Here is a 60,948-nt window from a genome sequence, read left to right on the forward strand (position 1 = left end):
ACCTACTACAACGCGAGACCTCATACAACGCGATATCTCATACAACGCGAGATCTAATACAACGCGGGACCTCATACAAAGCGCGACCTCTTATTACGCGAGACCTCATACAACGCGGGACCTCATACAAAGCGCCACCACATACGAAGCGCGACCTCATATTACGCGAGACCTCATACAACGCGGGACCTCATACAACGCGAGACCTCATACAACGCGATATCTCATACAACGCGAGACCTAATACAACGCGGGACCTCATACAAAGCGCGACCTCTTATTACGCGAGACCTCATACAACGCGGGACCTCATACAAAGTGCCACCACATACAAAGCGCGACCTCATATTACGCGAGACCTCATACAACGCGGGACCTCATACAACGCTAGACCTCATACAACGCGATATCTCATACAACGCGAGACCTAATACAACGCGGGACCTCATACAAAGCGCGACCTCTTATTACGCGAGACCTCATACAACGCGGGACCTCATACAAAGCGCCAACACATACAAAGTGCGACCTCATACAAAGCGTGACTTCATACAACGCGAGACCTCAGACAACGCGAGACCTCATACAACGCGAGACCTCATACAACGCGAGACCTCATACAACGCGAGACTTCATACTACGCGAGACCTCATATTACGCGAGGCCTCATACAACGCGGGACCTCATACAACGCGAGACTTCATACAACGCGAGACCTCATACAACGCGAGACCTCATACAACGTGATACCTCATACAACGCGGGACCTACTACAACGCGTGACCTCATATTATTATTACGCGAGACCTCATACAACGCGAGACCTCATACAACGCGAGACCTCATACTACGCGAGACCTCATACAAAGCGGGACCTCATACAACGCGAGACCTCATACAAAGCGGGACCTCATACAACGCGGGACCTACTACAACGCGTGACCTCATATTATTATTACGCGACACCTCATACAACGCGGGACCTCATACAACGCGGGACTTCATACAACGCGATACCGACCTCGACGGTGACCCGAGCCAGTCACCGTCGACGCTCTAGACACATTCTTATGGATCCATCAGATCCAATAACCCTTGCACTAGACACCTTTAGCTCTAACATTAGGTGTGGGCTTAGGGATCCCGGTAACCGTACTCGTCGAACTCGAGAAAGAGTTTGACGTGCAACCGAACCTAAATAAACATCAGCACGCTGAGTTTCTCGCCGGATCTAGTCAACTTGTCGCGATTCCGGTCCGGTAGTAGATTAATTCGCGAAGCAGCTACTCTTGAGTTGTTAGGTCTTCGTTGAAGACGCTGGGGTAGCTGTTAGCAAATCCTACCCCTCCTGACTGAGTCCTGGCTCGCTTACATGTCCCGGTGAAACTGAAAAGGCGTCCGGGTTACCAGTAACGCCTCATTCATAAAAAAAAGCTGCAAGGGCTTTGTAACACATGACAATGAATTAAACTAAATGTAGGGGTTTTTCGGGTGTCTAGCACGATATACGAGTATATTATATGTTCAGAGTGTTGAGTAGATAGTATATTTAGCTGAAATATATTTTTTGTTTAAACTTTGAATATAATCTTTCAGAAAAATGTTGGCCGAGTGGACTGATTCGTACTAGCAGTTACTAATTACTAATTAAAAAATGGTACAGGATATAAGTACAAAATTTCTTTGTAGAGTTTCAACCCCGTCGATTCAATAAGTGTATTTATTGTCTATGTTACTAGCCCCAATATCAGTCAGTCAATATTAATTAACTACTAGACTTGAATGAACTGTAGCCTGGTACTGCCGTCAACACAATATTTGTGTGACAAACAATAATATAGCTAAAGAACCGTGATTTTCGTATTAGAAGGAAAGGATGAAATACAACAAAAACAATTCTAAACTTTAAATTAGGTATTCAGTTTTTATTTTCCGATTTAAATTAATTCATAAATACTCGTCGGTTTTGATTGACTAGTGACAAGACATTAATGATGGTAGATTGGAGCAGAGTAGGCCACGGGAGCGGCGTGCACAATAGGAGCGGCGTGCACAACGGGTGCGGCGTGCACAAGGGGACCTGCGGCGTAGGTCAGAGGGGCGGCAATTTTGGCAACTTTAGCAACGTGGGCGAGGGGCTCCTTGTGCACGACAGCATTGAAACCGTTGTGGGAGTCGGCGGTGTAGTCGACGGTGCGCTTGGTGCCATCGGGGTCAACGACGGAGTAGGAGCCTTGAACGACGTCGCCATCGCGGGTCTCGTGTTGAGTCTTCGAGTCACCAGTTAGACTGTCTTGCACGTCGTAAGCGAAACTGTACTGAGGATGAGCGTCGTATTCCTCAACTTTAGCGACCGGGGCGACAGCGGCAACTTTGGCGAATGGGGCGGCGTACGCTACGGGACTAGCGTGTATAAGATGAGCAGCCGGAGCAGCATGTACCACGGGAGCAGCTGCGTATGCGACTGGAGCAGGGTGTGCGGTGTATGCCGCAGGAACAAAGCCTGCTCGAACAGCCGCAAATGCGCAGACCAGGACAGCGAGCTAAAATTAAACATATTATTTAGATTAAGACATTAAGTAGGCCACAATAATCATAAGTAAGTCTCACGAACTTAGACTAGATAAAATATTAATGACGTTTAATCAGTAATTGCAATATTTACCTTGAAGGCCATTGCTACAGAGATAAATTTATAATCTAATTCGTTGAATCTGTACTTTGAGGAGACCTCTAGTTGACTGTGCCTGCAATTTCATCTCGCGACGTTTTATACGTTTCTCTCGTGCCTAAAGCATTGCATTATGCCCACACCAAGTTACAGGCGTACAAGCTGTGTATGTGAGATAATACAAACTGGTTTATCTTAAATGTCATTGAAATCAAACTTCGACAATCAGATGAATAATAATTAATCATTCCATATACATTAAATTGTAACGAAAGAAAACGCGATTCAACAATATTGCTGGGGAAGATAGATACTTAGGATTCAAATTTACCAAATTTATCAAATTACACATTGGTCTTATTTAAACATTAACTTAATAATGTGTGACCGATTTGTTTATTTATTTATTGAATTGTTCGTATACATAATTTAACGAAGTATTAACCCATGAGATTTACCCAACTTGCCGTTTCCATATACATACCGCCCCCTTCTTGATTTATTAGTTTCCGTCCTCAATTAATTCGAAACAATTGACCGCTTATGTCAAAAACAGATCAGTCGGTATTCGAATTCCTGTTCCTGCCTTTAGATACGATGTTCTACATCTACAAGACCAGTATTATCGACTGTAAAAAGAATAAAAATCTTGGTCTTTGTTACTACTATTTTAGAGATTTTGCTTTCTTTCATTGACGTCAATAGGTAGACGTGCGTGTGATTCAGCTAATGTGAATAGGTTACCGTAGCCCAGAGGCATTGCAAAGTGAATAGTGCTTCCCATCTTGAAATACGTGAGATATTTTGTATCGTAATATGGTTTTTGTAACCTCCAAAGATGGTAGGTGTTCTAATACTGAGAATAGATTGAAGCCCTACTTTGCCTCCCGTTTTGGTAGAATGTAAAGAAATTCTATATCAATCCGGCAAGTTTCCACCACAAGGTTTTAACGAAGCTGCAACTTAATCGTAACTATTAATAGATAATAATGTCTTAACTTAAGTGGAAAACAATTTCAGCTTTAGTATATACCTAATTAACGTAAAAAAAGAAATGATTACAGTTGATTTTTCAAAACGTGTGCAAGAACACTGCTGGCCGGCTTAATAATATGTGTCGAATATAAAAGTTTCAATCAATAATGTTTTTTTTATAATTAAATTTAAATAGGATGCAATACTGTAAAACAGTTCGTCAAGAATATAGATTATTTTTGAAAAACATACTTGCCTTAATTAACAAAATCCTCCTTGGATCGCATTAAAAATAACACAAACATATGTGAAAACGAAAAACTTCACTTACACATATTAGTAATCTGTCACTGAAAATTTAGAAAACTAAAAGCTTAAAAAATCAAGATATGTTATTAAAATCGTTGCACGGCGTCTCGAGGTATGGAGTCCGATTCTATAGAAAACTAATTGACCCTTTGGACCTTTTGACCGGCATCGAGAAACGTGAATTACTCGCGCATTTAGCGGGAGATTGCGATCCATTCCGTATTCTTTCCATCAAGAAAGGTACAAAAAACTGGTTAAGCATTTGAAAAAATCATTTTCTTTAGAAATAGATTGAACTTTATAATCTTTTCAAGAAGTGTAGTACCCATACACGGGAAAAAATCAATTACATATCATTGATGCTTAGTGGCTCCGAGTATTATATTACGCTTAAAGTCATGATATCATCTGCCTATCTTCACAAATGAAAAACACAATAACTATGTATGATGTCCGTGGCGAGCAGCGTAGAGCCGATAAGGTACTTACGTATTAACGCCACCGCGGCAAAAATTTAATGGTTAGCAATAGTAAATTTGCTCGTGTTTTGGTAATAAAATTGCATAAATATTCGAAAAATATGTAAAAGCGAATTAGAGCACCCCACTTTCCACCTGGTCTTGTCTGCCATACCCCTAGAGTGTATATAAAAACCGGAGGCGCGGAGGGAGAGCAGTCCTCGCCCGTTGTGACGGAGCACGGAAACAGTGCGAGGCGGAGCGGCTGAGGTTGATCGCCGTAGAGCATTGAACTTCTATAAGCTGATGAAGATAACAAAGGTAATATATTCTAGGACCCGGAACACGCGAGCGTCCGAACTTGATACCCAGCTCAAACTCATCTCGTCTCATTTGCTGTCATTGTACCGAGTCGGACAACCATCTGAAATTTATGTGGCTACACCAAGGAGATCCAAAACGATGCGGCTGTGGATACTGGTTTGAATTATGTCCAATTGCACCGCTTTGAGGTGTTGTTCTATTGTGACTTGAAATAAAAATTATTTAACAAATTCGTCTTCTTCTTTCTTTCCTATTTATTACCTGGGGTGTGGGGCTCGAATCAAATCCTTCCATTTACATCGATCTTGGGCAGTCTATTTTAACTCCTCACGCAAAAAACTCGAAACAAAACCAAAAATTTTTTCTGGCTATTATAATTATACATGTATACCAGGGAAGAGTCACCCAAGGTCTTATCTGTCAGTAAGTATATTAGGATATATCTATGCTTCAGTTCCTGAATATCGTATCCAGGAGTAAGAGCGTTCATAAAAGGATTTCAAATTAAAAGATGCCGATAAAAATGAAAATGCCATGTCGTGATAAACTACGTATCAATAACTATTTATTAAAAGCAGGCGCTACCGATATTTTCTGCAGCCTGTTTTATTCGTGGTATGCTGTGCAGGAAAAACTGATATTATAAACGAAAATTTTCAAAATTCTGTTAGTAATAAATTCCTGTTGTTTTTTTATTAACTTAAAATTAAATATATATTTGGGTATGTACGTGAACCTATGTCGTCGTGGCCTAAAGAGTATGACGCCTCGAGTAAGTACCGTTGTTTAAATCCCGCAGGCTGGTTGGTACCAATTTACCAAAGGAAATCACGTACTGATGTTCACGATTGACTTTCCACAATAAGGGAATAATATCGTGTAATAAAAATAAAACCCGCAAATAGATACATTTCCGTAATAGACTTGTATTGTAATACATCCTTCATGTATTGTAATCGTGCCGGGTAGGTACCGCTATTCTGACTACTTCTGCCGGGATATAGTGATGTGAAAAAAAAAAAAAAAAGTTCTAGCGTTAAGGGTGAGACAATCTTCATAAAATTCAATTTAGTCTTCGTCTTCATGTCTCAAGATTGATGGTTGCATTTACTTTGTGATTTCTATAGGCTAAGTAACTGAGCAATTAAATACATAAATGGTTTTCCCTAACGTTGTTCTCAATCGTTCTCTCATTGGTAAGCATTGTGACTCCTTTAATGGAGTCTGTTCCTCTGATTGATAATAACAATTTTCCTAAGTACATTTTTGTTTACATATAAAACGGGTTATGATCTGTCCTGTCTCATCTTGCCATAAAAAATTCAGACGAGGACAGAATATTGCAATTAATAAAATTCAATTTTTTTTAACAAACATGTGTATAGAAATTTTGTCATTGTTTTAGATTATTTTTCATTACGTTCCCTACTTTGTACAGAATTAGGTGTTGGTATCTTAATTGTAAACTATTCTATAGAATAGATATTGTCTTTAAATTAATTTCACGTCATTAATTAATACAAACAACTGGTGATCAGATGAATTGTGAAACCTGGTGTGGTTCGCTAGCACAGCCTGTCGGGTGATACAGCAAAACAGCCATGCGTTCTAGTTTGAAGACTGGTATAACAACAAATGATATAAGCTTATAGTTGGATGTAAAACTACCGCTGTACCATTGTTGTGCCATTAAGGTACCGTGAAGTCGTGGTGGACTTAAGGATAAGAGCCCTTGTGTACTTGTACCATGCATTCCATAATTCTTAAAACTCCCGGTCGTCCCAAATACCACATTCGATTCTCACAAGATACAGCTAAACCAAAACAGATGGAAGACAATCAATATTCTATCTCTCTAGATTTATTTCAACGAGATTGAACACATTCCAGTATAGAGAGATGTATTAAGATACAATTAGATCGATAACTACATAATATATTGTGAAGGTTTCTTCGTAATGTATCCGCCTACCGACCGAAATCGGATATACCTACACAAACAGGAACTTGCAAATATGTCGTCGGAAATTGTGGTGAATGGTGAATAATTTCGAATTCCCTTATTTATAGACCTTGTTCGTGCAATAATATAATATAATATAATATAATATAATATAATATAATATAATATAAGAGCCGGGGAACCCGAAAGGACCACAGCCGACCATAACCGAGACACCGATGTAAGTTTGCAGAGCGGGGAACTTCCCACTAGCTCTGCCGGTCCATTGGTAGAGACCATGACAAGTTCAGTAGACACTAATGATTCAAGAAGGAAGTGGTCAACAGAAGAGATACACGAATTAATGTTTTGTTACTACAAGGCTAAGGCAGAAGGAGTAGGTTTTATGAAGCGTTTAGAAATGTATTTTAAAGAAAGAAATCCAAATAATCCTAAGATACATAAATTCACAGGCAACACACTATCCAACCAAGCCCGAAGCATAATCAACCGAAAATGGGTTTCAACACAGCTATTACAAGAAATTAAAATGAAAGCAGAACAATCTAATAGGGAAACAAACAGTAATTTACCTGACAACAATACAATTTTAGTTATACCATCACCTTTAGTGAACAATACACAACCTACACTGACGACCGTACTGGAACATACACCCACAGACAACGTCAATGTTTCGCCTTACACACAGGCTTTTTTTTTTTTTTTTTTTTTTTTTTTTTTTTTTTTTTTTTTTTTTTTTTTTTTTTTTTTCTCAGGATGAAATTGCCGGACTTCCGCCCTTCCCTGGGGATGGAGGGCGGGGTATGTCGGAGTCGAACCGACTAAAACCTCCTGTCTCTCAACAACCAACGTCCAAACCTCGCATGAGACAAAACTCATGAAAAGGCAAAGGGGGGAAAGTGAAGCGTTTAGTGCGGAGCACATCTCTCCCATCACCCTCCCCCTCGGGACGTCGGACTGGTGGTCGTCGGCGCCACGACCACCAGCCCTCTCGGTCGGCAGGCTATCCGAAGCCCGCCTAGATGGCGCCGGTTAGAATGGTCTATCCTACGGAATGCCCCGCTGGGTCAGAACCAGCGTGGGTTGAGGATAGCCGGCCTTCCATCACCCGGATGCTCATGCGTAAAACGCGTGCAGAGCAGCTTGCACGACGTCTTCTTAGGTCCCCCTCGCCGGTCCCCAGACCGACATATGAGGGGGACCCGAAACACTTAAAGGGCCAGGGCTTGGGCGAGATCCGCCTCCCTGGCCCCCGCTCGACGGCGGCGGGCCTGTGCTTCTCTCACGCGCCCCGCCGCCTCCTTCTGCGAGATGGTGCACTCGCAGAAGTTGAGCATCGCCTTCCACGACTCGTCGTCACCGAGCATCGATGCCACAACACTCGGCAACGACAAGTCGTTTCCTATTTTTGCGACGAGGACACGGCGCCACCCCTCCCATGCGGGGCAGGCGAAGAGCGTGTGCTCCACCGTGTCCAAGTCGCAACCACAATGGTGGCACTCTGCCGTCGGCTCGGCTCCGATCCGGTGCAGGAACTCACCGAAGCAACCATGCCCAGTGAGCACCTGCGTGAGCCGGAAAGTGAGGCGTCCTCTGTCACGATTCACCCAATTCACAAGAACCGGGCGAATCGCCTCGACGGTCCTACGACCAGCCGAAGGATCGGCCAGCCGTCTGGACCATGACTCCAGCACGGACCGCCGAGATTGGGCCTTCCGCGCTCTGACCACACTGGGGCTGGGACGTGCCACGCCCCGGGAACGAAGGTCAGCCCGCCACTGATAGTCAGCGGCGAGCGCCTCCGCCTCCAGGACCCAAGGCGGCGTCCCAGCCAGTACACACGCCGCCTCGAAGGAGATGGTGCGATAGCCACGGATGACCCTGACCGCGATGGTGCGTTGCGGCCGTTGCAGCAGCTTCGCTACCCCCACGGCCAGGGACTGGCCCCACACGGGCGCCCCGTATAGGGCCATTGATCGCACCACCCCCGTATAGAGACGGCGCGTCACCTGGTCAGGCCCCCCCACGTTGGGCAGAAGCCGGCTTAACGCGCCGGCCACCCCCAACAAACGAGGGACCAGGTTCTGAAAGTGAGCACGGAAGGTCCAACGACTGTCCAGAATGAGGCCGAGGTACTTCAACTGCACCCCGACCTCGATATGGAAGGCTAACCAACTACTAGACGATGAGATTACAGATATACGTACAGATCAGTACACTTTAGATAAAATAGGGACTTTTAATATTGATATGCATACACAGCAAACACAAAGCTTAAATGAGCCCGAGGCAATTATTTTACAGTTTTTACAAGTACTATCAGAAACAAAGGAGACATGTATAACAGACCGACCTTGTCTACCAAAACCAAAATGTAATAAAACTTTCATCGCCAATTTAGGTAAAATTAACACATACATTCCTAATTTATTAGATACACATAACACCTTACGAGAACTAAATAACATAATTTATGCAACGGCAAAGACACTCATTATTGCCAATGGGCAAAAGCCATTCACACCTCGCACTACAATAAAACCCAGAAGTGATTCCCCTTGGAAAAGAAGAATAAAGAATAAACTTGAGGACATTAGAAAAGAACTAGGTAGATTGGTGGAAATTAAGAAAGGAGTCAATAGCAGAAGACTGATAAAAATTAAAGATAAACTTTATGAAAAGTACAAGATATTCAGTGATATGGACCATGACAAGACAGTTGAAGTTTTAAGCCAGAGAGTCAAAGCGTTGGCAGGTAGGATAAAGAGGTATGAAGATATTAATAAGAGAAAGGAACAAAACAAACAATTTCGCGAAAACCAACATGCATTTTACAGATCATTTAGTGCAAATAAAAAAAGTCCGACAGAAATTCCAACAAAAGAAAACATACAACAATTTTGGAGTTCCATCTTATCACAACCTATACCATACAATAAACAGGCAGAATGGATAGCAGACATACAGAATGAAACAGATGATATACATAAGCATAACTTTCAAGAGATAACTGTAGAAAGAGTAAAAACCGCAATAAGAAAAACACATAATTGGAAAACGCCTGGACTCGATAAAATACAGAACTATTACTTAAAATACCTCACTAACATACACCCACACATTACTCACTTATACAACAAACTATTAGATGGAAGAGAGACGCTGGAAGAATGGTTCACCACTGGACAAGTTATTTTAATTCCAAAGAATGATAACACACAATATCCACAGAACTGGAGACCAATAGCTTGCCTGCCAACCATGTATAAACTCCTCACCTCTATAATTGCAAACGAACTATACGAACACTGTGAAACTAATGATATATTAGCTCCAGAACAAAGAGGATGTAGGCGTCGCGCTCGGGGCTGTAAGGATCATCTCATGATTAATAAAGCAATCCTGGAAGACGCCCATCAGTGTCAGAAAAATCTTAGTATGGGCTGGGTTGATTATCGAAAGGCCTTTGATAGTATTTCCCATGACTGGCTACTTAAAGTTCTTGAATTGTATAAATGCTCACCTACTATCATTGACTTTCTAAAAAAGGTTATGCCCTCATGGAAGGTGATCATGGCGGCCCGTGGCGTGAATGCCTCTGTGACAACAGACCTAATAGCTGTCCGCCGTGGTATCTTCCAAGGCGATTCGCTGTCACCACTACTGTTTTGCTTAGGTATAAATCCCTTATCATTCCTTCTGAATAAATACATACAAAAAGGGTACAAACTTAAAAACAATACAGCTATTAACCATTTATTATACATGGACGATTTAAAGTTATATGCCAACAATAAGAACAGCCTCAAAGTTTTACTTGATAGCACAGAGATTTTTACTAGAGACATAGGAATGAAATTTGGCTTAAATAAATGCAATGTGCTTCATTTAACATCTGGAAGGAGAGCTGAGCACCAGAGCGAAGGTCACATACTGTTGAGTGGCTTAAACTTCGAACATTTGAAGGAAGACGAAAATTATAAATACTTAGGTATAGATGAAGCAGGCAAAATAGATCATAAAAGAATTCAGGATCAGGTGAAAAGAGAGTACTTCAAAAGAGTAAAATGCATCACTAACACACAACTTAGCACGAGAAACCTCATAACGGCCATCAACACTTATGCCACACCAGTTCTTTTATACACGTTTGGAATAATAAACTACAAAAATAGTGACTTAAACAAAATAGATATAAAGACAAGGAAGATACTCACTTTGAATAAAGCCCAACAACAAAAAGCGGATATCGAAAGACTCTATTTACCCATAGAAGAAGGAGGCAGAGGACTTATAAATATAGAAATGTTACACAAAACTCAGATTATTAAATTTAGGCAATATTTAAACAATGAACAGGACCAAATCATAAAAGCAATAGTTAAACACGATAAACATAGAGATAAACATTCAATACACAAAGATGGTAAAAATAATGCAGTAAGAATAGAATTAACAGAAAACAGAAACTACACCGATACTGAAATTAAGAAAGCAGTAATAAAGACGGGCATCAGTAAATGGAAAGAGAAACCGCTACATGGACAATTCCGTAGGTCCGTTATAGAGAAGGGTAATATAGATCGAGAGTATTCGTTCCGCTGGCTTAAGAAACAAATCGTGTCCCCCACGTTAGAATCTTCGGTATTCGCTATACAAGATCAGGCAGTAATTACGAGACAAATAGAAAGAGATATTCTAAAGAAATCTGTCGATGGTAAGTGTCGCCTATGCCTAGCAAAAGACGAGTCCATAGAGCATATAATCTCGGGATGTGAAAAACTGGCCGGCACTTACTATGTGAACAGACATAACAACATAGTAAAGTATATTTGGTGGGCAATAGGAAGAAAACACAATTTTGAATTAGACTCGCTATGGTGGAAGGTGAATTTGACTCAACCTCAGATAAAAGAAAACAGCTCCGCGAAGCTAATGTGGGAGATGCCAGTGCAGACAGACGTTACAATAAAGCACAATAGACCAGACATAATATACATAGACAAGACAGAAAATAAAACCTACTTAATAGATATAACTGTACCATCTGACTACAATATAGGACCAAAAGAACTGGAAAAACTTAGTAAATATCACCCCTTAAAAGTAACACGATAACACGACTCTGGAATACACACACAGAAACCATCCCCATAGTAATAGGCGCAACAGGCGTAGTGGCAAAAAGTATACATAGATACATAAACAAACTGGAAGCAAATATAAACATACACATAATACAAAAACAAGCAGCCATACACACATGCACAATAATAAGTAAAGTTTTGGGTAATACAGTTTTCATAAATTCAAGGGAGTGCGAACCTCCTCTTCCCTGAAGGTTTCAGGGCGGGAGCTAGGAACTAAACCGAGTCAAGAACTCGAGAGAAAACTCCATAATAATATAATACGAGTACATTTTGTATACGCATTCAATACCTACGGAATTAATAGTATAATGTATCGTCCTGTTTTTTTTATATATTTGTTATAAATTATTATTTTCCTTGAAGGAATCCATAAGACTGCAGAATAAATCGATTAAATTTATTGATGACCAATATCCTGATTGAATTAATATTAAGCGGGCATCGGTGTGTATAAAAGCCACATTAGATACCGCCCATCTTGATACAGATCTCTACGAGTAATGTACATGCAGGTATAAGTTTATTGAAACTACTTTTTAGCCTTTAAAAATTAATATTTATTCAGTACAATCTATTACACTTACAAAATGTCGATGACCTTGTTTACAAATATAAACTTAAATTAGTATCACAATGAATTCACCTAGCACGAATTCTATAATCATTTGGTGGCCGGTAAGAAATATTGTCCGTGTGGAAATACAATGTCTTCCGCTTTGATCTCATTACGTGCTGTGAAATAAATCTGCTGCTTAGGATAATATGACATGAACGGAACCCGCACTCCATTATTCGATGACCTTGGACCGAAAACCGGAAATTGGTTCACACTATCGACATAATTCCGGTTTTGTAACTGTAATGTCGGTGTAGGGTTTAGCGGTTGATGTGTTTCCGATGGTTCTTCTCTAACTATTGCTTTGAAGCCGTTTTTTGAGTCTGCTGTATATTCTACAATACGTTTCCTTCCGTCAGGGTCTACAACAGAGTACGCTCCTGTTATAAGATCTCCTTGGCGTACTTCGTGCTGACTTTTACTGTCTCCCGTTGTGGGGTCCTCTATACTGTACGAATATTTGTAGTCGTTTGGTGTAGGCAGCGGATCTTTCACAATAATACTGATCACTGCCGGTATTGTGCATAATATCAACGATTCCTGAAATAAGATAATTCTTAATTTAATTTACTCGGAATACAAGTTTAATAGAAATAGTTAATAGTTTTTACTGGTGGTAGGACCTCTTGTGAGTCCGCACGGGTAGATACCACCGCCACGCCTATTTCTGCCGTGAAGTAGTAATGCGTTTCGGTTTGAAGGGTGGGGCAGCCGTTGTAACAATGCTGACCTTAGAACTATATCTTTTTTTTTTTATAGCTTAGATGTGTGGACGAGCTCACAGCCCACCTGGTGTTAAGTGGTTACTGGAGCCCATAGACATCTACAACGTAAATGCTCCACACACCTTGAGATATAGTTCTAAGGTCTCAGTATAGTCACAACGGCTGCCCCACCCTTCAAACCGAAACACGCATTACTGCTTCACGGCAGAAATAGGCGGGGCGGTGGTACCTACCCGTGCGGGTTCATAAAACGGGCATTTTACTAAGAAATGTTCACCAAGTATTAGAATCTTTGTCGTAAATTCAGATACTTTGTAGTTTTAATGATACCTAGCATATACCAGTTACGTATAGAAAAAGGACAAAGTGAACATCTACTACCGAGCGTAGATACAGCTTCGCGGCGATAGTCCAAGCGTTGTTGTTCGGAACTTGTATATAAACAAGCTTGTCAAATATATAAATGACTACTGATGCATTGAGACTAAGCCTTTCCAAGCTTAGATGTAGTTGCTTAGTTATGGACTTCGGTTAAATGGCAGTCAAATATATCTCAATAAAAAGTTAGGGGTTAAGGCTGTATTCACTGTTTTCAAATGATTATCTTTTTTTTTTTTTTATTGCTTAGATGGATGGACGAGCTCACAGCCCACCTGATGTTAAGTGGTTACTGGAGCCCATAGACATCTACAACGTAAATGCGCCACCCACCTCGAGATATAAGTTCTAAGGTCTCACTATAGTTACAACGGCTACCCCACCCTTCGAACCGAAACGCATTACTGCTTCACGGCGGAAATAGGCGGGGTGGTGGTACCTACCCGTGCGGACTCCCAAGAGGTCCTACCACCAGTGATTACGCAAATTATAATTTTGCGGGTTTGGTTTTTATTACACGATGTTATTCCTTCACCGTGGAAGTCAATCGTGAACATTTGTTAAGTACATATTTCATTAGAAAAATTGGTACCCGCCTGCCGGATTCGAACACCGGTGCATCGCGTCATACGAATGCACCGACGTCTTATCCTTTAGGCCATGACGACTTCAAACTACCTTAACACTAATTAAGGCTAAGGCTTCCTTGTGTATTTGTTTACAATGAGTTAAACATAGACCCACCTAATTGAATGGCGTATAAAACATAAATTCGTACTTTTGTGAACATATTTCCATTTCGCATTTTTTGACACTTTGGGCTCTGGTCCCGAGAATTTTAGTACAAAATGAATTTTAGTCGTACTCTGCACCTCCTTGCTTCAGTTAGGTAATGTTTATCGAATCAATTAATTGCACCAACGTAATTGTAGCAAGACATAATATTATAACAATAAAACATTACGCAACCTAATGATCATTGCTGTTCTCACTTCCTAGACTTCCTACATTATATTTAATTTTACAAACTCAATAATAACACGGTTAACTATGGCACAAATCCATTCCTTTGAAAATTTAATATTGCTTTACGAAATATTTTTAATTTAACCATTGTTTCTTTATTTTTATCCAGTATTAGGTGAATTTACTAACAAATACGCATTATTTTATAATAACACAAAGCAAACATAATTCATTTCATGTCAAGTGCATTTTTTTTTAACTTTTTGAGGGATTACTTTTCGGAATATCACTCTTCAGCTTAAGTACTTAAAGAGCATTATGGGAATATTTTCTTCCAAAACCTCTTGACACATCGATTTAGGTGGTGCATTGTCTGTCAGTAAATAGTTAACGGAACTTTTTGACAATATCAAACCCTCGAATCAGAGTAGATAGTTGACAGAAACAGCCACGCCCTTAGTATGTACTGATGCTGGCTCTCACACCAAATTCCATCACGAGATTTCTTACACTTGCACAAGCAGTGTATGCTTGATTGTACATACATCAAGATGCATAATTAAAAATACAATGCCGCAATATAGATAATTATGACAGGTTGTAATGAATCAGTAATGAATTTTAGTTAATTATTTTAATTTTGAAGATAGCATCAGATAACTACGAGTATAATGAAGTTTAGTTATTTGTTTTGATAGCAAATCGAATTGTCTCAGGAGGCCCTCAAATTTGCCTTTTCTCCTGGGTTATGGGCGTGTCTCCCAGAAACTTACACATACAATTACATGAAAAAGTCCGCCAATTGAAAGCCGAATGGCTTCCTTTGAAAAATAATCTAACTACGCCGTAAATCTAGTCGTGTCGGTGCGGAACACTGTTTGGTCTTGCCAAAACATAAAACCAGCTTGAACTGAACAAATTAAAAGATTAGGTTTACTATTCAATCACGCAAAAATAGCGGAACGGCTTTGGCTTAATTTTTGCACAATTTATAGAGATTTAACACAATAACCTGCGTAATACCGGCCATAAATATCTGCTATGATAAATACGGCAGTGTATTCGCTGGTTCGTGATTTTACCAATAAATAGTACTTACTGGACCCAAGAAACACAAGCAACTCTATACCGGGAAATACAACATGTTTCATGCTCTCTGAATTGCAAATTTAACGTGGGACAAATTGCGAGTCACGGCTGATTGGCTTAAATAAAATAAATATCATTGCGCTTGAAATATAGCTAAAATTTCTGGAACTTTGTGGTGTCAATGACTTGCAGTATGTCTGCAAACATGTCATTCACACCACAATGTTAATGTATCTTCACAGCGAAAGCCGAAGGGTACCGAACCCAAACACGAAATTTTCTTCTAAACAAATGAACTACGGCCACTACACCGGTTGTATATCTTAACATTGTAACACTGAAAATTTAGTAACGCGCGATCTCGAATCTGTGACTTCTACGCATCAAACCTCCACAGGCTGTATATCATTAAAGACCCTTTAAAATGCACATCTTAATTCACAAATAAAATCTTGTTTGCCCGAGCCAAAGAGTCTCACGAATCCTTTTAAGCTCACACCGCTGATATCATACGCACACGTATTATTTCTTACACTAAAAGCAAAAACGTGAATAATTAAAAATAATTACCCTTAGCATGTTGAGCGTTCAACAATAGAGTTCCCGAGTAAACGGTGCATTGAGAGATCGTAAGTCGTATTTATAGACGATTGCATTCACTCGAATGTTCCTTGGTGGCAGACGGGCGTCTTGGTGCAACGGCCACAAGTTGCTGGCTTCTGACTAAACATCTATATCTCAAGATATTGTGTTTCATTACTGAATTCTCGCGTTTCTATTGAATCGGTGCATTGAACTCTCGTACTCGACATAGTTATTCAACAAGATTTTATAATTGTGTTGATTATCATTTAATAAGCATAGGTGAGATTTAAAATTAGTATTAATGGTTTTGAAGGTAAAATAGTACTCCTCTAGTACACAGTATATATAAATCGTCATTAAGAGGTCCTAATGACGAAAAGTCCTGAAAAGTCCTGAAATTGTCGACATGATCAGGTGATCACGTCGACAATTTCAGGACTTTTTTGCTCTAAATAAACAGATGATCTCACGGTTCTGGTGTTAAGCGATTATAGATGACGATTATAGATTATAGATGACATCAAAACCTGAAAGCAGCCTTGTGATCTAAAGTTGAAGTCTGAATTGGATTGTATACAATGGAAAAGTGGTAGTCATTATAATAAATTATAATGATATATACTTAGTCTGGCCATAAATACTGTTACAATTAAGAATGAAAAAAAATCTATTGCAAATAACATTTATTACTTTTACAGTGTGTTAGTTTAATACATAAATATAAAACAATTTAAAGTATAAAAAGCTTATTCAAAGTGGTCTCCGTTGGCTGCAATACAGTCCTTTAAACGTTGAGGCCAGTTATCAATACGAGGGCGGCACTGAAAATTTCGGGAATTAACGAAGTGGCACAACATTACTATTTAAAAATGTATTTATTGCTTTTCGAAGTATTCTCCGAAATTTGACACATTTCTCCATACGATGGAACCAATCACTGAAGCAACCATTCCATTCGGAAGTTGGGGTCTCCAAAATGGCCGTTTTGTAGGCGTCCACAGCTTCTTCAGGTGATGAAAATCTCTGTCCACGCAATTTATTCTTTATTTTAGGGAAAGTATAGAAATCATTAGGGCTTAGGTCGGGGCTGTACGGCGGATGGTCTAATAATTCTATGTTTTCTTGCTCTAAAAACTCTTTTGTTCTGTGCGCGGTGTGAGAACTCGCATTGTCGTGATGGAGGATGATGCAGCGGTTGCAGTTCTCTTTACGGAGTTCAGAAACGACCTGTGGCAAACAAATGCTAGCATACCATTCTGCATTAACCGTTCTTTGTCCCTCAAGAGGAAAAGTCGTAACATGGCCGGTTTTGGAGACAAACGTGGCCACCATTTTTTTCGCAACACTCCGTGAACGAACAATTTTTGTTGGCTTTAACTCATTTTCAAACACCCAAACTCGTGACTGGTTTTTTGTTTCGGGTTCGTACGCGTATATCCAGGATTCTTCACCTGATACAATGTTGTATACAGCATTTGAGGATCCTGCGTGGAATCTTTCGAGAGTTCTGATGCACCAAGTAACGCGAGCCGCTTTTTGCTCTTCACAGAGCGAATGCGGTATCCATCGGGAAAACAACTTTTTTACACCTAATTGTTCATGCAAGATTATTTGTATTTGACTCATGCCAATGTCTAAAGTTGCCTGAATTTCGCGGTATGTCACATGTCGATCTTCCTCAATCAGCTTACGCACAGCATCAACGTTTTCTTGGGTGACTGCAGTTTTTGGACGACCTTGACGGGGATCATCACTGAGCTTAACACGTCCACGTTGAAACCAGCGATAAATTGTGGTTTTGGATGGGGCTTCATCACCAAATGCAGAAATCATCCGGTCAACACACTGTTTTTGTGTTAAACCACTTCGAAAGTCATAATAAATTATCGCTCTTGAATTTTCTCGAGTCAATTCCATTTTCTCAACGACTAAACAAGCTTGACAAAACCTCGTGACAAGACCGAGAATCTTTTTCATGGGAAAAATTTTCACTGCCAATCGTACGGATTGTTTTAGGGACTCCAAATTATCATGGCGTTTAGAGCAAGCCGTACTCTCTAAAACTGACCATAAATCATAATCCAGCGGATTAAGATCGGGACTAGACGACGGCCAGTCTTCAGCTCTGATGAAGTCCGAAACGTTCGTTTCTAACCAAGACTGCGTAGACCGAGCTTTATGACCTGGCGCCGAGTCTTGCTGGAAGGAACATTCTTGATTATTGAACATGGTGTTGTTAAGGGGCTTCACTACCTTCTGAAGAATGGTATCTTGATACACTTGTGCCGATGTTTTGATACCTTTTTCACAAAAGTATGGCTCAGTCACTCCTTCATAGCTAATACCCCACCAAACCATCACTAAAGTCGGATAGTGCCCACGTTGCATTCTGTCGACTAATTGGGAAGCTTCCTTAAAGCTTTGAGCATAAATACGGTTATTTTGTTTGTTAAAATGTTGCTCAATTGTAAAAATTTTCTCATCCGTAAACAAAAATTTTCTATGACCTCCCTTTGCGTACCGCTTCAGTAGTTGTTTCGATTTTACCACCCTATTCTCTTTTAAATTATCAGTTAAGAAATGACCAGTACGTCTCTTATAGGCTGCAAGTCCTAAGTCATTTTTTAAAATACGCGACATGGTTCTAGGTGCTATCTTCATCTCCCGAGATAAAATCTTTTGCTTTCGGACAGGATTTCTTCGAATTCTTTCCCTTACTGCTTTGACCACCTTTTTCGTACGAACACTGCGTGGACGGCCAGATCTTTTTCTGTCACAAGCAGAGGAGGTCTCATTGCACCTATTAATAGCCCGGTACACAAACATTTTACTAATACCAAGCATATGGAGAGTTTTGAAAATTGCATTTGGCTCCATACCTACTTTGTGTAATGCAATCACAGCGATTCGGTTCTCTTTATCACCCCACTCCATTTTAATATCGCAAAATATTGTACAATGTATTGGCGCCAAACTCGGAGAAAACACAATGAGCAATCATATAAAATGACAGATTCCAAATTCAAATGTAATATTTGGTTTATTTTTAATTGTAAAAGTATTTATGGCCAGACTAAGTATAATTATAATGAATTATAATGATTATAAAAGAGTTACATTAAATGAATTATAATGACTACCACCCTTCAAATCAGAACGCAAATTGAGAGTGGTGCTTAGCGGCGTGGGCAACATCATCATTCCTGATATCATTCCTCCATCATAACGTCATTCGTGAAGACGTGAGTTATGAAATTGCGTAAAACCGGTCTCTATGATTTGAACCCGGTACGGTCGCATTGATCAATAGTTTCGTTCTAAAATAGATATATGACCATATTAAACAGTATTTTCATCAGTTTCTGTTAGTCGTATTGAGATTAATTAAGTGTTATTATTAAAAAGTAACTATTGCTACAATTACTTTTAAATATCCACTATTATTATAAATGAAATCAGTTCAATAAAATAAACGTTTCACATTAAGCGCTCCAATCAAAAAACTATCTCCTTTGCTATCGGTAGCGTAAACACACATAAGTAAAAAAAGTACATTTAGACACCAAAAACCAAGTATTACCCGGACTTATCATCATCATCATCATCATGGTTCCAAGCCGGTTTCGGCAACGGCGACCGAAATTTTCCGTTCAATAACTTAAAAGCTAATGTCCGCGCCTCTCATGCGCTCTAATATGGCTATGGTAGCCTATCTTGTTCTTAAACGTGCGCAAACAGAAGCTACACGTAAGAACACCACCCACGAAGTTATAAAAAATGGTGGAAGGCGGTCTGTCTTTCAGTTTATTTCATCTGTCGTCCAGTTCGCGCCTCCTGTCGTTTTCAAAGATATACACGCCCTGCTGCACCAAGCGTCTCCACTCCAAACGATTCTGTGCTTGGCCCTCCCAACGAGAGGGGTCAATATTGCGTTTCTTCATATGCCTCTTCTGAACATACTACTACATACCTTCTCTACCCGGACTAGATCTATAGTGAACGAGACTTCAGACGAACCTTCGTCCTTCTCATTTCAGCCGCATCCCGATTTGTAGTGCAAGATAGCGAGACTTCGAAGTCTTAAGTTTACATGTGGCGTTCACAGTTATGCCTATGTACTCCACTAACCGCTTAAGATCTATTGGGCTGTGACTTCATCAACCCATCTATGCCTTTAAAAGAATACAATTATCTATCATAATATTTATTCACAAATAAAATACTACGTAATTTGAGATAAACAGGCGGATAACATTGTCTTAAGAATCGCCATCCAAATAATATTTAATTAGGGAGACTATTATATCTTTTCGACATTAAAATATCAGTGCTAAATGTAACTACGTAACTAAAGGTGCCTTTGTACGATTTGTTATATAGCTGTTTGTCTTTGTCTAAGCCTTATAATACTCGTATATAATGCTACAATTTAAAGATAATATACTTAAAAATATAATTTCCTAAAAATGGTCGTACCGACTTCTGAAATCAAATTGGAAATTTGAGGAAAGGATAACATTATACTCTTAATATTGTGGTTCCTACAGTTTTGTTTTCAAAAAATTTTTTTTACTATTTGTAATTTTTCGTTTTCATATAATCATATTATGAAGCATATAAACCGTATAATTCCGTATTGTTAGATAGTCCATCGCTAATAACTATTTTACTCGGAGATTTTTATTACAGATAACACACAATATCGACGCTTGAAAGGCAAACGTGTATTTTTTTTTTTTTTTTATTGCTTAGATGTTTGGACGAGCTCACAACCCACCTGGTGTTAAGTGGTTACTGGAGCCCATAGACATCTACAACGTAAATGCGCCACACACTTTGAGATATAGTTCTAAGGTCTTAGTATAGTCACAACGGCTGCCCCACCCTTCAAACCGAAACGCATTACTGCTTCACGGCAGAAATAGGCGGGGCGGTGGTACCTACCCGTGCGGACTCACAAGAGGTCCTACCACCAGTGTCTAAGCGACAATAACTGCTTTGTACATAAATAATAGGCAATAACCATATTCGATGCGCAAAAAATATATATTTCTAGGTCTATTAAAATCATTTCAATCTTACAGCTACTAGCTAAATTCTACTACAGCTAGATTCGTTAAAATAAATTTTATTTTCAGGTATTTCAACTTTAAATTAGTCTATTGTAAAGTTCACGCATTGTCGCTTAGTCACGTTTGCCTTTCAAGCGTCGATATGTACATTTAATAAAATATGAAAACAACCAACTGAAATATATTGAAAAATTTAAATTTTAAGGAGTAAATTCAAAGAAAATTGTTTTCCAACTTCATTACAAATAATAACAAAAAGCGAAACAAACAAGGAAGTAAAACAAGTTCTGTAAAATATTTCTAATGGCAGTAAAGTATTCATGGATGGGGACTTTTAAATTACACACAAATATTTTTTATTTATTTACCTGTCTGTGCCAATTGTAAACTTTATATAAGTTTAGTATTATTTAAAATACATGAATTACTATTTTTTGTGTTTTTTATTTTTTTTTAAAACAATCCAGGTTTTTGTTTCATTTCATAATTCTTTTTACTACTATTAATATTTTTTCGGGCACGCTATAGGTATACTCATAGTAATTAGTACCACTTATGTTACTCCTACGACTAAGATCTATATATTGATACGTGAAGCAAAAACTTTGTATCCCTTTTTACGATAATTGCGCGGACGGAGGAGTATGAAATTTTCCACACTTATAGAGAATATAGAGAAGAAGTGCACAACGCTAATATTTTTTTAAAATAATGCATAAAAGATACATTATATCAATAAAGAAATCATTACACACACCACATTCCATGTATTTGACGCACACACGCATGCATGCTATTTATTGTCAAACTTTTGTTTTTGACGTCTGTTGTAAAAAATTTGTGATTATACAAACTTACAATTCCAATTAATTATGGTCGAATTTCGACTACTGCGGGACCTCTAGTAGATATTATTATGATACTTCATATTTTGAAATATGTCAAAAAGCTTAAGCTGTAAAGCGTGTTAACAAACAGTACTTATGTATCTATCTACCCTTCAAAAATTTCCACTCGGAGGTTAAAAAAAAAAATACTTATTCAAGTCAAAAATATAAATACTTATTCAAGTCAACAAAAACCAAGAAATTCACGAAGTGAATATCACCGCCCACCTTCCGAAATGATGCCGAAGTGTCAATTGCGTTACAAAATGGTTCTTCCACTCTTTAAACTGGAGTTTTTCTTCGCGGCCCAGATATAAAAATTAAAATAAAAAGATATAAAAACTCGAGATTTTGGGGTTTAATTTATTAGACAATGCTAATCCTTTGTCGTGATGGTCATTCTTGGGCACGTTTTAAGTCTTTTCTTGAAAATATTGACACCTGGTATTTGAGCTCCAGCATAGTCAGACAGCTAGAAACGAGTGCGGCGGGTAACTTACTTTAATCAACACCATCAAAGCTTGGCAATCAAAGCTTCGCCACCAAAACTTGGCCATCAAAGCTTGGCCACTGAGTTTCTCTCTAGATCTTCTCGGTGTGTCGCGATTCCCATCCGGTGGTAGATTCTGCGAAGCACTGCTCTTGCTTGGATTAGTGTTAGCAAATTCTCTCAGGTTCAGTCCTTGAGCTAACCAAAAAGTTGAGCTATGCGTGCGTAGCTGGAATTGCCTCTTAGGCTACCAGCTAATAGGTAGGGAAAAAAACTGCAAGCGATAATTATTCAGGTTAATCTATCAAGAAATAATTATTTTACACAGTTCATACTTTAAATTAAATTATGCAGACCTTGTCGTTAAATAATAGAAAACGTTTTTGTTTCTTAAGTCAGATTAGATTTACGAGGACGCTTAAATACATACAAATCGAACATAGCCAACGCTGAAGTGGAAAAGAAAGGTGTCACGACTACTCACGACACTGAACCTTGCAATTGATACATATCTAGACCAGTAGATCGTGATATAATAATCATAACCAGTTAGCGAAGCACTAAGTCACAGACAAACTTCGTTAACCTGATTAATGAGATAATAAATGCAATAATAATGTCAATAATTTATTACTTTGAAAACGGAACAATGAGCTTTTATATTTAAAAAAATGCCGCGCCTATGCAAACTTTTTGTAAAGTCAATTGGAGATAAAATAAACGACTTACTAACTGTATAGGATCAGTGGTCCGCAAACTTGTCATCCAAAAGAGCCAAATTTAACTAATACTCAATAGACATATTTATTCAAAGAGCCCTTTTTTAAGATATGCTTTGCTTAGTGAAAATAATTACATAACAATTAAATTTGGAAACATTCCGCGGAAAAGCCGTAGCCGAAGAGTCGAAAATCCACATACGGTTCGCGAACCGCGGGTTACCTATCACTGCATTAAATAAGCATTATTAAATAATACACAATGATTAGTCGCATAGGTGAATGAGTTACGATTGGTTTTGAGTTAAACGTGAAAAAAATGTCGTATTTAGATGTAACGGCTTTCCTAACATTCAAAACGGAATGTAGGACAGCCGCGGAAGAAATAGTCAGGGTGATGATATCTACGAATACATGCTGAGAATAATCTACCACCATCAATTACACGATTTAAAAAATACAGCAGATTTTCTATTTTTCCCATTAATTAATCCCTCCCTTGTGAAAATCATTCGTGTACACACGAAAGTTATTAATTTATTTGGAATGATTGTTACGTGTTTGTTCGCTAATGTACATGATACATAATTATTGATATTCATTCAATACTAACGCATCTACTCCAATACCGTCTTTACCATAAAGCCTTGTTCGGACTAGGCGAGTATTTTAGTCGAGTACCGAGTAATTTAGTGGCTAAATGTGTCTGAGCACCAAAAATTTAGTCGAGTAGGTTAGTAAATAATTTAGTCAAGTCAATCCATTTTTTTCTATTTTTTCGGGCGAGTAGCGAGTAGCTTAGCCACTAAATTACTCGGTACTCGACTAAAATACTCGCCTAGTCCAAACAAGACTTAAGGGCACACGGGGCCCGTGCCCAGGGACCCCATTCTCAGGGGGCCCCTAAGGACCGACAATTTCTCTCACACATTTATTCGGTTTCCGTTATCGTGATCGTAACCAAAAAACCAGCAGCATTCTAATATCATTAATGACATATTATATCATACCTTATTTGATTACCTATAATAAATGGTCATACTCAGTAAAAAAATGTTATTATAATTCGCTTTTTTTACTTTCCAAAAGGGCCTCAAATTCTTGTGTGCCCAAGGGCCCCAGCCTAATTTAAGACGTCCCTGATCTACTCCGATCACCAACCGTTGGTGCTTCATGCGAGAGCTCGTTCCTATGGATCGTTCGAGACTGTGCACTCTTTATTATTATTTTATGAACGACTAGCTTTTGCCCGCGACTTCGTCCACGTGGAACAGTTCACAAATAATGATTTATTTGAGAACAAATTTGGTTAGCATGAAAAACGTTATAGTGAGCCAACCTTAACATATAGACATATGCTGTCGCGGACTTTTTTTTAGATCTTTTAAAGGGGAACAATTCTGTCATACATTATTTTAGCGAAACTTTAACCGTTTCTGCAGCGCACGCAGCAGAAGCTCTCTAAAGGGAAAAAGACCCCGATTTTCAAACATTCTTTATTGGTGTTCTGCTTGTATTGGTCTTAGCGTGAGGTTAGTCTTCCTCAATAAATGGGCTATATAACACTGAAAGAATTTTTCAAATCGGACCAGTAGCTCCTGAGATTAGCGCGTTCAAACAAACAAATTCTTCAGCTTTATAATATTAATATAGATATTTTTCTGCGCCCGTAGCCTTTAAAACTGTTTAAAGCTGTTTAAAACAGTACCTAGTTGTTATAAGTGGTAATATAGGATGTTTGAAATTTCTGAAATGTGTTTGTAAATGTACCCAGAAAGCTGAGTTCTGTCTCCTGAGACAAATTACCGAATAACACATGAATAATCAAAACTTTTCGATCTATACTATAACATAACGAATACAAAGAGGAAAGATTTGATTGTTTATTTGTTGCTTAAGCTCCAAAAATACTGAACCGATATGAAAAATTCTGTCACAGTTGGGAAGCTGCACTATCTCCGGGTGACATAGGTTATATTGTATTTAAAAAAAAGATGGAACCCTTACTAAAAATAATGTAATCCAAGGGTAAAACAAATACATAAAATATTCTTTACATCGTGTGCGCTGCGAAAACTATTGATGATAGAATAAAACAATGTACTACGACTTTGTAGGACCCATTATTATTTACAAAAAGTGTCGCGACAGCATAATATGTCTAACCATTATAGTTATGGCGCAATAAGTGTTCTTTTATTTAAAAAATAAAACAACGTCACATATCGTTATCGTATCGTCACGTATCGAAATTTTTTTTAAAGAACCGAACGCAGCCGTAGCGGACCGCTAGTTATTTGTAGAAATAAAACTACGTCAGCTATCGTTTAAAGGGAAGCTCTGAGACTCAATGAATTCAATGGCTTTTGTTTTGTATGTATGACATAATTTTTACCAAAAACTTATTATAAATAAAAAAATAAAAAAAACAATAAAATCATTAAAATCGAAATAAAATTTCATTAAAATAATAATATTCAAACATTCTTTATAATTTTCTTTTTCTAGTAACTTAGCGCAAATTATGTGTGTGTATTTTAATTTTGAATTTTGAAATTGAAGCCGGTGCGTGCCGCTATATGGAATAAGTCGCATTGAATATTTCTTGGTAATTATGGAACTGAGTTTGTAAACTTTTCATTATTGCGAGCACGCGACTTAGGGTAAAGTTCAGAAGGGTAACACAACTTCATAGATCACGTCTACATGGTAGACTTCGGCGTCTACATTGTCAGTTATGGGCTCCGGTAATTGCTTTAGACCTAAAGAACTGTGAGCTTATCTGTCTATTTGGAGTTATAAAATAATAATAAAAATTAACAGACAGCGTTATTTTATGAAATCAATTTTACTTGCAGGAGTAAATTAAGGCAATATTCTTTATTGAGTAATAGAGATAGATAATATTATGACAACTAACCTTTCACGCTTCATTGTACTTTTCGCATATTCGATACAATGACACAAATGATACAAGGGTATCTTTGCAATAAATGTCAAAACAGGCTACGCGCTTTATAAGTCCACGTTACCTACATTTGTAAAAGCCCGTGCACGCAGTTAATGGCAAGGCCGGTTGACATACATTATTACATTACATTCAGACCATTCAGACAAACATTCACACATGTCACTTCGACACGCACTGAACTCGTTCAGCTGGGCGTTCGACCGTTTCAAAATGATCTATATATTAATACGTGAAGCAAAAACTCTGGACCCCTTTTTACAAAAATTGTGCGGACGGAGCAGTATGAAATATCTCACACTTATTGAGAATATAGAGAAGAAGCGCAGAATACTCATTTTTTTTTAAAATATGCATCAAAAATACAATAAATCAATTAAAAAAAACATTACTATACTACCATGTATTTGACACGCATGCATACGGTTTGTTTATTGTCAAACTTTTCTTATTGCTTTATTGGTCAAATTGTGGTCAAATTGAGAATAGATTAAATATGGTTTGTCGTTATAATTATTATTATAATAGAATTTAACAATAGAATCATAATAATGTTCAAACTGATAATTTCAATTAATTATAGTCGAGTTTCGACTACTGCGGGAATAGTATACATATATTAATCACCAAAAAGAATCACTTAGTAGACAAATAGACAGGAACATTATCACTGGGGAATGCATTCCGCAGTGACAGCGAACGGTAGGTATAACAAAATATTTCAACTATTTTTTATTACACTGTTTTAAGCCAAAATGTCGAACGCATGGCGTTTAATACGGAAAGCTCACAATTCTGAAATACTATACGTTTAATATACACTTGTATAAGCAAACATCTGTAAAAAGTGTAAGATCGTTGTGAAATTAACAATCTTTTAAATCATATTTTCTCTTTTTCATTTTAAAAGTGCATACCGAGATAACACTAAAAGGTTAAATAAAATAATGTATTGATTCCTCTTATTTATTACCTTAGCATTAACATATTAACCAACAAAGCTACATAATAAACATAAATAAAACATTACCATAATACATTTCAGGTCACTTTGACGATTGAGAGTTGTTTAGACAGATCTACGAGTAGTTCCACGGCTAAAAAATGCCAATATAAGTTTTCTACTTATTACATGTGTTTTTAATACACAGGTAATGTCTATATACACATTGGACATTTTTGTCGTTTGATTCAGTAATGATCTGTCTGAACATGGATCTATTTCATGAAGACTAGTGGAGGTAGGCAGGCGCTACAGCTTTGGCAACGACGCCGCCGATGGGTTCTTTGTGTACGACAGCGTTGAAACCATTGTGAGGGTCGGCGGTATACTCGACGATACGACGGGTGCCGTCTGGTTCGACCAGGGAGTATGAGCCTTGGACGACGTCACCAGAACGAGACTCTTGCTGGCTCTTTGAGTCACCTGCATAAATATTATCAATAAAATTAGTTTTCAACTAGTTGTGACTATATAATTCACATTATTTTACACATGCTTTTGAAAGAGTCATACAATAATCCACCACAAAAAAATGGGTTTATAAAAACTCTATTTATTTTCAGATAAAACAGATTTATATACAGATTCAGAATTTAAATTAAGATTTCGAAGTAGTTAATTACAAAAAATACCTACAAGATTTCTTGTAGGTATTTTTTGTAATTAGCCAATTAACTACTATAATTTTATAGAAATTAAAAACTAACGGCTAAACTAACTAAACGGAGCGCTTATTCAAAAGATATTATTTGTAAAATGTAAGCGAAACTAATTATCATTAGACAAATTAGATCTAACAAAACATTAGGAGAAATCTGCGCATTTTGTGAAAGAGGCGTCTATGGGTTACGGCAATTACTTAATACCAGAGAGGTAAGCTCATCTACCCATTGAACAAAAACCTCTCTCACAATGATAACAATTTTATAAAGCTTAAAACTTTACCATGAGTCCATACGTACCGGTCAGAGCATCCTGAATGTCATAAGCGTAAGAATACTGTGGGTTTGGATCGTATTCCTCGACTGGAGCGGCAACTTTAGCTATTGCTGGAGCTACAGCGTACGAAGCGAGAGCTGGACGGGCAACAGCCAATGGAGCCGCTAGACCTAGTGGTCTGGCGTAAGCGTACGGAGAATACGGCGCTGGAACAGCTAATCCACCAGCCGCTCCTCTGCACACCGCCAGGAAAGCAGCTAAGATCAAGACCTAACCGTATAACAAACGACCATGTTAATCAATTTCATAACAAACAATAACAAAACAATTTAAATACTCTTTAAAATTGAATTAGTGTTTCTATACCTATCCATACTTCACTATATAGTATAAACAAAGTTGCTTTCTCTGTCTCTATATCCCTATGTATGCTTAAATCTTGAAAACTACGCAACGGATTTTGATGCGGCTTTTTTAAATAGATAGAGATTGATTGAAGAGGAAGGTTTATATGTTAAATAACATCCATTAAATAATGGAGAAATCAATAATAAATTGCAGTTTCCGAAGCGAAGCGAGGGCAGGTCGCTTTAAATTATAAAGCTGAAGAGTTTGTTTGTTTGAACGCGCTAATCTCAGGAACTACTGGTCCGGTTTGAAAAATTCTTTCAGTGTTAGATAACCCATTTATCGAGGAAAGCTATAGGCTATATAACATCACGCTAAGACCAATACAAGCGGAGCACCTATAAAGAATGTTTCAAAATCTATCTATATATGTTAAGGTTGGCTCACTATGTTTTTTATGCTAACCAAATTTGTTCTAAAATAAAGCATTATTTGTGAACTACGAGTATTCCACGCGGACGAAAGCTAGTATTATATATTTCGTGTAGTTGAAAAAACTAAATTTTCTCTTGAAAACTGAATAAGTGATTTATAGAACTAACCCATCATAATACACTTTTTACGTAAAATTATTCTACTAATCCTAGAACTTATTTCTCACTAATAAATGTAGAAGGAATCTTTCTTTTTAATTTATTATTATAAAGCACGATACTCAATTTCTTTAATTTCAGCTTTATTGAGGTAATTCAAAAATTATCAAACCGTATTATCCATTTATATTGATACTCATATAATTTTGGACACATTAAATATAATAATATAGTAAATTCCAAAAAGTACCTTCATGTTGTTTGAGTACCTGCGGTGGGCGCTCTTGATGTGAATGTTTAGGGTTAGACATACGAAGCTTATATACTCATGCACATGCAACTTGTATTACATTAATTCAGCTACTAGAACCCTAGATTTGTCATGGTCGGCCCTATACCCTTTATCAAACTGGTTCACAATACCTAGATCTACTTCAGACATTCATTGTCCGTCTGGACCATGAATCTAAGCTGTAATCGGATGTGCCAAGTTAACATACCATTCTCAGTAATTGAATGAGTTCATTGCAGACGAAATAATTAATTTGTGTAGATTATTGTAGATAGTTTAAAATCTGAATAAAAAAACAAATAGCAAAATCGAACTAACAATTAATTTTATCTTTTTTTATTCTATTGGTAGTGGTCAGCATATTAATTTTTTTTCTTTATTGCTTTGATGGGGGACGAGCTCACAGCTCACCTGGTGTTTAGTGGTTACTGGAGCCCATAGACATCTACAACATAAATGCGTCACCCACCTTGAGATATGAGTTCTAAGGTCTCAAGTATAGTTACAACGGCTGCCCCACCCTTGAAACTGAAACGCATTACTGCTTCACGGCAGAAATAGGCATTGCGGTGGTACCTACATGCGCGGACTTGCAAGAGGTCCTACCACCAGTAATAAGCGATCTTCTAAATTATTGTATGCAAAATTTCAAGTAAATTGAACGTCTTGAATTCGATGAGAAAGACATTCCTAGATCCCCTTACATACACGTTGCTAATAAAAGCGTGTTAAAAGTACATTATCTAATAATAATGCAACGTAAAAAATAGTTTCTTATTCTACGAATCTTAGTAGCTGGAGTTCATTAGTATCAGTTATGCCGATACCAATCGCAAAGTGTTCTCTTCAAATCTAAGGGTGGGACTTCAAAGTCATTCTACAGCCTGAGTCGAGTATAAGAATACATATACATATATATATAAAACCTTAGAAAATATTTTTAAGACTTTTTTTTTGAAATCCGGTGATTTTGACAAGTATGCAGCAATTTTTTTTATTACCCTTATATGTAGACTACGAGTATACGGCCAATCTAATGGTTGTCGCCTCTCATGGACGTCAGTTGTTGTTGTTAGAGTTGAATATTCATTGCGAACAATTAGTAAATAGCATGCGAGCCTACAGGGGCTTTGTTTATCCTACATTCAGAGTAAAGCGTTGCGCTCGGGCAGCTGCTAGCAAACCCCACCCCTCCTGGCTGAGCCTTTGCTCGCCCACCTGTCCTGGTGAAACAGGAAAGGCCTCCGGGCCACCAGTAATCCATCAAACAAAAAGTAAAGCGTTTCTGTTCGTATTGCGCATAATAATGGTCTATCTGACTATTCATCATCGCATATGAGTTTGCCACTCAGCCTGAGTGACTCGGGCCACCCCTAGCTACTACTACATCAGTTTCTTCCGTAGTGCCAGTAGGTACCTTGTCCCTCGATTTTTTTTCCTAAGAAAACCGATACTAACCATTCAGACTGCCATGAATGGTGCATTGCTTTATTTGTTTCTATTTCTGTATCAATAAAGCTGTTGTCATGTAAAAGTGGAACTAATTGTACCAATTCAAGAGGCCTCTAGCTCGCACAATATTAGAACGCGACCGATGTCATCTCTTAACGTTTCGTGATTCTTAGTGCGAAGCCTGATTTACCTCCTAAGTTTCGTAAGTGGAGCACCAGTTCGGTGAGGTTGCACATGTACAACAAGACATTTAGTTTTTGGGTCACAGCTGCGCTCGTTATCAGCACACGTATGTGATAGTGGTCAGGCTACACTTGTCAGATAATAGCAACGCCTTATACGGTCACCGCAACTAATACGTGTCCAAACGAACTTTGATATATTATTTATAATTGAGCTAAATCTCGACCAGGCTAACTAGTAAATAGGATTTAACATAAATATTTTAAAGCCTTCATTTTTATATATTACATTAATATAAATATATTAAAGACTATTTTATCCATTCAAAATCGAACTCAATGGTTTTCGTGTCATTCTCATACCAAGAGATTTTCGATTATCTTCAAAAGTAAACGAGTTTACAGTTCATCTGGTCGTGAGTGATCACTCATGGAGCTTATGGGCATCAAGTGCAGAGCTGCTTTCTTCAAATCTCATGATAAGATGGAAAAGTCGTGTCTTTACGCAAAAGTCAAAACTGTCGGTTTGCGGGTGTAGTGGTATCAAGCGATGCCTCTGTACTTACTTTTTACAGGTACTTATTTTTTCTAAGAAAATATGATCTTAAATACGGTATTCACGATACAACGAAGGTATAACATTCATGGTAAAAATTAAACCCGCAAAATATATAAAACGTAATTGCTGGTGTGAAGACAAATCGCTCGGGTACGTAACACAAACATACATAAAATATGTACCTTACTTATATAAAAGCCAATAAATTCAATTAAGACTTCGACCTCGTGTTTAAAGGTGGATTGTATTCACTTTGTGGTGTTTATGGGCTCCACCAAATACCCCAGGTTGGTGCCACGAGCTCACCCTCCAAACCATTAAAGAGGTCGAATTCGTTTCAATACCCGATGCTACGAGGCATATTATTATACAGGTATGGTCTCGGAGAATGAAAAACGATTTTAGGATTTGGTTTTTTTTCCGTTGTGTTCATATTATTATCAGACCATGATCTTTATGTTAAATTCTACTTTTCTGAAAACAAAACCCTAAGGCAAAACCTTGAAGTTTTTATATTGATATTTTTTTCTTTGTCCTTCGCTGCTACCTTCGAGGGGCTATTTCGGCTTGTCCGGGTTGGTTCAGCTTCTCCGAGGCGAGCTCACAGTGCTCAGACTGAGAGAATTTGCTAACACTAGCCTTGTAAGAGCAGTGCTTCGTCTTACCTACCACCGGATTGGAATCGCGACCCACTGTGATGATCCGATGAGAAACTAAGTGGGTTGGGTCTGGGAGTTAGGTTGCACGTCGAACTCTTGAATTAAATAGGTCTTACGTGAGATAAAGTACGGTACCGACTTTTCTGCTGTCAAATGGTTTCAACAACGTATGACGATTTCGGTTGAACCGATTTTTATTTTTGTTTTAATAGGTCTTTGAATAGTTTGGATTTAGGTATAATTGGACCCCGCCGTGCTGCATTCAGATACTACTTTTTGCTTACTTTTTATTTTCAGAAGGCGTTGTAGTCTTATCTATTATACAAGGTAGGCTACCCTGTATAAAAGTTTATATGTATAAATATAAAGATTATGTTCGTGTACTAATTAATTTTACAGTTAAGGATCATCAAAACACAATCTGGTCGCCACTGACTTATTTAATAATATTAACTAAATTAATTAACAAAAAAAACAAAATGAAGAAAACAATTAATTAACAAAAAAATAATTAAATTACTAAAGCTATATACTGTAGGAAAAAACTATCCTTTTTAATTATTGTACAAATAGATAAACATTATAATTAAAGCGTATTATTATCTACGATTATTATATAGAATAACTAGTTGACCTGGTAAACGTTGCTTTGCCGTATATATTATTTCTAGGAAATTTTTTTTGGAATACCGCCCCCTGACATTTAGGTGTATGAAATATAGATGTTGACCGATTCTCAGACCTACCCGATTTGCACACAAAATTTCATAAAAATACAATTCAAGGTAATCAAATAACACATTTTCACGATGAACTTCAACGGTGTGATATTAAGATCGTGCGATAAATTTAAACTTCCAAAGCATAGATGATTACTGTTGCTAGAGTTACCATCACACATCCACAGAAAACATGTACCTATCACAAACCCAAGGGTTTTTACCGCAAATCAGGTATGCGTTTGAGCAGTAGGACAGCTATTACTATACTACTTTGATTTCATCACTGAAGCTGAGCGACGACCGCGGGCCCAAGGATGTTTTAGGGTCCTAGGAAGTTAGTAGCAGTAGTAGGTACGGTACTGGGACAGTATTCTCACCTATTTATTTATACAGGCAGACTAATTCTGATCTTTCGTAAGACAGGCAGGGAATTCTGTAATCTTGCATTTTCCCCTGCATATAATTACTACTAATTGTTGAGACACCACACATATATCAAAATATGCATCACCATATTACTTTTTGTGGTATTCAGTTACCGCTTTACGCCAGTTAGGTCGTGAGCTCGTCTCCCAAACTAGACCACTTAATGCATTAAAAATAAAAGGTTAATCAGATTTCTTTTGTTCGTCAACACTAATACAGGTGGTAGGACCTCTTATGAGTCCGCACAGGTAGGTACCACCGCCCTGCCTATTTCTGCCGAGAAGTTTCGGTTTGAACGGTGGAAAACCGTTGTACCTTTACTTGAGACCTTAGTACTCATATCTCAAGGTAGGTGGCAGCATTTTTTTTTTGTTGCTTACATTGGTGGACGAGCTCACAGCCCACCTGGTGTTAAGTGGTTAATGGCTCCCATAGACATCTAAAACGTAAATGCGCCACCCCATCTTGAGATATAAGTTTTAAGATCTCAGTATAGTTACAACGGCTGCCCTACCCTTCAAACCGAAACGCATTACTGCTTCACGGCAGAAATAGGCAGGGCGGTGGTACCTACCCGCGCGGACTCACAAGAGGTCCTACCACCAGTAATTACGCAAATTAGAATTTTGCGGGTTTCATTTTTATTACACGATGTTGTTCCTTCATCGTGGAAGTCAATCGTGAACATTTGTTGAGTACGTAATTCATTAGAAAATTGGTACCCGCCTGGGATTCGAACACCGGTGGATCGCTCAACACGAATGCACCGGACGTCTTATCCCTTAGGCCACGACGACTTCACTACGTTGTAGATGTTTATGGGCTCCGGTGACTACTTAACACCAAGTGAGATGTAAGCTCGTCCACCCATACATGCAAAAAAAACAGCATATTATGCTGGTCAACCTAGGAAAACAAGAACACAACCAATTGAGTGTTTAATGTTGATGAAACTCCAATTTTACTTTGTGACCACATTAAAACACGCAACCACTTACTAAAACGGTGAATCAAAAGTACATTTGCCTGCGACGGTAAAAATGCGTGATTCTGCGCTGGCTTTTTGATGAAAATGTTAAACGTTTTTTGCCTACCTACCTATTGCTATTTTATAGTAACCACGAGGGGCTAAGCTAGTTTCACCGTGTGGTAAAACTTGTTCCACGCCTTTGATTTATATTCATTTAGCTACCATCTAGTGCCATCTTTCGTTGGAAAAGATAAACGATATATCTTCATTGACGGTGTAAATATCATGAAGTAAAAACTCCGAATTTAGTACGTTTAGACTGATTCGATTAGACATTTATCATAATTCCCACGGCGCAGTTAATGGTTTCAATCTCCACAATTTTCGATTTTCTGTCATTAAAGAATAATCTTCATAAAAAAATAATCATTCATAATAATATAGAATTGAAGTAAAAAAACAAATGGTAAGAATGTCCTCATAACCTGAGCAGCACTCATTACCCAAGCGTCTAATTTCCACCATATTAAAACTCGTAAAAGCCATCGAAGCTAAGGTTCGTCGCCATTTTGTTTCCTTTCCCCCCTAGCACTAAAGGACGTTGGACTAGCTTTCCGGAGTCCGCCTAGGTGATGGCTGATGCCGTACACAGCCCCGAGTATTTAATTAATAACATACTAATTAGAAATAAAATTGCTTACAGCATCCTCTACAACTTTATTACAGTGTATAAGGTTTTGTTCATATTCTACATTTAACCAATGTTTCTTTTTGGTAATTTTGATGAATATAAATTAGGATTTCACAATAATTAATTACCTAATCGGTTTTACAATATTTTTGATTTCGTTTAGTTATTTTCTACTATAGAATAGCAGACAATATAACAAATAAGAGGCAACACTAGACAAATCTGTTTATAAAGCAAATGTCAAACATATACACACTTACTATTACTATGTATTCCTTTTTTCTTTTTGCTTAAAAGTTTAATATCCAACAAACAGTGCTTTGTTATGTGTTTATAATAGACGTTATAGACTTATAGTTAGTAAGTAAAATGGCAGATTTTGATGCTATTTATCCAGATGATCTCGATGACGGTGAAGAAAATATAGAGGAGATGCATGTGACATTAGTGCCAGATCCGATAGTTGTTCGTGGAGCTGGAAATATGACAGTGTAAGATTTCATTTTTATACTTACTGTATGAATTTCATCAGCTGTTTTCGTACAACTTCAACTTACTAGCCTATATCGTCCGTAATTTCTAGTTCCCTAGGTATGTTTTCTTTTGTTATCCTTTATAAAACGCCATTGAAAAGAGTTTTTTCTTCTATATTTTGACCATAAGCCAATTTTTAAAACATTGACAATATGTCATTGCAATTCAACATAAGTTTTTCACAGTATTCTAATTAATGATCTGATAAAGAGAAACAAATTCACTGTAGTGAATTATTATTTATTCATAAATAACAAAGAAACTGTTAGATTTCATTTTGCTTTGTTGTCCTAATTAAATCAAATTAATGAAGAACATGCTACAGTAATTCCAACATTAAATTCATTATCTTAATCAGGATAATACTCTAGAATGCAAAACCTAATTAATAAATTAATTATTAAATTGTTTCTTATTATTTTGTTTCTTAAATTCAAAAGACATGATTGGTATTAACAATTTAATATACTCAATAATTCTTACCACAAACTCCTTATTAAGGAAAATATCTGCACCTTTATCTTTACAAATTTAATGTATACTGCAGCATATTAATAGCTATTATAAACACAAAGATAAGATTAACACATAATTAAATATAATGGTGTATCAGTAATAATATGTATGAAAACTTAGCTTCATTATTTATATATTTTTATCTTGTCTAGTTTATAGCTCAAACTGCTGGTTTTGGATGCTATAATGGTATGCCTTATATTAAGTAAATAGTTTGTAGATTTTCTTTGAAACAGTACAGAGACTGCAGAGAAAGTGTTTTTAAATCATGTTTGTTGGAAATAAATTTTCTTATTTTTAATTAGACCTGACCATTATATTTCTCTATTTAAATGAAATAGTAGAATACTATATGCCATTTTTTTTTTTTTTTTTTTTTTTTTTTTTTTTTTTTTTTTTTTTTTTTTTTTTTTTTTTTTTTTTTTTTTTTTTTTTTTATTGCTTAGATGGGTGGACGAGCTCACAGCCCACCTGGTGTTAAGTGGTTACTGGAGCCCATAGACATCTACAACGTAAATGCGCCACCCACCTTGAGATATAAGTTCTAAGGTCTCAGTATAGTTACAACGGCTACCCCACCCTTCAAACCGAAACGCATTACTGCTTCACGGCAGAAATAGGCAGGGCGGTGGTACCTACCCGTGCGGACTCACAATAGGTCCTACCACCAGTGATTACGCAAATTATAATTTTGCGGGTTTGATTTTTATTACACGATGTTATTCCTTCACCGTGGAAGTCAATCGTGAACATTTGTTAAGTACGTATTTCATTCGAAAAATTGGTACCCGCCTGCGAGATTCGAACACCGGTGCATCGCAACAACGAATGCACCGGACGTCTTATCCTTTAGGCCACGACGACTTTAAAACACTTTATTTAGATACAATTTAAACTACAATATGCTACAACAATGCATCACTTTTTTTTTTACACACCCCTTTGATTCTTTTATTTACCTTGCTCTGGCTAGGCTGGCTTAACAAATTCATGCCCATCTATACTAGTATTATAAAGAGGAAAGATTTGATTGTTTGTTTGTTTGTATTGATTAGGCCCTGAAACTACTGAACCGATTTGAAAAATTATTTTACTGTTTGGAAGCTACACTATTCCCGAGTGACATAGGCTATAATATTTTTTGAAAAGCATTAAGGATCCTTACTAAAACTCCAATAATGTAACCCAAAGTGTAAAAAAAATACCTAAAATATTCTTTACATCACAAGCCCTGCGAAAACTATTGATGATAGAATAAAATAATGTACTATGACTTTGTAGAACATATTATTGCTTACAAAAAGTGTCGCGAAAGCATATATCTAACTATTATAGTTATGCCGCAATAAGTGTTCTTTTATTTAAAAAAATAAAACAACGTCAAATATCATTGAAATTTTTTTTAAAGCCCCCGAACGGAGCCAGAGCAGGCCGCTATAACAAATATATTTCCTTTGTTTCAGCTTTGGATTAAGTAATCGCTTCAATGGAGAATTTCCTTCTGGTCTTCAATCACGTGTTGCTCCTGAAGAATACCAAGCAACCATAGCTCGTATTAACACAGTTCTCAAGAAGACATTACCTGTGAATGTGAAGTGGTTGTTCTGCGGATGTGTCTGTTGTTGCTGCACATTAGGATGCTCTCTATGGCCTGTCATATGTCTTAGTAAAAGGGTACTTACTTTCTTTATTTCTAAGTTCTAAGTTAAAAACGAATATTTGACAACTGTGTAATTTTCATTTAAATGTGATACTGAACATTTGATATTCTGAAAATAGTATTGTGATATTAACTGATACCATCGCCTTCGAAACAATAAAATTAATTGGAGGTTGAGATCAAAGAGGCAAAATTGTTTATTCAAGTGCTTAAAGTTCCTTTGGCATCAATAAGAATGTTTCCCTATTGTGTATCGTTTTTATTAATACATTTTCTTTCTGATTAAATTTATGCATCAAACCTTGATCAATGGATTCATATGACATCAAAGACTTTTTCATAAGTTTCATTTCACTCTGTGACCCTCTATAATTTAAGCACAATGTTATTAGTCAAAAGGGTCAATTTGTTAATATAAAGTAGTCTTATCCTATCGGATACGACGGCCGGTGTAGGTACTCTTATCAAACGACGCGACCGATGTTCGAATCTCGCATGCTAGTACCAATTATTCTAATGAGATAATACGTACTTAATGTCATGCAGACAAATGCAACGACGAAAACAACATGTTCACGAATAACATCCTGGATGAAAGAGTAACACCTCGTAATAAAAAATCAAATTTTCTTAACTAAACTAGTTTTATAAGCTCACATATATAGGTAGGTATCACTGCCCTACCTATTTCTGCGACGAAGGAGTAATGCGTTCCGGCTCGAAGAGTGGGACAGCCGCTATACTGTATCGAAGGGTGAAAGGCCATTTGGTTTAACCGACATTTCGGTAAATACGCCCCGTTTATCTTTGTAATGAAAGGTCTGTTTTATTTGGTATTAATAATAACAATTCGATGTTTTTAATTGAACGTTAATTATGTTTACCTCACTCAAATAGTTGATGAAGGTTTTTTGTCATGATATTTTTCCAAAATTTTAAACTTTAAATGGTTTTCACCCCTCGATATACAATTAAGATAATCATAATGTCTCAAGGTTGTTGGCCCCATTTGCTTCATGATGTCTATGGTTCATGATAAAAACTTAATACTAGATGAACATTGATCTAGTTTGCATATCTATAACAGAACAACTTCAAATAGTTAATAATGTCTGTAATATATAAGATTAGAATGTTTAATGAACTTTATTGTAATTATTCCAGACTCAGCATTCTCTGAACAAGCTCCTGGAATGGGAGAACAGTCGTCTTTATAATAAGCTAGGACTTCGCTGGAGACTCACAAAACAGCATTGCGATTCTTCGTCTATGATGGAGTATGTACTTCTTATAGAATTTATACCCAAAATACCAATTTACAGGCCTGATTAAATTACTGTTTGTACTTACTAATTAATTTTAAAACTATCCTAATTAGTTTTACGCCATTCATAACGTCGAACGTCTGCATTGCATAGGAATAAAACCTTTGTTAGCAAGAGCATATTAGCTACTTTTGAATAACATTTTAAAGTAGATTTTGTGTTTAGTCTCCTATAAGTTTTACGAAACCGTGAATTGGTCAAACATTGTACTTTATGTCTTACATTACCGGCCGATTAGTGTACATTGTATATAAGTAGGTGGAACAAAATATGGACAAATAAATATTGTTATTTGGTATTTGTCGTATAATCAGCGCTGTAATAAATTTGCAAGGTCGGTTTGTGAATCAAATAAATAGAAACTTGTAAATATTTAGTAAAAAAAAAGCTTGGTGAGGCCCTTCTTAGTCATGTTGGAGAGTTTCTCTTAGTACATAGTGTGTGTTAAAATACAATAATTACAATATATTTTTGTAAAACGTAAAGAATTCGGTCATATGTCCGACTGTCTTACATACAACATAATCGATTTAAGATTAAATTAATAATTCTATCTAAACATTACTTCAGATATGTTTACATCTGAACGTTTATGTTATGTATTCACTTAACTAATTAAAAGTTTCAATTAATATTTTACTATTGAAAGTAATCATTTTGCTCATAAACAATATATATCAAGAGTGTAAGAAATTATCCTTACTAGAAAACTTATCTCAATCGCGTCTTCTTTTAAGACGAGTTTAGAGCTGCATATTTCTTCACGAGTTTTTATTAGTTTCGTTTTGCGTCCAAGAGAATTTACCGCCACGTGCCACACAACCTTGAACATGTTTTTTTTTTTTTTTTTTACCAAATGTCACTAAGGTTTCTTATAATCAAGAGTTAAAATTTTACACTAACTCTAATGTTCTTGCGGTTGTAATTGTTACGTGTAATTTGTTTTTCGCTGTTTCGAATGCGTTTTCATTATTATAAGGTCATAGCGTTCGTCATTCTCTCAATTCATTTTAATCATTTTTATTGTCGACGCGCCGGCGTCTAATTTAGTGTTGTAGCCTACGCAGCTCTGACAACAAGACTATGTTTACGTTTCGGTGAAATTGAGCACTATTAGTCGAAATATATATATAGATATTTTTTATTGCGTAATAGTCACGGCAATATCTCAAAAGGAACATTTTAAAAACTTGCAACTAGGTTCGTCTCACTATCAAATTGTTTTATCCCAAATCCAAACAAACGCAAAGAAATGTCTTTCTAGATTTACTGTGATTTTGTAATATCAGCTCCGTAATCGAGTGCATTGTACCTGAATGTTGATGTTTGAGATAATGGGTTGAAAGCCACGAGCGAGAACGTCGCTAAGCTAATCAAAACGTTTGGAACTGTGTTATTAGACAATTAGCTTTTAATGTTTTTTTTTTATTATGGCGCATCCAGGTTCATTACGAGAAGTGTTGTCACGTGACGCAAAGGATCCATATAAGTTTGGTTTAACCCATCAACACAGAAACAAAACATAGTAAAAATAACACATCACTACATAGTATAAAACAAAGTCGCTTTCTCTGTCCCTATATCCCTATGTATGCTTAAATCTTTAAAACTAGGCAACGGATTTTGATGCGGTTTTTTTTAATAGATAGAGTGATTGAAGATGAAGGTTTTTATGTATAATAACATCCATTAAATAGTGGAGAAATCAATAATAAATTACAGTTTCCGAAGCGAAGCGAGGGCGGGTCGCTAGTATTCTATATTTAATTAACGATGGTGTAGCGGCAGAAATAGATCTGCTACCGTCCATTCGATCATCCAGCAAGGAGGACGGTCTTACTGACCGGGCTCTAATTTACATTCTGGTTTCTAACTTGACAGTGCAGCAATATTATTACTGTGTAAATCTATGAGTGCCATACGCTCCTATTTTCTTGCCCTAGTAGTCCTTTGAAGCGAGAACAAAAACGATTCTTTCTAAAGCATCCTAGGGTCTTCACATCATGAAAGTGGATGCGCCTTTACGTTGTTCGAGAGGATATCTCGCCCTACTTTCTCTTTTCAACATGTTGTGAATGAGGAATTTGAACACGGCGACAACACCCCAACAACCATCCAACACATCGACTTACGTGTCGTTGTAATAACAAAATCATGAAAAAAATATGAAAAGTTTACTCCGAACGTCTTGCCACTTTCTCTTTAATTTTTGTACTGTTATCGAACGCAACGGTTGAAAAGCGAACAGGGTACGTTGACATTAAGTTGTAATTAAATAAGGAATTGTAAATATTTTAAGTACCTATAGATTATTATTTTTGTTCAAATAAAGTTTCACTGTATGTGATGAACGTTATCTTACTGTTCTCTCTTATTGTACCATAGATACAATACTTCCCTTTTTCCACTATCCCTTTTGTTTATATTTCATATTTAAATATAAAAACAATGAAAACTCCTTTTAGCAGACCAGCGCTGAAGAAACAAGAAAATACATTTTTAAATTGGTTTTTAATTTGTTATTGAATACGATTAATAGATTCATCATATATACACATAGTTACGTAACATACATTAAAGGCACTTATATTATGGTCCCTCCAACAATAAAAAAAAAATACTTAAAATAATACAGTACAATAAAATCTTTGCATTTATACAATTGACTAAGAAATTCAATACCATCCATACATTTCATTGACAATATAATAGTTTATTTAAAAAAAAAATGATTTCCTCTTGTCAAATCTTGTGTATTGAAATGTTTATTATTTTTTACCCTATTGATTTTTTTTTTGTATAATCGAACTCCACATTGCTTAAATAGACCGACGATGCTCAAACTACGAGAGAACCAAGAGGTCACTGTTACATTATAATATAATTATACAATATATATTAAAGATTAACATATTCTTGCACTGCACAGCAGAGGACTTGATATATCGCACCTTTAGAATTATAGGGACCTAACCCAAAACGTAGAGAAAGGGGACGGAGTGAAAGAGACCGATGGATATGTTTGTCCCTTTATAGGCTACTTTTGCTCATTTGATTAATAAGAATCGCTGAAAATGATTCTAGATCCATTTTTGAATTAAAGTTGAAATCCAAAAATTTCGAAATGGGTCTCTATAATTCTAAAGGTGTGATGTATTGGGGATCAATAATTAAATACGTAAGGGTCCTAGAGGGGGGATACATTATATATGGATAATATAATGTATCCCCCCTGGAGGTAAGAGGAAAATCATAAAAAGGCAAGTGTTCTTTCGCAATTAACGAATGTCCAATTACGCGCACCATTAAACACTAGTGAAACGGTGCCACCATTTTAGCTGACACTATAATATTTAATTTGGTATATTATTTTCGTTATCAATTTAATAATGAAACACCATATAATTTACAATCCAAACAGTTTCGCATCATCTCGTGCAAGCTCACAACACGCCCTGCCACCACGAGTTCAATAAAACGTATTAATGTTTGGAAGCCTATAATTTATAATCTAACCCCGCTGTATTTAACCACCTAATCATATATTTTAAAGCAATAAATCTCTTCTTTTTTTTCAAATTTTCGCTGTGACGGCAGCTTTTACAAAAACTATGAGAAATGTGGATGATGTCTCAAGAGATTGTGATAGTAACATTTTAATCGTAAGAAATAGTAGCTTGATGAGCTTTATTTAAAATATCCCAAAATTTATAAATATTAAGTGAATAAAATGAGTGTTTCGATAAGACCGGTGAAAACCTATAAAAATTTACAGTAAAACCGCTCCTTATCTTGATTAAAAACAAAACTATCAAAATATATAATATTAAGTATCAAGTTATTTTGATAACGTAGGCACAAACATGATTCATAAATTATTATCAGCATTAAAAGATAACATTGCACCTGTAATAAACAATTTTACATAAATAACAATACTTTGGACAAAATAAACAACTAATTATTGTTACATCATAAAATTTAAACTACAATACGTTCAACATTTTGTTAAACAAAATTAATCAGAAATCACTACTTTTATTTCAGATATGCCCACAAAACGATAAGCAGGTTATAGTTAATAATAATCAGATCGTATTTCGGTTTAGATTGAACAAAAAATCAGGCACAACCAAATTAATAATTGTTTTTTGAAACTATGAACGTTTTTTTTTTCAACCGTTCGATTGCCATTCACCCTTCATTGCTTTTTATTTAGACAGGGTCAATTTCATTCACAAGCTAATGAAGTAAATTAGCACACACTTACGTTATTATGGCAACATTGTTAAGTTGTACAAGTTAAAAATGGCTTCATAAAATATAATTCATAACTCACTGAACGAAAGAGGACTGGATATCTCTTATTGCATTGTAAAGATTTCGTTTTGTGTAAACTAGACCTTAATATCATGTACATATGTTTTAAAAAAAACTACGGTCCGGTCTAGTGAAATATCACAAACCTCTAGGGAATATATAAATCACAATCACACTGATCACAACAGTTGTCCCTTAGTTAACTCATTTGGACATAGTTAACGGGGAACTGCCCTTTCTTTCCGTTACATTCGCCATAGTACCATTCATCGTTGAGTTTTTCGAGTATTGTTATACTATCTCCTGGCACGAAGGGTAAATCCCCAAACTCGTTGGATTCGAAGTTGTACAAAGCTATTGCTGTTCCAATCGAAGGTCTCAGAGAAGCAGCGTCGTTTGGAAGAGGTACCTTGATCTCCACGTAGTTCGAGGGAAAGATGCCTTCGACTCCGCTTTTTAATTGTCCAAACAACCATTCGTGGTCCACTCGCCTTATCAACTTGATTCTGGTGTTGGCCTGTAAATTGAGGGCAAAGCAATTTCAGTACATTAATTGGAATGATTATCATAATAATTGTACGCATAAATGGTAATTTCCAGAACGCATTAAAATAAATTGGTCATGTACCTACATACAGTGAGCACAATTTCCGCAAACGAAACAAATTCATTAACTAGATTGTTTCTCGATAATGTTTTTTATACGTATGTGTAAACTTTGCTTTATTAAAAAAACATCTTAAATCTTCAAATTATGTTATCTCTTTGCACTCGAGATGTGTTTTTTTTCTTATTGCTTAGATGTGTGGACCAGCTCACAGCCCACCTGGTGTTACTGATTACTGGCGCCCATAGACATCTACAACGTAAATGCGCCACCCACCTTGAGATATAAGTTCTAAGGTCTCAAGTATAGTTACAACGGATGCCCCACCCTTCAAACCGAAACGCATTACTGCTTCACGGCAGAAATAGGCAGGGTGGTGGTACCTACCCGCGCGGACTCACAAGAGGTCCTATCACCAGTAAATGCCGAAATGCTTCTCAGTGGAAACAGACGGAACCAGTATATTTTTTAGTTTATGCGTATAAATAAATAGCCTATTTAAATAATAGCATTTTAAAACAAAGAAATTTCGATTTCACAATAATAAACCATAAAATTGAGTTTGATAAATGCAATAAAATTAACGCAACATTAATCGTCCACATGAGGTGGAAGTGCTGATAACCAGTTCCTGTGATAGTAGCTGATAACAAAATAATAATAAACAGTACAGAACGCTACGTCGCGTCGCCGGCGCCGCCCACATTCGTGGAACAAAAATACAACTCTAGAAATATTGGAACGCCCCAAACAACCTACGTCATTAAAAGCCATCTGGAGTTTTGCAAACATCGCGTTTTCTACGCAAAAGGGGGCCGGCGTGTTATGTATCTATTTGTTTTAATGATGATCTTTGGATCCCAAAGCCAGGAATTTCCATATAGAAATAATTCACTTGAATGATTTTGTCGTGTAAATATGAACATCCTACAAAGATGATTTTGTTTGATGGTGAAGAAATATAATTTTATTAATATAAATATCTACAGCTATAGAATATTTATGCGATTTAAAAAGAATCACATATGTATTATTCAACAAAACACGTATTGTATAATCTTTCCTGTTTTTTTTTTTTTGCTATTTCAGTTTTTCTCGCCGTCTCGTCAAAACTTACACAAATTACTTTTAACATTTGAGTGATCTTCACGGTCTTTTATCCGGTTTCGGAATAGCAACAATCTGATGAATAGACGTTTACTATGATAAATTAGGCTATTAGATTTCATAATTAGGTATTCATTACGAAATAATCTAAGTTCTACAAAAAATATTATTTCAGCTATAGTAACAGCTTAGTAATTATAAACATGACTTCATGTTTTATTATGTAAATATTGTTTGTATTTCAATTTCGATTGAGTCATATTTCAAATTGAGATTTAAAGAAAAAATTGTATAGTTATGTCTATATTATACTGGTAACATAATATGACATTATAAAGTCATAAGCCACAGAGAGGGGGCAAACAGGTTTTCATTGTCAGCACAGCAGTCGAATTAAATGCGCGCTACCTCGAAATACTTAGATTTTGTTTTCAATTTCGTGCGAAGTTTTCTTAGCAGATATGGAATACTTGGAACATTTGGTATTCCAGAATTCTAAGCATTAAAATCTAAAAGGCATCAGACATTTTAGCAACCCTCCTTTTGTGGCCGCCACCAAAGGCGCAAAGCCACCGTCGCTCTAAGCATGTCCTATTTTATTCTTACGTCTACCTAATAATAGAATACGCCTAATCGGATTCTCCTGATCCACTCTCGGTGCTTTTAGGCACTTCAAGCGCCGGTCACCGTTCTCGTCAAACTTGTCCAATGCGACGAATTCGATTTGCAACCTATCCCATAGAGCAACCCACTGAGTTTATCGTCAATCTTCAAACTTGGTCACGATTCCGATCCGGCGGTAGATTCAGTGAAGCACTACTCTTGCTAGGGCAGATGTTAGCAGTCTCTCAGGTTGAGCCCCGTGAGCTCAACTACTAGTCCGCTCGTAGTTGAAATAAACCCTTAGGCGACCAACGATTAGGAAAGAAAAAATCTAGCTAAGTAGCCACTGAAACACCAACCCTAAAACCATTTGAGCCACCTGAACCAACCGTAGATAATCAAAATAATGTTGAAGATACTGATGTGGCAGTTTTTGAGCTATTAATATCAAATAAATAAGCCGGTCAGCAATTAGCGCACGAAACTACGTTAAAAGGTGTCGAAGCAAAAACATGAATTCATGAGGTATTCGATTCTACAATTTCAATTTGAACAAACTAACTGGTAATTTGCAAATTAGAAAAAACGTTAAGTCGAAAACTGATTAACTCTAAATTTTTAGAATTTCCCTTGAAATTTGATATTCCATTGTATTTAAATTGTAAGCACAGTTTATTGAATAACTACAGACCGGATTAATTCAGTCTGTTGTTATTATTAGAAACTCGTTTTGACTATTACGGAAATTTTAATACTACTAATAAATCTCTGATTCGAAAATGTAGCGAAGATATATCAGCTACCTCTAAACAGTAAAAGCCGGGTATATGTTCCGTAAATATGCCGCGAATACAGAAACCGTGAAATGGAAAAGCGCGTTTACAAAGGATAATCGGTTGAATACCTTTTATTTTGATTTATAAAATATTAAAATATAAAATATATTGGAATTCTTTTTATCAATGTGTATGTACCGATTAGATCCGCGAATATACTGGTGATAGGACCTCTTGTGAGTCCGCGCGGGTAGGTACCACCACCCTGTCTATTTCTGACGTGAAGCAGTAATGCGTTTCGGGTTGAAGGGAAGGGCAGCCGTTGTAAGTATACTTGAGACCTTAGAACTTATATCTCAAGGTGGGTGGCACGTTTACGTTGTAGATGTCTATGGGCTCCAGTAACCACTTAACACCAGGTGGGCTGTGAGCTCGTCCACCCATCTAAGCAATAAAAAAATAAAAATTGGATCGCATTTTTAAATCCACGAATAGTCGAAAAAGCGAATGAAGGAGGTGCGATCAGGGGAGATCTTACGTATGTGCAAACTTTTAGGGAAAATCTGATCCAAAGAATATGTCCAAAAGAGGCCATAGTTATAGAGGACCCGACGATGATTGCGGGCTCACACAGTAACAACTTCATAAAACATACGAATATGACCCATAGACACAGCCCACTGATTTTCTCGCCGGATCTTCTCAGTGGGTCGCGTTTCCGATCCGGTGGTAGATTCTGCGAAACTATGCTCTTGCTAGGGTCAGTGTTAGCATCACTCCGGTTTAAGCCCCGTGAGCTCACCTACTAGCTAAGGTTACGCTGTAATAGCCCATCAAGGTTATCAGCTTAGGTAGAAAAAAAAAAACAAATATGATATTTAGTTCGTGTTGATGTAATAAATTAGTGGACCGTTTTGCGTTCGAATATACTTCTAACGCTTTGCATAACGTTACGTCACTATCTAATTTTTTTTTTATAATTTAAGAGTACCATATAAAAACAATTAAGTTTCTCGGTGGCGGAGTAAGTAGCACTCCTGACTTTCTAACATTCGTTTCTTTCCTCTAAGTATGGGTGTTTATCATATTTATATATTTTTTAAAAATGGACTTCTTTAAAGTTCCGTGTGTCACTGTGTAGTATTCATAGCACAGGGTATCCTAGGTCGAGGCCAGATGACTGTGTGTTATCTGTACCTAATTATTTATCTTATTTAAGTACCTAAATCTAGGTCTGAAATGTAGTACACAATTTCAAATGAACTAATGCATTTTTAGCAGAGAATGGTATCAAAACTATTTTAGAATACGACTTAAGGTAGTATTTATAGCTGGATGAGATTACAATAAATTCTCTGACCCACTTGGACAGTTCTTGGGCGAAGAAAAAATAATTAAAATAGTTCAAGTGGTTTAAAGTCGAGTTTCAAATTCAAGTTAATTATGGAAATGTGTGGAAGCCGATCATTAAAACATTTTACTATGGGTACAAAAGAATATTTAAATATTGCAGAAATACATGTCAAATATTTTCTATGTAATAATGACTTAATATGACGAAAGCCGAATGAACCTTCTAGCATAAAGCAACTAAAAAAAGTTTTGCTTTTGTCATGAACTTCATTATTAGTATTAATATTTTATTAATCGATTATGTACCAATAATAATTATATTTCACGTAGATATTTGTTTAGAAAATTTCACAACTTTCAAGTAAAGTAGACAACACTAATGTAATAAACATACTATTGAAGAAATGGCCTTAAACTTCATGACACGTGAGAATTTTCTACACAATGGAAGTACATATATAAATAGATCATTGCTTTGGCTTCCAGCCATGTGACGATAATGAAAAAAAACTTGAAAAATAGCAATATTTTCACTCTTTCTATAACAAAAATTTAGATTAAAAACACTTACTGAAAAACACAAGTCGTCTGGATGATCAGTGAAGTAGTCAAAGATAGCAATTGCATATGGATCGTCTTCTGAAATTAGCTCTTCAAAATTCATGGAGTCAGTCCAAGGTGTGGGTTCATCAGATAGCAAAGGTGGTGGAGGCGGAGGTATTGTGGGCATTGGTGGAGACCCTTCTCTATCCTCACTCTCAACATCATTTTCTTCCCAATTCAATTTTGCATCCTTAAATAAAATACATTACAAAGTGAATTGAAAACTTAACCTAGCTAGTTTACTACATTGTTTAACTATTTCATGTATTTTGCATTAATATTTATTCAAAAAAAACAAAATCGTCAATTTGTGTATATTGATAAATTTTCCCTTTACTTTGTACAATGGGTTCCATTTACAAGCAATCAATTGTAGTAATTGTAGAAAAAAATCCTTTTTACGTCACTAAGAGTAGTCACAATATTTATTCTGGACACTGTCTATGATGAAGATATTTTTTTTTTATGGATGTTGAATGATTACCGTCCCTCATGGACGTCGCAATGTCAGGGGCAGAGCCTAGCCACTGCCTACCGAAAGTTAGTAGTCTGAATTTTATCATTAATATCAATTCCATTCAAATACTGGTGGTAGCACCTCTTGTGAGTCCACACGGGTGGGTACCACCACCCTGCCTATTTCTACCGTGAAGCAGTAATGCATTTCGGTTTGAAGGGTGGGACAGCCGTTGTAACTATACTTGAGACCTTAGAACTTATATCTCAAGGTGGGTGGCGGATTTACGTTGTGGATGTCTATGGGCTCCAGTAACCACTTAACACCAGGTGGGCTTTGAGCTCGTCCACCCATCTAAGCAATAAAAAAAAGCATATTTTATGGATGGAAAAATGTTTCCTAGTAGGACAAAATTCATTTAAATATTTAAAGATAATATTGTTTTTTTTTTGCTATCTAGAAAATTTAAATATATAATATATAGAAATATGCTGCTATAACTTGATTCGGTTAAAATTAGCAATGGGTTCTCTTTGTCAATGTGATTAAGATTTACAAAAATAATTTGATCCTAATTATGATAAAACAACAGCAAATTGATTTGATCTTTGTTAATTGCATTTACGTGTCTAGATTTTTAACTTGTTTTAATAGGTAATGTTCTTTAGCTTTGATTATAATTGAAAATTTTAATATTTTTTTTACATATTATATTAAATTGATTTTCATTTTGTTTTATTCAAGCATATGTGGTGATACAAACAATGATTTATGTCATAAAAAAATAACACAAGGCTACTTACATAATGATCTGAATATTGGTTCACTTTTTGTAGAGGTTTTGTCATGTTAACATTCATTTTGGTGACCGAGAAGGTGTCGCCTAAACTATTTTTCAATAGTACTACATTGTCTGGTGGTTTAGGCCTGGCGGGCTTTGCTCTGATAATTGTTGGACCTTTCAATGAAGGAGCTTGGGCATGTAGATTAATACTTGTTAAATCAAATGGATCTTTCATTATCATTGGTTTTTTCATTATTAGTGGTTTAGCTGGTTGAGGTGAAAAAGGATCAATCACAGTCATATCATCGACTGTATCATTCTTCCTTGTGTTCATAAATAGATCAAAATCATCTTCAAAACCACTCTCGGCCTGTGAGGAGTTTCCGTTGAGAGCATTTTGATGACTAGTGGATGTTGTAGCATCGGAACCAAAGCTGTCCACACTTAATCCATCGCTGCTAGACCTTGTAGTAAATGTAGGAGAACTGGGTGGTGAAGATAGGTCGATCAAAGCACCAGTCTGTATATTCTTTGGTTCACATTTAGGAAACATTTTATTTGAATCCAATTCACATTCAAAGTCAGATACTATGCCCTGTAGCATAATATTTTGATTGTTAACTGATCTATTTTTACGGGATAGTAAAGATGAAAGCACATTTGGTTTTCTAATAAAATGGGAAGGTTTAGCTGGAATATCAGGTTGTTTGTTTATTACTCTGGGTGGTGGTGGTCTTGGAGGAGGCTTTTTCTTCTGGACATGTGGAGTAGGTTCAAACACATCACCAAACGGATCATTATCCCAATTAGTAGTTGGACAGTAGCGGTGCACTCCATTCACAGGCACGTTAGGGGCAGGTCTAGTAGGGCCCTTCATCCCTGTAAAAATACTGATGTTTGATTTCAAAGCTCACTTAAGGAATCTGTGTAGCTCATAAGGATGAGCTACACAGATTTCTGTTGTATATTTTATCAAAAAATTCTAATCACTTATTAAAATACATCCAAAATCCTCAATATATTTATGAGTTTATGTAGCTCACAAAATTAATTATTCAGACCAACTAAAGAGGTGTCTTGTATTCAAAATAGTTATTTTTAATATTTAATTCTATTCACTACACTCGCGGCAAACACTCAACTCATCAAAGTGAACATTTCGATTAAAGTCAATAGTCCGATTGACTGGGCGGAACTGCAGTTTGTGGAGCACCTTAAATTGATTGTTTACTAAAATAACGTTAAACTCCCAAGCAGCCAATGTAATATATGATGGTGAATCTAAAACGAATTTAATTTTGCAAATTTCAATGACTACAACAGTACCTGGCACTAAGAACTACGGCCTTGATATTTCGACGTAATTGCAAGGAAGGGTTAATAACTGATTATGATTAATGTCATCTCCGTTTTCAAAGTTTAAAGCTACACAAAAACCTTTAATACACAAATGTACTTGTTTAGTCTAAAAGAGAGTTGGGATGAAGTTATAAACTTAAGTACCTTGTCCAAAGTGATCCATTATTGAATTAAAATAACGATATAACGCAGCAGAAGCTATTTGAATAATTAATTGATGAATAATATTGTGAAGTCGTACATATGTGTATTATCTGTGGTGGTCATATGTAACAATGAATATGTTATCTATGGTAACAACTAGAGTTGGATACATTGGTGTTTATTGATGCCTAATAGGTATAACATTGTTCCTATTTTTTATGTTTGCTAATCACTTGCAAAATTTTGTTTAAAATTCAATTCTCTAAACAGAAAGAGACTATTATTTAGAGTTATTTCAGCCGTGTTGAATATATAAAATATATGAATACACACAGACGCTTGTTGTATATCATTGAACAGCAAACACCCTATTAACGTTTGTATTGTCCAAAAACGAAAAACGCGTTAAAACTACTGTTTATAGATATTAGCATGAATCAATTCAATTCAGTTTCATTGACAATCATTTCGTTCCATTCCAAACTTATTAGGTAGTTAAATTATGGCTTCGACCCATAGAGTTAGTATTTAACTCCATGCTTCGTCAGAGGCTTCGACCTCTATTTACAAAAGAGTTGGCAGTATGGACTACGTTCGCTTATCCAATAGATAAATAATAAAAAAAACACGCTATGTATCATACATTATGTGCAAAATGGACAGGTGAATGAAGTTAGCCCCACAAAAAATTTTTTTTTTTCCTATTTTATACTTATTTTCTATTAATTCGTTTGTTCATCTTTTGTTCATGATTGTTCACTGTTAATAATTGTTTGTTCTGCAGTTATTTATTTAAAAAAAATATTTAAAAATATACCTACAAGTTAGCCCCTCTAATGCAATTTTTAATATTTTTTCATCCTTAATGACTCGTAAATATTCATTTTCGATTGTTCTTATATAAAACACGTTTGTTCTCTTTCGAAATTACTCGTTTTTTGTTTAATTTACTATTTTTATAAATGAATAAATGTATGCAAAATATGTGTACTGCGCATGCGTCAACTATAATGCCTAAACTTTCTACGCGGTTTTAATCGTGAAAAAAAAAACAAATATAAATCCTGAAGGAGCAATTAATTGGTATACAGTTTAATTAAAAAAATTAAAAATAAATAAATGAAATAATGTGCATTGGCGTTAAGTTATACCAAATACATTTTTTCCATCCTCTTACCTATCGTTGCTCCTTCAGGATTTATGTTTGTTTTTTTTTCACGATTAAAACCGCGTAGAAAGTTTAGGCATTATAGTTGACGCATGCGCAGTACACATATTTTGCATACATTTATTCAACTAATAAAAATAGTAAATTAAACAAAAAACGAGTAATTTCGAAAGAGAACAAACGTGTTTTATATAAGAACAATCGAAAATGAATATTTACGAGTCATTAAGGATGAAAAAATATTAAAAATTGCATTAGAGGGGCTAACTTGTAGGTATATTTTTAAATATTTTTTTTAAATAAATAACTGCAGAACAAACAATTATTAACAGTGAACAATCATGAACAAATGATGAACAAACGTATTAATAGAAAATAAGTATAAAATAGGAAAAAAAATTTTTTTTGAGGGGCTAACTTCATTCACCTAAAATGGACATTATGAAATCAAATCAATGAAATAATATTCTCTATTAAAAAAATTTTTAAACTATGTCCGGACCTACCTACCTAGTGATTCCTAAATGACAATATGACAATTCATTCAAAGATAAGGCGGCCACCATTATGGCAATAACATAGTGATTAACAAATACGTTCTGTGTGTTCTGACTCCGTCAAGACCACTGAAGAAAGTAAAAAAGGATCTTAAATTGCCATTTATAACTAACTTATTATCTGTAAAAAATATATATATGTCCCTGACAAATATTTTATAGTATGTATAGTATGAAAACGATGTACCTATTCATTGATACAATACAATAGTTAGTACTAAAATGACAGTGCTTAAAAGTTTTCGTCAATGTTGTTAAAAAATATTCAAACATACCCACATATATTTACTAAAATAGCGGAATACCAATTTTCTTAGCAGGAACTTGGAATACCAATATCATACGGCTATGCTGTAAAAATAGAAGTAATAGAATTAAATTAGATGGAAGGATCGAATAATTTATGGATTTGTGTTACATCTAGGAATTCCAATGTCGATCAATATTTTGCAGTTGCCTATACATATTTTAGCTAATATCTTAAGAAATTTAAAACTAGGAGATATCAGAAATGTGATATTAACATGTAAAACTTTCAAGAATTTAATAGTTAACGATAATGGAGTATGGAGAGCGATTTGTGAAGATAGATTAATTTTGCATAATAACTCTGAAAGGTAAAATATTTGAAACTACACAAACATAAATTAGCACATTAGTAGTATCATATGGTCTAGACTCTCTAGACTTAATAATATATTTATTGCCACTTGAACAATAATTAACGAAAATGAAAATGAATGAAATGGAATGAAAACCGAAATTACCTTTTATTCAACAGAAATGACACAAGTACATGGTACAACAAATGTCGTATTTCAAAGAACTGGTGGAATGGCATTTATAAGAGAAAGGTAAAAAACTAAATTTAAGCAGTTCTTAACCAATGCATTGTTTTTCATATTTTATCAAATAATAAAATCAAATTTAAGTATTAAAATAGACACTTTTGCCTGTTGATCTGGTGCTAAGGTGTCATGCCTGCTCAGATAGGAACTGCTCCATGCCTATTTCTTCTCTGATGCAGTAATGCATTTTGATTTGAGGGGTGGGGCAGGCATTTTACTGTAAAAACGAAGACTTAGAACTCATGTCTCAAGATGGGTGGCAGCATTAATGTGGTTAATTTCTATAGGCTCTGCTAACAACTTAAAATCAGGGGGGTGGCGAGCTCGTCCACCAATCTAAGCAAAAAAATCAGCCAATTATCAGTGTTCACATTATCATCATCATTCATCATTTTCCTGCCATTCTCTGCACAACATGTTTTCTCCTTCCATACTCTTCTATCATATACTGTTCTATTCACAAGAATCACTATATAAAAGCTACTGCAACTACTACAATGATATAAACATAGTCACAGTAAATGTGAATAAGAGTAAAAGTAGAGAGTAGTGTAAGACATTCTGGTGACACTTAATGGGCTATAGCAATATGATGCTAATTGCTATAGCCCATTATGAGGAACCTTTGATGCCTTTATTACAAATAACACTTTTTGTACCTTACCTACCTGGCTTTATTTGTGGAAAAATAAACAATACCTTAGTAGCAATCAGTGCAGGCTTGAAACACTAATGCTCAAAATTGGAAACTGACTGTGAGACTATAGAAAAATGAAGAATATTTCTGCTACAACAACAACAAGAGGGAGTTAGAAAGTGAATATTATTAAAGTTTTTAAATTTTAGAAATATTTTTGCCATGTAATATCAAAGCCTTCTGATATTTAGTAATTACAGGAACTTTGGGACTTCACTGTCATCATTGCAGTTTCAATTTAAATGTTAGGCTATTTAATTGGTGTCTTGTTTTTTGTATGACTATTTTAGCCCATACATGATTTCCTGGGTACCACTGCCGATTATCAATAATTTCAAACAAATTATTTTCAGGTAATTTTACAAACCTCATCAAACTACATGCCGTGGCTGAAATACCACAATTCAGAATTCTTGATCTTCTCGCTTGGCTCAGAACTTTTCTGCCATGCTTCGGACCAAAAAGGATTCCCAAACAGTAGAGCAAACTGGAAAATTAATGTTCCCACAGTGAAGAGAAGTGATGTGAGGACCAATGATATATCTCGATTTGTTGTTAGTGACAATATGATAGCCTGCGGAAATAGGTGAGAAAATTAATAAAAATGTAGAATTTTCTAAAATTGTGATTCCTCTAACAACATATTTACCAAAGGTATGAGACTTATAAAAAAAAATTAAATTTTTCAGAGATGGTAGCTTGTCAATATATAAAGTGAAAAAAATGAAAAAAAGGCCTCGATTAATCCAGCATATTAAAGACTGTCATGAGGAAGGTCAAGTAGAAGTATCAGCTGTAGAAATTATAGAAAGTGTAGATGGTTACTTCATAGTGACTGCATCTGGGAAAAGTCCTAGTGTTGTACTTTGGCAGTCAAATGAACGTTGCTTATTTCAAAGTAAGTATAATAAAATTATACACTTTCATCTATGCCAGTTTAACTCATCACAATAAATATTTTCAATAACAAGTAATTAATTCAGCTGCTTAACGTATAATTTGTAAATGCTAGCGACTTAGACATAAGTTATTGGAACCAGTTTGATTCAATTTAGTTAGATTTTAAACATTCTCAATTAATTTTCCAGGTGAAATAGATATAGCTATACCCAATGGTAATGCAGTTAAATCTCTAGCTGTCTCTAACACAAAGGATATGCTTGCTGTTGGCCTTGATGGAAACAGTTGGCCCATTTTGCTTGACGTCAATACGTAGGTTGATTTCAATATTAAAACAACTAACTTGATGAAATAATGGTTTTATATATGAAACTGCTTTCGTTTCGTTTGAAATACACCAGTTTTTGTCGTCATGATGACCACAGTGCCACCAGATTGAACAGCATAAGTAGTTTTGTATGCAGAACACAAGCGATCTAAAGAATGCACTGACTGCTTTGTAGGGCCACTATATTGATGACAGCTGAAAGAACTGTGAATGTAAGGCAAGTAGTGCGAGATATTCAGTGGCGTAATGAAAACACTATTATATATGTGACACATTCAGGAATGCTAAATCAGATAGACACAAGAATCCAAAAAATTGTGAGTTATAATATTTATCTTCCTTATTGCCTTTCGTTTATCAATAAGTTACAAAACATATCTTAATTGACCTGTATCTTAATCTCAACCATTTCAAATAATAGATATTTAATTTCATTTTTTCACTGGTAACCAAGCTATCCTGAATATAAAATTTTCACTCTCTCATGCAACTACTGTACTCCAACAGGTACCAATAAGGCTATGGATCACTCGATCTTAAAAAAATCCATCTATAAAACCTTACGACTGTATCATTTTATAACTAATTCCTTGGAGTTTACCTATATCGATTTCTTTTTGTATCCTATTAAGTAGATGTAGTTGAGCTGACAGAGCTTTAAACGCCACTGCCTAACTTAAGATGTTTCAATCTCATATGTATTAGAATACCTAGCTCACCCTTCTAAGACCTTCTTATTATACAATGAAAATATAATCAGAATCCATACAATAGTACGCATAAAAACCGCCGACTTCACACTAAAAACGATTTCTTTCAGACGATTATTTAATTGCAGTAGTTAGTCAATATCCATAATAGTTGCCATAAAATATGTTTAAACAAAACTGATGATTTAAAAAAAAAAACTAATGATATTTTGTCAGCCTTCTTAATTAAAAAGCAGTTGGTGCATTAATAACATCACATACGGTAAACAAATACAGACCACTTTGTTACATGTTACAGGTCTATGACGCCAAAGATCCTTTTCTATCTCGATTGTACTGTGTAAAAACTGACCACAACAATGCAATATTGGTTGGGTCATCAGAGTATTCGCGCTGCGTACTCTTCGACGCAAGAAATCGTTCTAGTCATGTACAGGTATGTTTAAGACTTGTTCAGATTTTTAATATCATAACCAATTTAAAGATTTGTTGATTGAAACCCTGCCATATATACCGTATTTATTGATCTCCATGCTCTAGTTTTATCGTAATAATTAACAGAACACACGGTTACTCTGAATGGCCTGTATAAGATTTTTTTTTTTTTTTCCGGGCCGAGGGCCGAACCTCCTACGAGGTCCCCGCGCCTAGGGTGCGCGCGGGGTATGTGAGACTCAACGATCTGCAGGTGTTGAGAGCAGACCGCGGGCCCAAGGAATTTAGGGCCCACCCACTAAACGACTCCCCTGCACTCTTACACCCGGCGTCCGATCTCCGTCCGGGGTCAAAACCCGGTCAGAGTAGGGGGGTTCCCGCGGTCAACACTACAACCAGACACGCGGCGCCACCCCGAGGACGCCCGACCGACGGGTCGTCGAGGCGATAATCGACGACCAACGACGTCAGTCTCCGCGGTACGGCGGCCCTTCAGGCCGCCCGGGCGATGCCGCTGGTGTTCCGGGATACCCCGCTGGGCCAGAACCAGCCTGCCGGGTCGGAACGCGATACACCGCCGACCGGGTTGCTCTTCCACAGTATGTTCGGCGACGACAGCGACGACGAAAATGCGGACCGCATCGCAGTCCGCAGCCGCCGACGCGTCGTCCCGTCCTCCTGGTGCCAGCGCGCTAGAGTGACGGTAGCGTGCGGCGCAGTCTCAACCCCCTTAGGTCGCCCCGTGACCATCACCGGGAGGAGACTGCCTCCTCATAGGGGCCGGAGCTGGACAAACGCCCTCCTCCGACCCCCGGCTCGACGGCGGCGGCACGGCGCCGAGAGGGAGGAAGAGTTCTCCCTCTCCCGTTCCGCCGCCTCCTTCTGCGAGATGGTGGACTCGCAGAAGTCGAGCATCGCCTGCCAGGACTCATCGCTGCCGAGCATCGCAGCCACGACGGTCGGAAGCGACAAGTCCGGTCCTATTTTTGCAACGAGGACGCGGCGCTGCTCCGCGAAAGCGGGGCAGCACGCGAGCGTGTGCTCCGCCGTGTCCTCGTTGCAGCCACTGCAATGGTGGCACTTCGGCGTCGGCTCCCTCCGGGCGACGAGGTGCAGGTAGCGACCGAAACAGCCGTGTCCCGTGAGCACCTGCGTCGCTCGGAAGGTGAGACGTCCTCGGTCGCGATTCACCCAGTCCAAGAGGACCGGGCGGATCGCCTCGACGGTCCGTCGCCCGTAGGCGGGGTCCGCCAGGCGGCGAGACCACGCCTCGAGCACGGCACGCCGAGATTGAAGGTTCCGCGCTCGAACTTCCGCCGCGCCGGGACGCGGCTCCCCCCTGGAGCGGAGATCACATCGTCACGCGTAATCCGCAGCAAGCGCCTCCGCTTCCAGGTCCCAGGGAGGCGTCCCGGCGAGCACGCACGCCGCCTCGAACGAGACGGTGCGGTACCCACGAACCGCCCTGACCGCAATCGCGCGCTGCGGACGTCGCAACGCTGCGACGTTGTCACGGGTCAGGGCGTGGTACCATACGGGCGCCCCGTACAGTGCCATTGACCGCACCACCCCCGTGTAGAGGCGGCGCACCACCATGTCGGGACCCCCGACGTTCGGCAACAGCCGACTCAGCGAGCCGGCGGCTGCCATCAGTCGGGGACCCAATCTTTCGAAGTGAGCACGGAAGCTCCAAGCCTGTATAAGATTAACTCAAGACAGTAGGTAATGAATGGCATACTTAGTGACATACTTATGCTCGCATTACCGCTCGTTTACACCCCAAAAATCCTAGATCCAAAGACCCTGGTCTGCATGAGAGATCGTTATAAGAATAATATATGGATACACAGATATCTCTAACAGAAATTTGACACTTAATAGAAAATTATCTTGTAACAATATTTTTTGTGTTTATTCGTAATACATTGCGCGTCCATATGGTTTATATTATTATATTTTTGTTAATATTTTATCACCTTCGTGCTACCTCTTAAAGGAATAATAATATTGTAAAAAAGTAAACGAACTCTTGCACCTCGCCCGGTGAATCTAGTATAACTCTTCAAGGTTACTAGTACAGGTAGACAGTATAGATAAGGCGTCCGGTGCATTCGTGTTGAGCGATGCACCGGTGTTAGAATCTCAGGCGGGTACCAATTTTTCTAATGAAATACTTACTCAACAAATGTTCACGATTGATTTCCACGGTGAAGGAATAACATCGTGTAATAAAAATGAAACCCGCAAAATTCTAATTTGCGTAATTACTGGTGGTAGGACCTCTTGTGAGTCCGCGCGGGTGGGTACCATCACCCTGTCTATTTCTGCCGTGAAGCAGTAATGCGTTTCGGTTTGAAGGGTGGGGCAGCCATTGTAACTATACTTGAGACCTTAGAACCTATATCTTAAGGTGGGTGGCGCATCTACGTTGTGGATTTCTATGGGCTCCAGTAACCACTTAACACCAGGTGGGCTGCGAGCTCGTCCACCCATCTAAGCAATAAAAAAAAAGCTAAGGAGAAAAAACTTGTACAAAATAGAAACTAAAGTCGGTTACAAAGCCGCATGTGGAGCCGATGTGTGGATACTGTAGTATCATGCACCCAACTAAATAGATTTTCCGTAGATTTCTTACAGTATTTATACATTTATCGATATTCAAAAAGAAGCGTGCTCGCTTTTTGTCCTGTGTGCTTAGTGCGAGTTTTTTAACGTTCTCGATAGCGTAAAAGTTAACCCAATTTTGTATACAGTAGGAACAGCGCCCCTAGCGGCAAACGTAGGCAAAAGATCCCACTCCATACAAATATGAGCTAACTTTTACGCTATCGCGAATGTTAAAACACTCGCACTAAGCACACTGTGTGGTAAAATGTTTTTAAGTGTTAGGAGAGCAGGGCCCACTGCTCTTAATGTTTTTTTTTTTGTAAAAAGTAGTCATTTATGTACAATGTTGACTAATAATAATTATAATTAATAAACCTAATTTCAAGCAAAATTGTATGAAATAATTTCAGATGTATTTCACCCAACGACGACCATCTCCTGTTTATAGTCTTGACTTCGATTCTACAAAATTAATTGCTGCCGCCGATCGTGGACTGACTGTGCTGAATTTTAACATCAATGGAAAAGCAATACGGCAACGTGACTATTCGCATGTTTTTCACTCGATGTAAACTTTAAAAAAAAATACATATGAGCAACTATTATGTATCAAATAAATTATATTGATCAGAAATGGTATGTACTTATTGTGCGTTTATCTTATCATCAAGGAAAATTGTAAAATTGTTAAAATAAAATCATTACCCTTCTTTCTTCTTTTTCCTACCTATGCTGATAGCTTTGAGAGGCTATTTCAGCTTCTCATTGAGGTGTAGGTGAGCTCACGGGGCTCAAACCGAAGTGTTGCTAACTCTGGCCCTAGCAAGAGCAGTGCTTCGCAGAATCTACCACTGGATCGGAAACGCGACTCCCTGAGAACATCCGGCGAGAAACTCAGTGGGCCGTCTCTCTGTGGCTTAATTTACTCGTCGAGCCCTTCGTCGCAAGCGAAGGGTTCGACGAGAACGATGACCGGTGCTTGATGTACCTAAAAGCACCGTTAGTGGATCTGGAGGATCCGAAATGACGTGTTTTGGGTGACGTCGACTGCTTTCCATTCTATCCGCAGGATCGGGAATGAAAATACCGCGTGTGGCACTCTGGGACTGGCACGGTAAAGCTATTTAATAGCATCTTTCATCAACTTATGCAATTATAATTAGATAATAATAATTTAATATTAAAACAATAATAACATATGTTACGTACCCTAGTTACATGCATTTTGCTAATTCGCGATTTCGCAATTAGCAACCAGTGGCGTACGTGACTACAAATTGTCGACGCAGCAACCTCATTCCATGTTCATGGAAAAATACGCGACTGGCGTCAAGTGCTGACACTGCAGCGTCGCTATGCCGCCCGG

The 60,948-nt window shown here is 37.0% G+C and overlaps 8 protein-coding genes across 10 annotated transcripts; 4 read left to right on the plus strand and 4 right to left on the minus strand.

The window, feature by feature from the left end:
* Positions 1-1,904: 1,904 nt before the first annotated feature.
* Positions 1,905-2,824, minus strand: CPR71 (cuticular protein RR-2 motif 71). Its single transcript, XM_028175299.2, has 2 exons — positions 2,666-2,824; positions 1,905-2,543 (listed from the first exon to the last, which is right to left on the minus strand). Exons 1-2 carry the CDS (start codon positions 2,675-2,677, stop codon positions 1,989-1,991), a joined length of 567 nt encoding a protein of 188 aa, XP_028031100.2. The 5' UTR covers positions 2,678-2,824; the 3' UTR covers positions 1,905-1,988.
* A 1,083-nt stretch (positions 2,825-3,907) lies between these two features.
* Positions 3,908-5,050, plus strand: LOC114243727 (cytochrome c oxidase subunit 5B, mitochondrial). Its single transcript, XM_028175324.2, has 2 exons — positions 3,908-4,195; positions 4,749-5,050. The coding sequence occupies exons 1-2, from the start codon at positions 4,036-4,038 to the stop codon at positions 4,922-4,924; spliced, it is 336 nt and encodes a 111-aa protein (XP_028031125.2). The 5' UTR covers positions 3,908-4,035; the 3' UTR covers positions 4,925-5,050.
* A 4,914-nt stretch (positions 5,051-9,964) lies between these two features.
* LOC149502641 (retrovirus-related Pol polyprotein from type-2 retrotransposable element R2DM) lies at positions 9,965-11,821 on the plus strand. The gene has a single exon (XM_089728923.1). The coding sequence runs from the start codon at positions 9,965-9,967 to the stop codon at positions 11,819-11,821; it is 1,857 nt and encodes a 618-aa protein (XP_089585049.1).
* Positions 11,822-12,386: 565 nt separating this feature from the next.
* Positions 12,387-16,355, minus strand: CPR72 (cuticular protein RR-2 motif 72). Its single transcript, XM_028175252.2, has 2 exons — positions 16,198-16,355; positions 12,387-13,009 (listed from the first exon to the last, which is right to left on the minus strand). Exons 1-2 carry the CDS (start codon positions 16,204-16,206, stop codon positions 12,515-12,517), a joined length of 504 nt encoding a protein of 167 aa, XP_028031053.2. The 5' UTR covers positions 16,207-16,355; the 3' UTR covers positions 12,387-12,514.
* A 10,934-nt stretch (positions 16,356-27,289) lies between these two features.
* Positions 27,290-29,551, minus strand: CPR73 (cuticular protein RR-2 motif 73). The gene is made up of 3 exons (XM_028175196.2): positions 29,482-29,551; positions 28,314-28,560; positions 27,290-27,774 (listed from the first exon to the last, which is right to left on the minus strand). The coding sequence occupies exons 1-3, from the start codon at positions 29,485-29,487 to the stop codon at positions 27,581-27,583; spliced, it is 447 nt and encodes a 148-aa protein (XP_028030997.1). The 5' UTR covers positions 29,488-29,551; the 3' UTR covers positions 27,290-27,580.
* A 5,863-nt stretch (positions 29,552-35,414) lies between these two features.
* On the plus strand, positions 35,415-41,575 carry LOC114243636 (cysteine-rich hydrophobic domain-containing protein 2). Its single transcript, XM_028175195.2, has 3 exons — positions 35,415-35,675; positions 37,698-37,908; positions 39,059-41,575. Exons 1-3 carry the CDS (start codon positions 35,554-35,556, stop codon positions 39,224-39,226), a joined length of 501 nt encoding a protein of 166 aa, XP_028030996.1. The 5' UTR covers positions 35,415-35,553; the 3' UTR covers positions 39,227-41,575.
* Positions 41,576-41,711: 136 nt separating this feature from the next.
* Positions 41,712-51,486, minus strand: l(3)05822 (SH3 domain-containing lethal (3) 05822). Of its 3 annotated transcripts, none has more exons than XM_028175219.2 (4): positions 51,333-51,486; positions 49,849-50,708; positions 48,557-48,778; positions 41,712-44,056 (listed from the first exon to the last, which is right to left on the minus strand). In XM_028175219.2, the coding sequence occupies exons 1-4, from the start codon at positions 51,349-51,351 to the stop codon at positions 43,739-43,741; spliced, it is 1,419 nt and encodes a 472-aa protein (XP_028031020.2). In that variant the 5' UTR covers positions 51,352-51,486; the 3' UTR covers positions 41,712-43,738. The 3 variants fall into 3 exon arrangements, with proteins under 3 accessions (XP_028031020.2, XP_028031022.2, XP_028031021.2); XM_028175221.2 differs by having other exon boundaries at positions 51,156-51,444; XM_028175220.2 differs by lacking the exon at positions 51,333-51,486 and adding an exon at positions 50,972-51,039.
* A 1,481-nt stretch (positions 51,487-52,967) lies between these two features.
* LOC114243675 (F-box/WD repeat-containing protein 4) lies at positions 52,968-60,216 on the plus strand. Its single transcript, XM_028175254.2, has 8 exons — positions 52,968-53,674; positions 53,839-53,911; positions 54,956-55,188; positions 55,292-55,500; positions 55,691-55,814; positions 56,006-56,147; positions 56,839-56,976; positions 59,993-60,216. Exons 1-8 carry the CDS (start codon positions 53,490-53,492, stop codon positions 60,152-60,154), a joined length of 1,266 nt encoding a protein of 421 aa, XP_028031055.1. The 5' UTR covers positions 52,968-53,489; the 3' UTR covers positions 60,155-60,216.
* Positions 60,217-60,948: the final 732 nt, after the last annotated feature.

Source organism: Bombyx mandarina, chromosome 07 (assembly GCF_030267445.1).
Source record: "Bombyx mandarina strain Sakado chromosome 07, ASM3026744v2".
NCBI lineage: Eukaryota > Metazoa > Arthropoda > Insecta > Lepidoptera > Bombycidae > Bombyx > Bombyx mandarina.

Coding starts and splice junctions, on each gene's coding strand:
- LOC114243675 (XM_028175254.2), top strand. CDS start 53,490: ATGTCGATCAATATTTTGCAGTTGCCTATACATATTTTAGCTAATATC. Junction 53,912..54,955: donor ATGGCATTTATAAGAGAAAG/GTAAAAAACTAA, acceptor AATTATTTTCAG/GTAATTTTACAAACCTCATC. Junction 56,977..59,992: donor ATCGTTCTAGTCATGTACAG/GTATGTTTAAGA, acceptor AAATAATTTCAG/ATGTATTTCACCCAACGACG.
- LOC114243636 (XM_028175195.2), top strand. CDS start 35,554: ATGGCAGATTTTGATGCTATTTATCCAGATGATCTCGATGACGGTGAA. Junction 35,676..37,697: donor GGAGCTGGAAATATGACAGT/GTAAGATTTCAT, acceptor CCTTTGTTTCAG/CTTTGGATTAAGTAATCGCT. Junction 37,909..39,058: donor TCATATGTCTTAGTAAAAGG/GTACTTACTTTC, acceptor TAATTATTCCAG/ACTCAGCATTCTCTGAACAA.
- CPR73 (XM_028175196.2), bottom strand. Junction 27,775..28,313: donor CATTCAGGATGCTCTGACCG/GTACGTATGGAC, acceptor ATATTTATGCAG/GTGACTCAAAGAGCCAGCAA.
- LOC149502641 (XM_089728923.1), top strand. CDS start 9,965: ATGTATAAACTCCTCACCTCTATAATTGCAAACGAACTATACGAACAC.
- LOC114243727 (XM_028175324.2), top strand. CDS start 4,036: ATGTTATTAAAATCGTTGCACGGCGTCTCGAGGTATGGAGTCCGATTC. Junction 4,196..4,748: donor TATTCTTTCCATCAAGAAAG/GTACAAAAAACT, acceptor AATATATTCTAG/GACCCGGAACACGCGAGCGT.